The 72,089-nt window shown below is 47.8% G+C and overlaps 3 long non-coding RNA genes across 3 annotated transcripts; 2 read left to right on the top strand and 1 right to left on the bottom strand.

The window, feature by feature from the left end:
* Window positions 1–33,271: 33,271 nt before the first annotated feature.
* Window positions 33,272–53,901, bottom strand: LOC135389837 (uncharacterized). The gene is made up of 3 exons (XR_010421598.1): window positions 53,848–53,901; window positions 53,701–53,718; window positions 33,272–33,328 (listed from the first exon to the last, which is right to left on the bottom strand). It is a non-coding gene; the product is annotated as an uncharacterized LOC135389837 (long non-coding RNA).
* LOC135387905 (uncharacterized) lies at window positions 37,815–43,763 on the top strand. The gene is made up of 2 exons (XR_010421266.1): window positions 37,815–37,977; window positions 42,943–43,763. It is a non-coding gene; the product is annotated as an uncharacterized LOC135387905 (long non-coding RNA).
* Window positions 53,902–67,826: 13,925 nt separating the features above from the next.
* LOC135389836 (uncharacterized) lies at window positions 67,827–68,577 on the top strand. Its single transcript, XR_010421597.1, has 2 exons — window positions 67,827–67,980; window positions 68,397–68,577. It is a non-coding gene; the product is annotated as an uncharacterized LOC135389836 (long non-coding RNA).
* The last annotated feature ends 3,512 nt before the right edge of the window (window positions 68,578–72,089 follow it).

The raw sequence follows: 72,089 nt of genomic DNA, 5'->3' as shown, positions 1-72,089 counted from the left end.
AAACTGAGCAGCATTCATCGCAGCATCCAGTTCATACACGAGGAAAAAAACTCATGGAAAGATTGCCTTCCTTGAGTGTCCTGGTAAATACGGACCAATATGGTGCCTTGAGGACATCGGGCTACAACGATGTGACACAGGCCAAGTCCTCCACTACGCTTCAGGGCACCGGCTGGAGCAGAAGCCGTCAGCAGTCGCGTTTGATCAAATCATTGCCACTCGCAGACGCCACCACTCGCATCGCCACAGCCACTCGCAGACACCAAATTGTCCATATCTTCCATTTCATTTAGTAATAACTCTGGATATCAACCTGATATCGAAGATGTCGTTATTTAATTACGTAGTCTGTATATTCATGCTTAATGCTTATGACTCGGCGGCCCATACCCGTTTCCATTGCTACAGCCTGCGAAGTAGCGTTTGGTAAAATCGTTCATTTTCAAGCGACCAAAGAACAAACAGGAGACAAAATCACACACAAGTCGCTCTGTTGTTTGTTTCGTGTTTATAATAATAATAATAATACTTCACTTGAAGCTTGACGAGACTCGTCTCCTACAACAGTACAGCAGCAAAGGCATACACATTAACAAGGTAAAGAATTTCATGAATAAACAGTATTTTCAAACACAAAAGGATGGGAACATCCTTTTCATGGCCCAAATCAGGACACCGTGCGCACATGTTCAATCGCTTATGCAATATTCCAGAACATCGTTTTTCCTACCATAAACAATGTCAATCTTATTTTCGGTGCAATTTAACAGTCGGGATAATGTAACATCTAAGGTTTGTTTGCCATAATTTGTACGTACGCGAGGCGTAACCCAGCGAAGACCAGGCCGGAGTGGATAGTGAAGCGCTGAGGGTAAAAGTTTGAATAGTGACAAGAACGTCTTATTATTTTCTTTAACAGCTATTCGATATGTAGTAGACAGCTTATAGTCATATAGCATACATATATTAATAATCCTATGCTTCTTAAACAGTCCCCTAGTAGTATGACAATATGGAAGGTTTTTAGGATGCGAAGTATCTTTTTTCTGTGCACGGAGTAAACTATTTAGATTACTACCAGTTCTCCAAACCAGGTGACAGTGATTTAGTTGAGAATGTATAAGTGAGTTGTATATTGTTCAAACTATACCTGGATTAAATACATGTTTACTTCTATACAGTGCCCCAATAGTTTTTGACATTTTCAGCCTGATTTGTTCAACATGATATGCCCGTACGAAAATTCCGGAATCAAATTGGAATCCGATCCTGATCTAGGATGTCTGATCCGGTTTGATTCCTAAATTGGGCAGGATCACTGATCAGCTTGTGATAAAATTTTGATAAAGCTTTATTCAAAATGTTATCAAATCCGGATCAAAACTGTACCGCCTCCTGACTAACCTTTCTTGGTTCAGATTTGATCACATCTGGATTAGAGGTGTCATAACCCGGATCAAACTTGTATTGTCTCCTGAATAGCTTTTGAGGAAAACGTGACCTATTCCTGATAATTCCTTGAACAGATGCTTGCCGATATCGGATAATAACCTGACTCAGTCCGTTCAAACCCCAGGGTCAGAGCCGTATGCCCAACATGTTGCGCTATCGCACCGAGTGTTATAAACAGTTTCAAAAGACGTAACAAACGTGTGAGTATATGATATGCATTTATTCAAAACCAGCAGTAAATTAATTTACATTTGTCGGAAACAGCTTCATTCACCATTCTCTCGAAGCTCACGGAGCCGCATGCCCGTCGGCTTGACAGCTGTGGCAGTCTTTGCCAGACGTACGCCAGAAATCTCGCAATATGACACTAATATGCCTGACCCGTGATGAGCACAGTGACCTGCATGGACGCATGAAAACGTTTTATAGACCAAAATTTCAGTGTCACAATGAATGTGCACATCAATATGCCTCAATCTCACATAATGAATTGAAAATCCGGTTACAAATAAGATGTACGTACCTCTTCCTCTTCCGCGTACTTGAGTTGTCGTGCTGCAGTTGTCGTGCTTGAGTTGTCGTCGGTGTTGTAGTCGACATGTTGGACCCACCCGAGGATGATGCTTGTCGGACCGCCATTGCTGATGAGGTGGCCGCCATATTCTGGAGGTCTGCATTCCACCCAGGCAAAGTTATTTAGCTTCCGCACCAGTCCCCTGGCGTTGCTGAGCAGACCATCTAGTTCTGTGGTCATGTTTTATACAGAAGAAACACCGGTAATAATAAATAAAATAAGAGTACTGTTGAGGGCAGAAACGAAAAATTACGGCTCATACTCACCTCTATATTTTTCGATTTCAACAACATTTGCCTTAATGTGCTGACTTGCTCAAGTAGTCCCGTAACTTGGTCGAACAACTTAATTTCTCCCAGCATCTGACGGGCCTGGTGGGGTTACGTAGCTCTCCTTATCGCACCTACGCTGTTAAAAAAAAAGAAAAACAGAGAGAGAACTTCCACGATAATTTTCGCTTACGGTTCCGGATAGTATATGTCTGCGAGCGCAACAATTTCCTCAGCAAAGCACAGTGAGCTAAACAGCTAACACAACACAATGTAGTGCTGGACAAAAGTTTACGGAACGCGCGAGCGGCGTATTTTCTCTGGGCAGAGACACCCTAGCGGCGAGCGGAAGCGGCCGAGTCCACTCGCTCAGAGGGGATGGAAGAGTGCGCTTGTGGCGACCCTCCGTGGTAGTAGTGGTAACTTTGATTTGAGTGTAACGAACGCCAAAATGGTTTCATTTTCGGCCTACTGCACCGAGCGCGAGTGCCTATCGCGGGGAGGAAGTCTCTCCGCTATCGGAGAGATAACAGGGCGCTAAGATGAATTGAGGTGACAACGGGCTGCAGTGCTAGTATTTTTCTTTTTTTTATTAGGCAAAAACAGAAGAAAAGAGCGTGTACCCTTGAACACGCACACACACACACACACGAAGAGGCGGGGGAGGCGATAGTGTCTCAATTGTCGGCCCCCCTTTCGCAGCAATAACTGAGGCCATGCGCACAGGAAGGGAAGCGTATAGTCGACGGACAAGGTCCACGTCTTCACGTACCAAGGACCACTCTGCTTCTATAAATTCGCAGAGTGTGTCCTCGCTCCTTGTAGGTGTTCGTGTCTTGCTCATCCTATTCTTCAGGATGCACCAGACATTTTTGATTATGTTTAAGTCCGGGCTCTGCGCAGGCCATGTCAGCTGCATTACGCTGAGGTCGTCGAGAAGGCGTTGGACAGTTTTACTACGATGGACAGAGCTGCCATCATGCTGGTAATAGTAGCACCCATCCGGGAACGGCCCGTCCAGAGCATAGGGGAGCAGCGTCCTCTCGACGACCTCAGCGTAATGCAGCTGACATGGCCTGCGCAGAGCCCGGACTTAAACATCATCGAAAACGTCCGGGGCATCCTGAAGAATAGGATGAGCAAGAGACGAACGCCAGGAGCGAGGACGCACTCTGGAAATTTATAGCAGAGTGATCCTTGCTACGTGAAGACGTGGACCTTGTCCGTCGACTATATGCTTCCCTTCCTGTGCGCATGGCCTCAGTTATTGCTGCGAAAGGGGGGCCGACAAAGTATTGAGACAGTATTGTCTCCCCTGCCGCTTTTTTTTGTGTGTGTACGTGTGCGTGTGTGTGTTCAAGGGTACACGCTCTTCTGTTTTTGTATAATAAAAAAATAAAAAAGCTAGGCACGGCAGCCCGTTGTCACCTCAATTCATCTTAGCACCCTGTTATCTCTCCGATAGCGGAGAGACTTCCTTCCCGCGATAGCCAACCTTGCTCGGTGCAGTAGACTGAAAACGAAACAATTTTGGCGGTCGTTACACTCAAAAGCAAAGTTACTACTGCTAATACGGCGGGTCGCCACAAGCGCATTCTTCCATCCCTTTGAACGAGTGGACTTGCCCGCTTCCGCTCGCCGCTAGGGTGTCTCTGCCCAGAGAAAATACGCGGCTCGCGCGTTCCGTGAACTTTTGTCCAGCACTGTACCAAACCAAATGAAAACAACAAACCTGCGACGCTTGACCAGGAGGAATGCAAATGCCGTGGTGAATCGCGCCAAAGCTTGACATCGTCTTCACGTGGAGCCTGCGGCAGAATGGAAAATCCCAGGTTTTTCAGGTCACCGCGGAGGACAGAGGCTAGAGAATTTGCTGGCCAATGGTTGCCCTTCTTTCCGTCATTGTTCACGTTCTGCCAGTGTGACTGAGGTTTCCTTTTGGAAAAGCTGTTCTTCTTGAGTAAATGGTTCCAAATGCGATTTCATATGACTTACGATTGTCGACGTCCGATGCGACATAACGGTGTGACACGCTGTTTTATTATTATTATTGCTAACCCGAGGAATGTAGGAACGTTTCCGGAGTTGGGTCGTCGCGGAGGCATTTACATAACTCACACGCGAATGCGGCAGATTCACCGAAATTACCCAAACGTAGCTGTGCGTGAATATTAATTGATTAACAAAATGTTCCTGTGGCATGCTACCACACGTGCGGCCGGAAATACAAGAAAGTGGTAGAGTGCAGAAACAGTACGGCGTACAAATTCTAAAATGCGTACTGAAATATATGCAGCTTTGAGAAAAGTGAGAGCGAGTACAACATAAAGGTTGTTTAATTTCCTGCCCCTGATTCTCGACATATCGGGCACAATGCATGGTGTTCAGGTTCCACAGTATGTGCTGAGTGTGGAATAAAATCAAAACCTCAAACAAAAGTCCTTCTGGGGTGCACTGTTCTTATATACTCAAAACTGGTTTACAAAACTTCATTGAAAACAGGGAGCACATAAATGGGTTCCGCGAGAGGCTGCCATTAAATTTCCAAACATAGTTTTTACTTATGAAAATTACGCAGCTACTTGGAATGCACTCATACAAACTTCTGCCACTCATTGGGGCCGTTTGCATTCGAGTCACACAATAATTAGGCTAATTTTGTTAACTGAAGTCGTAAACTAGCCCAGCAAAGGAAGCATTTTTATGCATTAACCTGGAAGCGTATCGCACTAGCACACAAATGCACTCAAAATCGCAGGGATTTTCACAAGGTTTCTCAGAAATTTTACAGTAGTAGTATTGGATCAGCTCAAGTATCCGGAAACTCACACAGTCATCTGGACGCCATTAATTTACAATTAGAACAATTTGGGGCCTCCTGCAATAATTAGGATCATTGAGGGAGTCATTACACTAAGCGGGGAGCATCTAAGACGTGTGCAGACCACTGTGTGAGTTTCCGGCTACTTGAGCTGATAAAAAAATAGGTAGAAAATAAAATAAATGGATAGAAATAGAGTGGAGAGAAACAATTTATTCAAAAATCAACAATGTTGTGGCGAAGAAACTGCTCCGGGGTGACCAGCGCCAGCCATGTTGGTAGTTGGCACCCAGCAGTTGCAGAGATCGACGACAGGTGGCCAAGTAGTTGCAAGGCATCACACCAGATGGCGCCACCATCATAGCTCTATGCAAGAAAGACACACTAAGATACTAGTGGTAGGTAGAAAATGCCAACACTGCTGAACAAGTCTAGGCATGCGAGAGAAAAGGTCTAACCGCTACTGCTAAACAGCACGGAGGAAACAGTACACATCGGGGAAAAGGCAATCGACTAGGCCTAACCACAGCGTCACAACACTATGCAGCTAACACAGGGCGGGAACCGCTAAACGTGCGTAAACACGGAGAAAAGGCTTGGTCACTGCTGAACAAGTCTAAACATGCGCGTACGGCGAGAAAAGGCTTAACACGAGCGCAGTCAAACATCGGCAAATCACTCGTTGGTCACCGCTAAACAAGTCTAAACACGGGGGCGCGTCAAACATGCGAGAAAAGGAGCGCGGTAAAACAAGGCAGCAAATCACTCACCTTTTCCCCCGCGGTGACGGGTGTGACTGCTTCATCCGAGAGTCAGGCAGAAACTGGGCGGGTGCGGGGACTTCGGAGCAACCCAGCGCACGTCTGCTCTCTGCAAGAGCCAGCGAGTAACCGCCAGGCGATGCGCCGCGGCAGCTACGCATGCGCGCGCTTCTAGCAGCGACGGGTGGCTTCTTCGTTTCGGTGTCGCTCTCGTTTCTTTGCGCGCGTTTATCTGCATAAAGGCAGCGCACACCGCGCTCGCGTCATCAATACGTAAAGATGTCCAGCTACCACTCGTTACAAAATTGTTCCCGCACCCATGCTTCTAGGGAAGAAGTGGAGAAGAAATGTTTCAACAACGAAAATCCCCGCAACCAGCTCGTCATCACTGCTTTGCTACGTGATAGACATGGTAGGCTTTGGCAATATAGGACAGATCTCACCGCAGGAGATGGTGCGTCGGATCTACGCCCGTTACAAGAACGTCTGTATAACGGTTCCGGACGGACCCCTGGGACTGATGAGCGAATTTGTGAGCTTGGCCAACGCAGAATTCAACTACATCGCTGCAGACATCGTGGACCTTCTTGCTCATGCCATTGCTCATATTAAGTACGCCCTGCGGAAGCAGCGACATTTGCAAGCAGTCTACATCGCGAACTTTGTCATTGATTTATTGAAATACCGCTTGGTTATCGATATGCAACACATTAAACAGTCCAAATAACTTTGACGAGACTGTTTTTGCACTGAAACATCTTTATTGAACACAAACAAAGGAGTTGGACGATAGATGCCTGCACCCTCCCTAACTTGTCTGATCTCACGAACAGAACGAGATGATCAAACGTGCCAGAAAAGGAATGGGAAATCTTCATCGTAGCGTCGTCATTGAGCGAGTCACAGTACCAGCATGATGACGGAATGGTCATTCTTTTTATATACCCATTCCACTACCACACTGCCACGATGACCTGTGCTTCTCCTGTCTGCGAGAGAGAGAAAGAGAGAGAGAGAGAAGCATGTCTCGACTAGAACTTTTATTCTCGACTATATGCGCGTGCAGCTCTTTGCTCCACTCTCACTCGATGCCTGACGACGACAGTCTGGGCTCTCTTCCGGGTTTTCCGTTGCTGCACAGAGAAGAGAGTACTATGGTAATCCTATACGCGTCAAATCACCATCACAGCCTACCATATTCGCAGGTTCTGTAAGGGAAGAAGTGTACGGGATCCACGAGATAGCGCTTGTCGTCGTAGGGGACCAAGCTCTTCTTGAGTCTCCAAAAGGTGTACATAGTTTGCTTTATACTCTGGATGGTGCACTGCTTCTGAGAGACTGTCTTTTCATTGAACAGAGAATCTCGGTATACTTCGTGCAATAAATGTTTCCTCGCCACGTCTTTCTTAACTCCTTTCGCTCTCGCGATCTGTTTGTGTGTCCCAGCCAAGAGAATGCTGTATATTTTGGCTCGGATGGCTACGACTTGTTGAATAACACCACCTCCCGTCTCGTCTTTGAAGTATCCCATCTGGTTCGCATGCTCGTCGTTGAAAAGCGGGTGGTCTGGTGGATAGGAGGACAGATCTAGCTCACTCTCAATTTTCATCGGCTGCTCTTCCAGGCTTTCACACGTGAGAGAAAAAATTATGCTGTCCATATCGCTATAGATCAATTGCACTTGACAAGCGAGAAAAGAGTGACTCGTAGATGAAGCTGTACATTCGGACTTTGGATATTTCTAGAATGGCAAAGCCCATGTAAAGGGGGTGCGTGCATTTGATGCGACGCTGTTTCATCTCGTATAAGATTCACTTGTCACTCAGAATGAGGAAATGCTGACGGTCAATGGAGCTAGCCTTTCGGAGCGCGGTCGCTTTGTCGTAGGCTAGGGCATACTTTTTCATGCATCTCACATTTTGTATCGTCTTACCTAACGTACTGTTCGACATGGTTTTGTACAGAAGTCGCTCGAATTTCGTGGACGCGGCATTCCTCAACGCAACGTTCCTCTGCACGAAGGTTCGCAAGAAGTTGTCTTGGCAGGACGAGAGGATGCTGTGAACACATTTTATTTTCATGCCCAACCTCACGAACAGTGCGAGCAATGCATAATGAACAACGTAATATTCTTTGTCGTAGCACGTCAGCAAGAGTTTCTTTGTGGGAGGGGCGTTCAGCGACAATGCATCTTTCAGGTGTCTCTGGTAGGAGGACAGTTCGTTCTCGTCCACGCAACTGTGTTCGAGTGCTAGGGGGAAATCCCTGATGAGAGCGTGCAGTTCTTTGGGATACAACAAGTCTACCACGTAGACGTAACCCACTTCCGAATCGTGAGGAATGTTGAGAAGATCTATCTCACTCCACCTCGAAGGATCGACCCATAAAAAAGCCACCCGTTGGGAGATGGAAAGTCATCACGTACGGGTACGAACTATTCATGTCGAGGTACTGGATAAAAGTGTTTTCTTGCTGGGGTCGTAATCGTCGCACCCCTCGTGATTAGCCCGACAGTACCTGTGGAAGCTGTTACAAATGCCTCCCCTGATTCCCTTCTCGATCGTTTTGTACATCTCTTGGTCGCTTATGAGCTCGAGTTTGACTTTGGTGAGCTTCAAAGCACTGCTCCGCGCGTAACTGGCGAGGGACAAGGTGCGTAAGATATCTATCCCATCCGTCTCTAGCCCAATCTTTCTGAAATACAGCACGATGCCGCACAGCTGACAGGTGTCGAGCGTGACGTAGAGACGCGTGTAATCTCCTAGGTCCTTACATTCGAACAATTCGAAAATGTTAAAGGCGTACTGATAGTCCTCATCCGTGATCTCTTGGTCACTTTTGAAAGCTTCTTTTGGTGGTAGCGTGGGCAAATTGTAGGCTTCAAAACTGTCCATGAAGGTGTACGGATAAATTTCCTCCTGAGAAGGCGACGGAAACGGTCACCAAACATTTGACGGGTGCAATGAAACGTGCTCTCGCCACCACTGGCGAGCAGCGTTTCTACCAGGTTAGACAACGAGAGGTTGAAAAACTGCGTGGTATCACGAAAATGGAGCTCGCCAATATTGAAGCCTCGTATTTTTTCTGTGGTAGACGCTAAGATCCATGGTTCTCCCATATTTAGAACGTGTATGCTGCGGAGAAGGGAGCTCAAATCGTATTGCAGGTTGTGTACGTACACGACGAGTTCTTTGGTGTTACAACACGTAAGGTTACACGTATCACACAGCGTTGCAACAAAATTCGAGGAACCGGGGTCTAGGAAACGGATGTGGTCGTGATGCGACACCTTCCGCGTAAGTCAGTTAAATTCGCACCCACAAAATTCGCAGTGCATTGCGCGCTCGTGTCGAACAAGGTCTTCCACACTCATGACCAACGGTGAGGAACACGGTTCAGCCTATCGATTTGTTCTCTAAATCCCTTGAGCGCGAGCAAGCATTTTTCTGCCGCGTTGGGTCCCAAATAACCATCTGCGCCCATTATTTTCCCGTCACAACTTCTCACTAGAACGATGCAGCTCATCCTGTGCGCACTCTAGGCGTCCCTAACGAGCGCGTCCTTTTCCAATATGCTCTCCGTGTCCAACACCGCGAAATAGGGGTAGGGATGCATGTGCTGTATCTTGGTGGAGGAGACACTCTCCCCCGCTTTTGGCATTTCGAGAATTACTTCATTTACGTCTCGGCACAGAAGTTTGTGTTGTTCCAACGCCTCCCTCGTTCTCTAACCGCGCGTGCATTTCTCGCAATAAAAATAGTCACTTCGTCCCATGAAAGTGCTAAATTTCCTGATTCCATAGAAATGCTTCCTAACCTCGAGCAGGTGGACTTTATCCTGATAGAGCGTGTAGGGAATTCGCCCGGTAGATATCGAACTCGGCTGCTCATCGAACGCATAGATGTACACGGAGATTTTGTTTTTTCTCTCCCACAGGGTAATGTCTTCGTAAGTGACTGGGAAGCAGGGCGGCCATATGTTACGCGCATCTCCGGATTCGAAGGATTCATGTATTTGTGGTATGCGACATTAAGGTTTGGTTTGCTCCTCAACGGATGCAAGAGTGCCAGCACGGTATACTTGAAACACTCGTTTTCGTGATTCGGTGGAAGTCTGAAGTTCGGTGAAACAACTCGGGAAGCTCGATCGTGCACCCAATCCGCTTCGGTTTTAAGCTCGTTAGTTTTAAGTCGGCACATTGGACGTCGTTCGAGGTGAAACCAGACCCTTCTCTCGGATACTTTTCGACACGTTGCGAGGATTCTGCGATAGCAGCATTTATCGCGCCTTCGATGTCTTGGCGGTTATGAACGACTCTCATGTGAAGGTTCACGTGAAGGAGATGAGAAGTCAACCCGTCGGCTCCATCCTTAACTATGAGCGCTTTCGAGCACAGACAAAATTTGAAAGGCATGAAATAAGGTTCGAGGACGCGCATGATTACGGGAGCTATGCTCGGTACCTAGTAGCCGTTCCGTCAAATGCCTCATTTGTGACAAAGAAAGTAAGGAAACGCCTCTCCGGGACGGAGGGATGATTCTCTATGAAGTGTTCTCTCAATTCAACGATTCTACGACCCTCGACGGGGTTTTCATCCCTTCGAAATTCTGGGCTCGCATCTGGTGATTTGTCTCGAACCCAGACAGAGGTATGAAATCTGCATAGGATTGATCCCCTTCCGACATGAGTAATTCGTCTGCATTGTCGTGCTCATCTAGGGGTTCGTTGTCGTCGTCTGTTTCACTTATTACGAAAGGCGGATTACTGACTCTGTCGTCGTCGTCATCATCTGAAAGGACGACAGCAGGGCTATTACCGAGATTCTCTATTCTAGCTTCGTGCTCTCTTTCAATGGCCACGAGCATTGGGTCGCACGATGGGGTCGTACTGACATACGTGACAGCGTGGCACCGCGGTCACACAAAATCAGTACGAGATTTCCCCTCACGAAACAATGCTCACTTTTCCCTTCAGTTGAGGAACGCTTGAGATTGATGATGACAGAGGATGGGATGAGTCCCTGTGTGCGTGTGTGTTTAGTGACATGCGGTGACACGGCTATTGGTTCCTGAAAAAACAATGTCATACATAGAATACACTCACACAGCAGAGCCGATCAACTTACATTTTGCTCCACGAAACGTCTCACGTCGCTACATCACTCTCCTCTTCCTCGAATTGCGACGGTGACCACCCCGCCTTCAGTCTTTCGCGCCTTTTTTCATTGCGATGTCGTATATGATAATGATATCATCGACGTTGAATAGAACATTACACTAATGTCTAGCTAACGCTCTGGGCCGACTTCTATATGATGACGAGAAGATCCAGTATGGGATTCGAACCCAGGATCCTCGTACACCGGACGCGATACACTAACCGCTAGTCTAACTCGTGCTGCGTGACGCTTTTCTTATCGCGGGGCTCGTGTCTAAACACGTCCAAACATGTTCAAACACGTTCAATGACGTCATAGAGAGGGAGAGAGAGGAACTAGTGTGTCCAGGGGCGACTTCGACGGTTCGCCCGTGTCTGAACACGTCCAAACATGTTCAAACACGTCTTAACATGTCCAAACACGTTCAATGAGGTCATAGAGACTGAGAGGAAAAGCTTGACTATATATAAATATTGAAGCGAACCTCATTCTCGTGCCATCATGCTCAGCTTGGCAGATCCTCGTAAGTAATACTCATGACGTCATCATCATCGAAATGTTTGAAGAGTTTCGTTTCCAGTTTTCAACACTTTTGCTGCGCGTGAGTCAGATTTTTCCCGCCTCACATATTTCGGAAGATTGGCAGCCCCGCTTCTCTGCACCAACTGCAGTTGATTGTGGTCCAAAGGTATGCTTCCTCGTTATTTTTAATAGGTTCTATAACCAGTTACATTTTTTTTCAGAGCAAAAGCATTGGATGGACCGATTCATACGCCAGTTTCTCGGCTGTCGGACGGTACCGTTCGACGTACGTTGCGAAGGACTTCGACTATTCAAGGAAGATGGAGAAGATGGACCATCAGTGTCACTCTATGACTGAAGAAGATTGTACATGTGTTTAAGATAAAAAAGAAAACGTGTTTCTCACGCTCCTTTTGTGCAGACTACGAATGGCTAGTGACAGGAGATCTACCCCTGGTCCTAACCATCAAACTTCCTCCGAAGACCTTTTTTTGCGGATCGGCGATCAGCTGACAACCTGTCGTTGCGGCGGACTCTGGTCGAGAAACCCCAGCCATTGGTTAGACTCGAGCCTTCGTCCGTATTTGGGCTGTCTTCCCTGCTACGAAACCAAACAAGGAGCCTGATTCATGTATAACCTCTCACAACCAATAAGAAAGGTTGTGTATATGTACTCTTATTCCGTCTCAGTCATGACGCCCGTGCAGCTGTTTGCAACCTTTGTACAAACGCGAATGTATCGGGACTTGCTGCGATTATGCGGTTATATTCATGGCGATAGCAGCGAGGGAGACTTTCGCTCGATTCTCAAGACGATACCCTTACGTCTGTTCACCATCAGTGGGAAGATTGCAAAGAAAATGAAACGTTTCATAGATTACAAGCTCGAGCTGTTGGAAAAGTATAGACAAGGAGAGACAGTCGACCCGTGTCTCATTAACGCGGCTTTCAACCGACCTATCGTCCGTCGCTACTTGCTTCTCCACACGTCCCTCGACGTCACGGTGACCGGTTACGAGCTTCGGGTCAGCATGTTGGAAGATCGTCTCGCAAGCGTCTTGTGTATGTCATGAAAAAATAAATAGACCACTTTACAAAACGAGTTCGCTCACGAGGAGAAGTTTTACTGTTTCGTGATTCTCTTCGAGGTTACAGGAAAACATGGATACACAATTTTTCAGGCTGTAGCGTTTCGGCATGTGCGTGGCTACGTAGATACAAAAAAGCCCGCAGTAAGGCGATAAAGGCGCTTGAATACACTGTTTGTTATATTCGTCCACTAGTAAAGTCCTTCGAAGGTTTGCTTCGATGGGGGGAAGTCCGGAACAGTAGAAAAACACGGCAGACCTGTTGTAGCTTTTCAGGTAGAGCACCCAGTGCTGGCCGCGCTTTCTTCGCTCTTCCGTATTGATGATTAAATAGCCGGGCTTGCGTAAAACGAAGGCTTCGTCGGAAGCGCAAATGCATCTCAGCATGGAGGAGGCGAGGGGTTCAGGGACACGAGTTCCAAGATGTCGCTCTCGTACATCTTTTCTATGGGAAGGTACGGTCCTTGTCGACGCACATGGGGAGCTTGGGACACTCGGAAATCAAGAGGACGGTGACCGCGTGTGGAAGGGCTTTAGCGAAGCGTAACTGCAGGCGAACGTTTCCTTTTCGCCACTCGTTCAAATGCCAAGGAGAAGAACACTTGTCCACGTCCAAGTTGAAGTAGAGAAGGAACCCGTTCGTTTTAAATCGGTCGTAGCTGTACTTGAAATGCTTTTCACCCAGTTCTTGCAAGAAGTTAAACTAGAGAATTTTGACGAGGTCGTTCTTTAAGTCTTACTCGGCTCGCACTTGCTGGCCGTCCACGAAGAGCATCGAATGAGATAGGTCGTAATGGCGGAATTTGTAGGGGTTCGATTGGATGTCGCCGAGAAAGCCGGACGTGGCGAGCAGGGCGACGCATAACTTGGAAGGCCCCTTTCGGGGTAAACGGTTTTAAAGTGAGCGTCCAAGCTCCCGGCACTCAAACTCCGCACTTTGGTTTCCAATCCGCGTAACACGTAGATGGCCGGCGTGGTCTCGTATTCCATAAACAGGGAAGGTGCCAGCGTCACTTTTTTCAAGTGTAACATCATTTCTTTAATGCCCACCTCGTAATTGTACGTTTTCTTGTCGTTGGGGGCCTATGTTAGTTTAAATTCGTCGTTGTGTAACAGGAAAACGGCGCGAATTTCTACGGCAGGTACCATCAGTCGCGGCTGTTGAAACAAGTCGGTATTGATCTGTCCGACCAGGTTAAAGTATTTTCCACCCTTCGTCGCATAGTAACGTTGTTTCGGACCGCGAGACGAGACGTCGTAATCGTTCCTTAAATGTTCGTCGTCCTCGACAGAGAGTCCAGCGCGTGCACGGTTTCTTGAGTCAGGGGCGTGGAATGAAGCACGACGTCCAAAATACTCCTGTAGGCGTACAACCCGTTGGAACTGACGAGCTTGTTGTTCGCATAAACGGTGACTGTCTTAAACATGCAGCTCAACAGATGGTTTATTGGGAAAACGACATCCTTCTTGTTTCTTTCCCGTCATCGCAAACAATGCAGCCGGTCAAGGACACGAAGCTACCGTAGAGATCCAAATGTGCCCTTTGTAAATTTTGAATAGAAAATTCGATCACGGAATTATTTACCCCGTTGACCAGATAAAAGAGTTGGTACGAAGTATTTTCCACGCCGTATTGAATGGAAGGGGGTTCGAATATCATCACGTCACTCGTAAGACAATGCGGTGACCGTTGCTTCTGTATTTTTCCTTTTGTTTACGTCATGATGGACGGAGAGCGCAGCGGATGTGTGACCTTCACGGCGTATCAAAGGTGTCTGCAGGTGCGTCGTGTGTCGGCGCCTTTTGTTCTCTTTTGTGACGTTTCTTTTCATTGTTGTTGTTTCCAGAGCCTAGCAGGTCTCTAGCCGTTGCTATGGCCGTCTTTTTTACTGCGCGCGATATTCCTTCGCCGTCGGCCAAATTACGCGTCAAGCGCTTCAACGTTCTCTTGGCGATCGGTTTTATTTGCTGCCACATGGGAACGATAAACTTGGATATGTTGCTCAACAAATCACCCCCTGGTTGGAAAAGGGGTCCCATGTACACAGGAATTATTTTGGGGGAATTACGGTTCATATTTGAAATGCAACCTAAAATTGGTTCTACCTTTGGACCGCAACGGCAAACGTCTTCCCGTTTCGTCCGCGAGAACAATCGTCACTGAGGGAATTTCGAATTGCGACAGGTTAAAATACTGGATGTTATCTAACGTGTAGGTGACGACGTGCTTGTGTTTCTCGTAATAAAAGGGTAGTATTTTTGATATCGGTTTTTTCCTGCACCTCACGTACGTGGGTTCCATGCAGGGCTGGGCAAGATACTTCAAAAAAGTATCTTCGATGCCGATACTCGATACCCTCAAAAAATGTATTTCCGATACCGATACAAGATGCAGAACCGAAATTGATTTTCGATACAGATACTCGGTACTGTATCGTCGATACTTCGATACATAACTGAAATCCCGAATATAATACAGCTGATGTTACGATTAGCGAAGTTTATATTACTGAAATCACAACATAATAAAGCTGGTAATATGATTAGGGAAGCAAAAACATTTATTCGTTATTTCTAGAGCCTTTAGTGTATTTTTATAGCGCACTTTTTCTGACAGGGCTTGAACGTATCCGACCGCACAGATTTAATGAAGCTGCACTGTCTAAGCAGCTAGTCTTGTTAGAACTTTAGACTGAAGCCATGGGTACGTTGAAACGATTGCATCAATAAGCAGCCTAGCAAAAAACGATTCTTTAAGACAATGTTCTTCGTGCGTACCGGTGTGTGAGCACTTGACTATACATACGAATAAACCTGAAACTTTTTTTCTGCTGCTTTTATCGTTTGGTACTGCAGTACTTACCCGGTAGCCCCTGACTTGATTTTCTTAGTTGGCCGTTGTGAATTGTGAGCTGTAGAACGGGTTTCAGTGCTCAAGCTAAACCGGCGGTTATTCTTTCCGCATGGCAGACGCGGAATCGACACTTCAAGTCAAGTGGTCGTGCTCTTGGGCACTGAGGAGGGGGACATCGGGCAGCGCAGTACCAGAAGTCGTGAGGTTGGTCCTGTGTATGGCGTATTCGGCGCCCCGCCGTAGAAAGAGACGGAAGAGATTCTTCTGGAACCAACTAGAAGCCACGCGCGCCCACGAGCGCGTCCCAGGGCAGGGCCCAGGGCCTCCTCTCCGGGCGACCTTGACGATGGAGCGCTCGCAGGCCTGGCTTGTACTACCGCCTGAGCGAGCGCCGCCGACCCTAGGTCTCACAACAGCCTCAATATTTCGTCTTTTTTTAGTATCGAGTATCGTTAAAATACACAATACACTAAAAATGTATTTTTCGATATCGATACTCCGATACTCTCATTTTTGGCACGCGATACCTAACACCAATACACAAAATGTATTGAAAGATTGTATCGAAGATACATGTATCTGCGAGACTGCCCACCACTGGTTCCACGATATCCATGTAGATGATTATGTTGTGAAACAGGGGTTCCAGAAGTACCTCAACGGAGCTCATGGCATCCTCCTCGCCCATGAACACGGTATGCGAGGTGAACACGGTAGCACGGCCAGGTACTCGGAAAGTCTTAAGGTGGAGGTGCCCTCGGAAAGCTGAATTTTACATTTCTGTTCGGTTCCGTTGAAGCTGAAGCGCGCGCGTCCGCCTACGCGCTGGTTAATTGCATCCAGGAGTGCTTGCGGCATTGCATAATAGCCGGGAGGCAGATGTACTTGCAAAGATCGAGGAATTTTCATCTTAGTTGTGAAAGAAACTTGGCGTGCTACGGCAAAACAAACGCGAAGCGTTTCTCCGTGTCCTTCAACGGGTGTGAGCTCTAGCAGCTTGACAAAGGGTTCCGGTACGTGAAACCCTTTCGGCGTTTTCAAAGAGTAGACGTTATCCGCGAATTCTAGCGAGGCGTCCAGCTTATGCGTCTGGAAATACTTGTTGAGTGTGTTATGTAGGGACGTGGTTTCCGAATTCAAAGTGATGCCACCGAAAGCGACTGGTGCAGCGTGCTCCAATAAGAGGAAGGTGGCTTTGCATTCGCTCAATTTGGGAGGCTTCACCGCGCGACCTGCTTCGCGCGATGCTAGAGAGTAGTCGAGTGCCTGTGCGAGTCGAGGGTCCAATTACACTGCCTTCACAGGCACGGGTAAGACGAAGACGAAGCCGTATCGCGATTTATTGTACGCAAAAGAAACGTTCTGAAAGGGCTTTTCGCAAATCCCTCTCGAGATCCGAGATGACACGAAAAGTTCTCCAGGCTTCGACAGTGTCCTCGAAAGAAACCTCGATTTTCGCATCTTGCCATTCAAATATTTCAAATGATATTTAAAAAATCATTGCTTATGCTGAGATCCATCACACCGACTTTATAGCGATTCGAGAGCTGAAGTGGACTATCGAAAGCTACCGTTAAGGCGTTGAGTTTATTCGAGGGAAACTTATTCACGCCGGCGTTCGAGAGCAGGTGGACGTAGATGTCTGACGTCATTTCCCAATCTTGACCACGTCTCTGGTCGGAACCCAACTGTGCTGTTCATTGTCGTAACCGAACCAGCGAACCAAGGAGAAGCTCTGACCGTTCACTTGCTTCTTTCTCACCACTTTCGTTACTGGCCAAGGCTGACTTGCGTCTCGGGTTACGACGCGTACCTCCTCCGAGTAGAAAGATTGGTCCACTTCCTTACCGCGGTAATCTCCAGGTGCATGACGGAATGGGAGGTGTCTCTCAGGCGGGAGACGGTGAAAATCTGAGGCGGCCAACTCCCTTCCAAGCTCTTATGAAAACCTTTTCTGTCTAGTAGGACCCTCACTTTATCCCCGACATTGAGCTTCTTTTTCATGAACGGTACGACGTGCTTCCCATTTATCTTATTGAACAGCTTCAATTCGTTTTCGGGTGTGACTTTGGACAGGCTGATGCCCAAAGTCCTGTGTTTGGTGTTCTTGTAGTCGCGCATGTTCATGGGAAGCGCTGAAACGAAGTGGTATTTTCCGGTTACTCTAAAATAGCGGAATATTCTGTCGCGTAAAGTGAGTATCACCCGTTCTACCTGCGATGCTTTGATTACTGGAGAGAAGGTGAAATACATGTGGACCTTCTTTCGTGACAGGTACTCCTTGACGGTCTCGTTGTAGAATTCCCCTCCTCTGTCGCAAAAGATGCGTGTAGGTGCGTTACTTCCCCGAAAAAGTCGTTTCATGGCCTTTTTCATTTCGACGGGGCGTTTCGTCTTTAGCGGGAGGGTGCGCAGAAAGCAGGAGAGGGACTCGATCGCCACGAGAATGTAGCAGAACCCGCCGCTGAATCTCTTGTATTTTGTCGGCGATGTGAATTTGCCACAGGTCGTTGATCTTGAGCGTGATGATGAAAGGAGGAACAGGTACTCCTTGACGGTCTCGTTGTAGAATTCCCCTCCTCTGTCGCAAAAGATGCGTGTAGGTGCGTTACTTCCCCGAAAAAGTCGTTTCATGGCCTTTTTCATTTCGACAGGGCGTTTCGTCTTTAGCGGGAGGGTGCGCAGAAAGCAGGAGAGGGACTCGATCGCCACGAGAATGTAGCGGAAGCCGCCGCTGAATCTCTTGTATTTTGTCGGCGATGTGAATTTGCCACAGTTCGTTGATCTTGAGCGTGATGATGAAAGGAGGAACAGGTACTCCTTGACGGTCTCGTTGTAGAATTCCCCTCGTCTGTCGCAAAAGATGCGTGTAGGTGCGTTACTTCCCCGAAAAAGTTGTTTCATGGCCTTTTTCATTTCGACGGGGCGTTTCGTCTTTAGCGGGAGGGTGCGCAGAAAGCAGGAGAGGGACTGGATCGCCACGAGAATGTAGCGGAACCCGCCGCTGAATCTCTTGTATTTTGTCGGCGATGTGAATTTGCCACAGGTCGTTGATCTTGAGCGTGATGATGAAAGGAGGAACAGGTACTCCTTGACGGTCTCGTTGTAGAATTCCCCTCCTCTGTTGCAAAAGATGCGTGTAGGTGCGTTACTTCCCCGAAAAAGTCGTTTCATGGCCTTTTTCATTTCGACGGGGCGTTTCGTCTTTAGCGGGAGGGTGCGCAGAAAGCAGGAGAGGGACTCGATCGCCACGAGAATGTAGCGGAACCCGCCGCTGAATCTCTTGTATTTTGTTGGCAATGTGAATTTGCCACACGTCGTTGATCTTGAGCGTGATGATGCGTCTCCTATTCAACTTTCTTCTGACCGGATGGTGAAGCGTGTAGGCGTCCAGCTTTCTGAGAATGGCAAGAGCCTTCTTTTTGCTCAAGTGATGCGCTTTTCTATAGCGGTCCACACCCCCCAAACCACCCTCTGGCTTCTCATGTCCCCCCATAATTCGTCCACGCAATGGAGCCCTCATGCTGCTGCTGTTGAGGCTCGCGAGATTTGAGTAGAGAAATCAGGCGCAATAATTTCGAGACTTTGGGGAACCAGGAAGGTTTCTTTCCCATCTTACGTTGCAACAAATAATTGACGAGTTCGTAAACGGAGGAGTGCCTGATGGGCTTGCCCGACACGGAGGCACAACCCTCGCGATCCCAGGAAAGAACCTTCTTTAATTCCAAGACGACCCATTCCGCTTCCGCTTCGTCCACCTATGGAGACAGGAGCGAATAGTCAAAGTCGTTTGTAGCGTTGGACGCCTTGTTTTTATTGTCGTAGGAGTCGAATCCGTACTGCTTGAGTATGCGATACAGTGCTTGCAGTATGAGTTTCACTTTGATGTCGTCACTCTCCTTCGAGGAAATAATGTTTCCGATGGAGGAGGACGAAAGAATGCCCTGTCCTCGCTGCTGAGACAGATAGCGCTTCAAACATTGCGGATTCTTGTGTATCTTTTTGTAGGCGAGCCGTCCTAAGAAGCGTTTCTGCTTCTTCAAACGCGCGAACGTGTCTGGAGCTAGAGTCACCTTTCCGTTCAATACACTGAGGCAAATTTCGTAGAGGTGTTTCATGTCGGACGAAGGAGAACGTCTCAAGACGTCGCGAAGGCGCGGAGGGGGTAGAGTGGAGAGTACTTTGAGTAAAGTGAGGTGAGGGCAGAGGTTCATTTCGGAGCATAGATATATTGACGTTCTCCCGGAAAGATATTGCTATGCAACCTGTGGTCCTCGTGCGTATAGTTGTGAAGATCCTCGAGTAAATAAGCGTGGGGCGACGACATCGCTTGTTTATATGCGTCCAGAAAATACTCCAATCTTTTTCTGCAAAATAGCTGTTGACTGAAGTGTTCCAACTAGTGCACGCTGCACACGGTGTGCCACAGGACGACGTAACTGGCGTTGTAGGATATAGTTCTAAAATGGCTACTGTCGAAAAAGATGTTTTGAACGAGCAAGAAGATCGACGTGTTGGCATGGTGAGAACCCCGAATGAAAAGATCGGTTACCTCCTTTAAGGAACCGGCGTCGGTCACGTGATCATCGACAACGATCAGCGTAGCGTGCAACGTGTCCCACTCTCGCGGTAGCTCCTTGGTAAATTTTACGGAGTCCCCAAATTTGTCCTGCATGCTCGGCGAAGCACATTTCTGTACGTAGAATATTTGTGACGGAGGCTTGTCCAACACGTCGTTCAGGTTCCTCAGCACGTTATTAGATTAACGAAAGTAGATTTGCCGCACATGGAGGGGCCGCTTAAGATACAGCGAAAAGGATGACGGAAACAAAAAGGTTCGGGGAAGACATGTTGCATGCGTATATGTTGCGCGAAGAAAAAGAAGAGATTGAGACTCGAAGAGGAATGCATTGCTTTTATTTACACGTCATCGTCGTCCTCTAGATCGGAACTGCGTTCCCAATACATATTATCCAGGCTAAACTTGGACTCCTCTTTCGTCAGTCTGTCCGCCGCTAAGATGCGGTCGAGCGTCTTCATCTCGTCCTGACACATTTCTTGACGTTCTTGCAACCATTCCAGGTGGTGGACTTGAAAGGCTTCCTCCATGATGCCACGAATAAATTCGCGAAGTTCTTCATTTTTTCTCTTTCCTCGCCGACAAGAAACGCAGAAGAATAAACCACACATGGCGTTTTCCACGTATCGGTCAGAATGATGACGCGAGCACGGTGCCTTTATACAGATAAATGCGACAAAGAAACGAGAGTGACACTGAAACGAAGAAGTCATCCGTCGCCGCTAGGAGCGCGAGCGCAGCGGGAGGAGCGGAGAGCCGAAACCGAAACCACCCGCGGGCGGGCGGCGCAGAGGGCGCTAGGAGCGCGCTTGCGCATGCGTAGCTGCCGCGGCGAGTCGCCCCAGTCAGTTGCTCACTGGCTGTTGCGGAGAGCAGACGTGCACTCGGTTGCTCCGCAGTCCCCGCGCCCACTCAGTTTCTGCCTGACTCTCGGATGGAGCAGTCGCACCCGTCGCCGCGGGGGAAAAGGTGAGTCATTTGCCGAGTTGTTTTACCGCGCTCCTTTTCTCGCATGTTTGCCGCACCCCCGTGCTTAGACATGTTTAGCGGTGACCAACGAGTGATTTGCCAATGTTTGACTGTGCTCGTATTAAGCGTTTGCTCGCCGTACGTGCATGTTTAGACTTGTTCAGCAGTGACCAAGCCTTTTCTCCGTGTTGACGCACGTTTAGCGGTTCCCACCTTGTGTTTGCTGCATAGTGTTGTGACGCTGTGGTTAGGCCTAGTCGATTGCCTTTTCTACGATGTGTACTGTTTTCTCCGTGCTCCTTACCAGTAGTGGTTAGACCTTTTCTCTCGCATGCCTAGACTCGTTCAGCAGCGTTGGCATTTTCTACCTTCCGCTAGTATCTTGTTCTGTCTTTCTCGCATAGAGCTATGATGGTGGCGCCATCTGGTGTGATGCCTTGCAACTACTTGGCCACCTGTCGTCGATCTCCGCAACTGCTGGGTACCAACTACCAACATGGCTGGCGCTGGTCACCCCGGAGCGGTCTCTTCGTTCTGACATCGTTGATTTTCGAATAAATTGTTTCTGTCTACTCTATTTCTATCTATTTTATTTTCTACCTATTTTTCATTTTTTTTATTAGCTCAAGTAGCCAGAAACTCACACAGTGGTCTGGACACGTCTTAGATGCGCCCCGATTAGTGTAATGACTCCGCTAATTATCCTAATTACTGTGGGAGGTCCCAAATTGCTCTAATTGCTAATTAATGGCGTCCAGATGATTGTGTGAGTTTCCGGATACATGAGCTCATCCAATACTACTGACAGTCGAAAATTCGTCATTGGATAAAACGCGATTGCTGGTATTTACGCTTGCCGAACTGTTGGCCCCTTCAAATATTATTCCTCCTGTGCGAAAACAAAAGAAACCACGCCACAATCGCACGTATACCCTTGTCAAAGTGTCTGTTCTCAGCCACCAGCCACTGGCAGTGACGGCGACAAGACCCTCGATCGGAATAAAATGTGTCGCTCTTTCGCGGGTCCGGTAGGCCTGGTGTTAACCCGACGCACATCGACCAATGCCAGGTTCGCGAAGTGAACCTGACTAGGTTGTACTGGCCTGATCAAAGCCTGGACGTTCCGGAATCCGGGACATTCCGGTTTTTCTTCAGGCAGGATAGAGGCAGATCCAGCCCGGAATCAACTGGAAGAGACCTGAACGACCCCGGATTCCTCTTGATCCGGTCTGATTAAAACCAGATCCGGGCTGATTAAAACCAGATCCAGGCTGATCAAGCTTGATCGGGAATTTTTTGTACGGGAATAGTTTTTATTCAAGTATATTTTTTGTCCTTTTCACTGAATTTTCGCTGAGATTCATTAGAGATTTCCTGTAAGCGAGCTGATGCTTTTCCAGATGAATAGAACATGGGTACATGGCTATAAATAACAAGAATTCACCCACCAAAGGTCAGTGTTTCACGCACCCTGCTTTCCATCAAAACAGTTAAAAGGTCAAAACATCAAAACATCAAAACATCAAAAAGTTAAAAACTCAATATCCCTAACAGCCTACGCTAAAAACCTAAGCACAGGGCAATGCTTAAAAGGTGACTCAAGACACAGCACACTAACAATTACACGGTTGTCTATATTGCTTTTCTCCAGTTCACAGTTGTGTATTCTGTCGTCTTTTTCGGTGCTGCGCCCTGTACTGGAGTTTTTAACGGCTTAGCGCAAGAACAAACCAATTTTGAGCGCCCAAATTTTAACATCGTTCGACAAGGACACATGTGGCTTACTTGTGAACATGGTCGCACATAGGTTCGCGCTGCCGACGGAGTTCAAATTATGCCACTTTCAGGACAGTCGTATTGAGGCATAGAGGTTGGAAATCTTCCTGGGTTGTAATGCACTCGTACTGCAGTCATTCGGCAGTGCTTTCGAGCTCCTTGCAGCACAAGCATTCGATCTCCTTCGGCATTATCACACACTAACCGCACCGGCACCTTAAACAGCAAGCGCGCGTTAAATATTAGGACACGACATTTCAGAGAACGTTTACATGTTCCATCACAGTGTGCGTTAAAAAGCTCATCTCTTACTTGTCTGTTGAAGACAGGCGAAAGATCCGGCTGATCTTGTTGGCTTCATCTGTGACCGATGTTCGTAGAGCTTTGACTTCGACTCGCATTGGCGGTATCGGCGACGTTTCGAAACCAAGGCTCCCGAACTGTTTAGCACACAGAATTTCCTTCTCGGTCGCAGAAAGGTCAGAAAAAAGTTCCGGGCTCGGAGTCTTCGCATTTCCTGCTTGGAAGTCCATCTTGAAGATCGCTTTCCGGATGCCGCCGCAACTCTCACTAAGGCCCGGTTTCACCAACGCTGGTTAACTTTAAACCGAAACAAGTGTTGATAAAACTTGAAGTTAACACTCAAATCCCCTTTAAAACGTTAGTTGGTGACATCATGAAGGCTTTAGTGACAATAACTGCCTTTGATGAAGCAGAGCTATGCGTTAAATTCAAGTTAAGGGGCCGTTAATCTCGGTTCAAATGTGAATCGGCGTTGGTGAAACCGGTCCTAACTCACTAACAACAGAACTTCCGTTTCGGGCGGCCAATGAAACGTGAACCTCATGCTTTCGTCACACACGCGGAAATTGGCGGATATCCACTACAAAGAGGCTAGATCCCGGCGCCAATTGCGCGAGCTGAGGAGGAAAAGCCAAGCCTGTTTTCAGCTCCCCGTTTGGCAAAGTTTACCGCCGCGCACAGCCAAAATATTTCGTGCGTGGCTTGAAGGCATATTATACCTTCGTAATGGATGCAAACGAAATATTTGTCCAGCTTCTGGTCAGAGTCCCTTTAATGCATTAAAGGAGTACAAAGGGCCATGCAAAAAAATGGGATTAAGACGTCTGATGAAGGTGTGTGTCATTTTACCGAATAGCGCGAAAGGATTTGATGTGTGCAATTTTCTTCCCCCCCCAAAAAAAAAAAAGACTCGCATAAACATGGCTCCGCAACTCTGGGTATAACGAGGAGGAGAAGGTATGATGCCACGTCACCGATGACGCTAAAGGGAGAACTCCTTCTGGTTCGCCGGTCAGTGGGGGTCAGCGCCTTGTCCCTTTGCCGCTGTCAACCAGTTTTGCCAGTTTTTCCGGAGAATTGGGGAAAGAAGGAGCGGCCGAATCATGACCGAGCCAGGAGCAATGCTATTTCAGAACCCCGAACAGCCGAGTAGCAGACGACAGCGGAGTAGCAGAAAACGTTGCTCTGGACCAATCAGTGAGCTTTATCCTTGTGGCGTCAGTGCGAGCTTCCAGGCAGATCACAGGCTGGTACTGCTCCCCACAGGCGTTGCGCACGGTCTCCTTTTTGTGGCGTACTTTAAATTCGACTTCTGCGATAATTATGACTCTGTGGTGTAAACTATTTCGTATGGTGCATCTAACTGTCCCAGAGCCGTCGCGAGGCGACTTTGCGCCCAATGCAGGGCAAATCTTAAGCCCCCCCCTTTTTCTCGCCCGTAGCCGTCAGAAATCCTGTAAACAAAGAAAAGGAAACGCTTATTTGCATTGCTGAAATCGTAAATTCAAATTTTCTTCATTTCCACTGTCGAACCAGCTTGCCAGGGCTGTGCCGGCGCTTTTCCGGCGCCTGGTCTTTTGTGCCCTGTCTGCCGAGGTAGCCCTTCTCCTACCGCCGTCGCTACGGCTTGCAGCTGCAGCTGAGCTGAGATAGTTTGCTTTGTAATGCATTGCAGAAGAGCAGTACAGAAGAAGAAAGAGAAAAGCGAAGAAGCGAAAATTTGGAAGACCGAAGGTCGCACAGCCGACGACATATCCGTGGGTTGGTCCGCGTATTCGCATTTATATATAGGATGCCCACGGTAAATGGAGAAATGATCTGTAACACAAACACATAGCACTGCAAACAAAAACTGACAGCTCTCCTACGACGTTTATGTTACAAACGGGCTGACCTTACAATATACAGCACTGTTTCCCAGGCAGAAATCTGGAATGGGACCATTTCAAAATGGTTTAACGAACTGGTCCCACTCTGGTAATGGTCCCACTCTGGTCCCACCCTAGTAATGGTCCCACTCTGGTCCCACTTGCCAAGTGTTCCCATGGGGGACCAGTTCGTTAAACCACTTCAGAATGGGACCACTCTGGAGTGGGACCACTTCAAAGTGGTTTATTGGACAGGTCCCACTTTGAGTGTGTCCCACTTACTGACTGGGACCAGTTGAAAGTGGAACCAGCTTCACGATGGTCCCACTTGAACTGGAGCCAGTGGAATTGATCCAGTGGTCCCCTCTGCTAAGTGGTCCGGGATCCGGCCACTTAGCAGCTGGGGCCTCTGAATGCATGACTGAAAATAATGCGTAGAAATGCACATATTGCTCAATTGAATACCGTTTATTCTGCTAAAAGCATACACTGAGCAGAAAGAAATAATCAATACATCTCTACATGTACATACCACGTAGTATAAGTCTGATCACTCACTGTGTCTTGACAAAGCATATGCCTGACTGTGCGATGCACTCACGGACCACAGGGAGCTTTCGTTCGTTGGCCACCTCACATCTTGTATTTTCTTAGAGAAGATGACACATGACACTCCTGTTTTCCATGCAGGTCGCGACACCCCCTTCCTCTTCACCGTACGTTCGGAATCTCCTTATCCTGTTTTTCTTCCAAGTTCCACCTAAGTTTCTAAACTGAAACATGTATTTAATAGCAATCAAAACATCACGGTCATCACTCATACCTGCAAACATTCGCGACGTGCAGTCCGATTGGCGTTTCACAGTGCGTTTTGCCCCTACGCCGTTTAGGTCTTCTTGGCGTCAAAACTCTTCCGGGAAATCGACAATGTGTTGCACAGGAACCATTGTCATCGCATTGTCTTACAAAGCCCACTAAAACACACGTAAATACTGCACAGGAGATACACCATCCTTGCGACGGCAACTGAAGGCCAAACCAACTTGCTGCGACGCGTTCAAGCGTTCAAGCTCTCCAACTGCCATGCCGCCATGCCGCCTGCCACTCTCGCCTCTTTCGCCCTCTCCTCTCCCTCTCGGCTCTCGCTGTTTGAAGTTTGAATTTGTAGCCGCCGTAGCGTCTCCACATTGCATCAGCCTCTGCAGTTACCTTTTCTTTTTTTTTTCGTTGTCTTTCTTCTAGTTATTTAGCTTAATTTTTGTTGTTGTTGAGATGCATTTTTTACCTTTCTCTGGTACTTAATGTGTTATGATATGCACCTTCAGATGAGAATATGTGCTCGAATTGGAGTTACAGGGATACAGCATATATTTGATCGCAGACGCACGCACCTGGATAAACAGAAATAAAAAGAGATCATGCATGTGCTAAAATAGATCAGAGTAATAGACCAAACAAAACCAGAAGGATATATGGCGAGTGTGGACAAGATGAAATCTCAAAGGGGAAAGCTGGGAAGCTGCCCAACTTGGAGTGTCAAGTGACCATTCTGGGAACAAAATGGTACCTGTGAGGCTCCAGCTGGAAGTGCTGGAACCATCTGAGCCCAAAATGGAACCCGCTTAAAGCCAGAGTGGGAACCACACACCACTTTGGCACCCATCTGGGCCCAGAATGGAACCCGCTTAAAGCCAGAGTGGGAACACTGCACCACTTTGGGACCCATCTGGGCCCAGAATGGAACCCGGTTAAAGCCAGAATGGGACCACTAACGCCACTTGGGGACCCATCTGGGACCAGAATGGAACCCGCTTAAAGCCAGAGTGGGACCATTAATACCACTTGGGGACCCATCTGGGACCATTCAACTGCAAATGGAACCACTTGGGGACCATTCGGGAACCAGTCCTGATTTCTGCCTGGGTTGTTACACAAATATCGTGAGAATGAGTGTGTCAGTTTTTCTTTGACAGCGCTATATGTCAGTATTACTTCACAAGTTAGGGCGGCGACCGTGTATATCTTTGGCGCATTAGTATAGTATTATAAAAACATGTTACTGCATGAATACTACCCAAGACTGTCGCTGATGCCTATTTCTTACATATATTCATGTGGATGTCTTATACATTAGTAGCATGGGCGTTCTCAGGATTTTTCTTCAATGGAGAAAGCGCTTCTAGAAGGGGGGGGGGGTGGAAAGAGTGCAAACTCCCACCGCAAACTACATCATTTCTGCATGCGGATGTTGTGCACTATGTGGGTGTTCATGTGGGTGTCCCCATTGTGCACTATTTTCGCAGCGACCCTGGAGAACCGGGGGGGGCAGGACCCCCCTTGCCCTTCTGTAGGTATGCCCATGACTAGTAGTCATAACAGTTTTCAGTTAACATCTTTGTTGTTATTTGCGATTTTGAGCACCGGGGTCATTACAGGCAGGTTTTCATGTGTACCGGAAGGCGCATTACGTAAAAGGCGGGTTATCGTATCATCACTGACCGTCGCCGTGCTTCCAGGTCGCCGTTAGAGTGAAGTCTCTGTGGAACGAAGACAGGGCACGGGCAAGTGCGAACAGAGAGTTCGACCTATTTTCGACTCCTCGGCGTTTTTTAAATGCGATTTCGGTATGCTTTTTTATATCTCTTCTATTTCAAATGCACAAAGAAGTAGCTTGGTATGTTCTTTTCATTCTAACCAGCATGAGGATGCCTGGCCCTTCACTTTGTAAGGGGCTCATGTAAGTTCACACACGCACGTTGGGAACTATCCGACGGCGTCGTACCCGCGGATGCATGTTGTAGCTAACTCAGGTAGTTTGCTTTCGCTGAGAACTGCACAAAAAAAAAGAAGAGAAACAAAAGAAAGGGAAAAGAAAAAGCAAACTTAAAAGAGAAAGTTTGAAAGACCGAAGGTCGCACAACCGACAACATATCCGTCGGTTGGTCCGCGTATTCGTATTTATATACAGGATGGGTGTAGAGATGATCTCTAACACTCTAACACATAACGCTGTCAAAGGCAGCTCCCCTATCAGGTTTGTGTGACAAACGGACTGGTCTTACAATGCATATGTTTGTAACACAAGCGTCATAGGAGAGTATCAGTTTTTCTTTGACTTTGCTATGTGTCAGTGATTATTTCTTCTATTAGAGTGGATACCATGTGTATAGCTGAGTCTGATTAGTATATTTTTATAACATACAGGGTGTTTCACTTAAGAGTGACCCCTAATTATTAAAAAGTGTACTTGAGATAAATATTAGAAACATTCTGCGTCATACTTGTGAAGGTCTTTCATGCCCAAACATGTGGTTTCCATCAGTGCGCATGATTAATTTGTCTCCAAAACTCCAAGAAAAAAACTCCAAACTCCAAAAAATTCCCAAGTTTCTTGCGCTAATTAGAAAGCCCATGGCAACAACACCCCATTTCAGTCACAATTACAGCATCTTTCACGATCTTTCCACAAAAATTCGACACCCGAAAACTTGCCATCTCTGCAAGCAAGCGCTTTCGGATTTCGCGGCACCGGGACTATCGTCTCGGCCCAATGACTCCCACTGCGCATGGCAACAGCATGAGAAAACAGAAGAAAAACGGGAGAGTGGGGACCGGGTGCAATCACGTATTTTGCCTTGACAAGCCTATCTGTTCGCAGCCGTGAGTTACTGGTAATCACCGAAGTCGGCTGTTCTCCTGGGTGTTTTTTCCTCCTCCCAATACATGGGCGGGCAATTTGGCCGAACGTGCGCCTTGACGAGCGAGGGTTTTTCGGGCAGTTTTTACCTGTTTTCGGGTGTCAAATTTTTGTGGAAAGCTCGTGAAAGATCGTGCAATTGTGACAGAAATGGTGTGTTGTGGCGATGGGCTTTCCAGTTTGCGCAAAAAACGTGACCTTTGCTTGTGATTTTTTGTTTGTTCAATTAAGCTAATTAGACAAATTAATGCGGTACACTGATGGAAACCGCCTGTTTGGGCGGCAAAAACCTTCACAAGTACGCCGCAGAAGGTTTCTAATTTTTATCTCCACTACATTTTTTAAAAATAATTATTGGTCACAGCACCCTGTATGTCACTTAATGACTGCTACCCAAAACTGTCGTTGATCCCTTATTCTTCCATATAGTCATGTGTATGTCTTAGACATTAGTAGTCCTAGTAGTTTTCAGTTACTATCTTTGTTGTTGTTATTTCGTGACTCGAGAAAATCCAGATTATTGTTGCAGGGCACGACTTTTTCGGCAAGCAAGAGGAAGTCTACGAAACTAATAAATGAAGAAAAAAGACGAAAAAATTGTGTTTATGGCCATCCACAACGTGCAAAGCTCCTCACTTAATTCCGTGTGGACTGTTATTTGAACCGGTAACCGACATTTTTTACCGGTTTAGTTCCGGTTCAGCTTCAAGATGGCGTCGACACTTTCCGTTCGGATTAGTTCCGGTTCGGCCAAAAATAACGGTTAATAACGGTTTTTGGTTCGGGTTCGGTTCGAGTCTCTGGTGACAATACGCCACAGAGCGAAAATATTTTGCATGGTGACTCCTGGTGGACAGCTTCACAGATGAAGCAGGGTTTCGAGTCGTGTTAAATGTCACTTCCATGCTCTTTTAAACCGTGGATGTGACGTCACCCAAAGAATGAGGAAGAGAAAAGCTCCCTCAGTGAAAATGTGTGGCAGTCGGTCCACCTGCGTGACGTTATCGAAAGAGTGCACCGGACTGGGCTCCCGGTAGCGGTACACTAAAACTCTGTATTGCCATTCGACATAACGAAACACGATAGCGCATTGATTTGCCGATTTCGTTGTCACAACCAAGCAAAACCAGTACGATGCTTCCGCCGACAACAATGTCATCTGCGCACGGACCTGAGTGCGCTGTGAGTTGTTATACACTCTTAAAAGAGAACTTTACCGCGATGCACGCTCTTAGCCAACCACAATCCTGAATGACATCATTCGGCACACTGATTGGTTAAAACGGTAGCGAACGCATTTTTGGAAGTTGTGGTAATGGCACATTTCCATGTTTGTGTTTGTCCGCGCATGTCTTCTGTTTGGCACGAGCTTGTATCATTTTCCGGCTGACCCCGTCAACAAGCTTTGGCCTCAAAGGGACTATTCGCATCCGTCGCGGTTGATAATGAAATAACTGCAGTAGCAATTTACTTCTCGTTCGTCCCCGACAATAGCGCCGAAAGTCCGACGCGAATTAGTGGAGATGTTTCTGTGCAATTTGATGTAATACATGCCAACAGCAGGCGACGGATGTTGAGAGCATTTCGGAATTTCCTCTCTGGCAACGTCACTTAGACAAGGCCAATCAGTGAGCTTCCTTGACGCGGACAAGGCTAATCAGGGAACGGTAGAGAGACCATGTCCGACAGCCGGGCGGCACTGACGGCGTCTGTAGGCCGGGGAGAGGTCTGAGATCGGATCGTCGAATGCCGTTTCTGTTTAGCGCCGTACGTGTTCGGACAGCCGGCAGCGTAACGTCATGTCAAAACTCATGCTGGTAAGGAAAGGCGACGTTGGTTATCAGTTCGAAGTTGCATTCTTTCTCGAAATATGGGTAATGTTTGATTTGCTGGGAACAGCGATCCTGCAAAGCGGCACTGGTTGCACACCAGCTAGCGTCTGTCCAAGCAGGCCACTTCAACAGGTCCCAGCTCAACATAATTAGGTTTGCAACCAGTTCCAGTCGAGACTGCGACTGGTTAGAAACCAGTTTTGCCAACAGGTACCAGTTGGTCAAACTAGTTTCTAACTGGGACTGGGTGAACTGTGTTATCGAACAGGGATCAGTTTTCCCAACTTGTACCAGATGAGCTGGAACCGGTTGAGTTGGTCCCTGGTCGATAACACAGGTCTACCGGTACCAGTTCAAAAAAATTTTGCGTGGGGACCGGCTTATGAGGAGGGGTGAGACAGTATGCGCAGATGATGCGGCCGCGGATGGGGCTGCCCGACGTTCTCTCCTTACAAGCACGTTCTGGCGACGGTGGGCGCGCTTCACATTGAAGTAGAACAACCTCTACTATTGACGACGGACGAGAGCCGAACGCCGGCATACGTTATGGCACAATCCTTGGCGCGGTTCGCCATACACGGTCATCGTTATGGTGATGCACGTGCTCAAGGAAAAGCACGCCAAGCAGTAACGCTGGTTGGCGACACAAGAACAAGAAAGGTAACATAGCGTCCGTTAACTTTACCACATAGCACGCCCTGCGCGAACCATTGCTGCAAATGACGGGGTTATCGTTTCTGATTCGAAGAGTGAGGGAGCCGTGCGCCTTTTTGTGCCAATTTATATATAGGATAATTGACAGAAAAGGTGTATGACTCACACTTTCTTCAAATCAAAATCGACTACCCTACCATTCGGCGTCATAGGACATCAAGCATAAACAGACTTTCGGTCGCGTGTCCCTGGGGCAGGGGCGGATCCAGGGGGGGGGGCCCGGGCCCCCCCCCCCCCCGAGCCATACCTCTACCCCCATTCTGGCAGATTTTCCTGCCGCACGGCGAATTACCCCCCCCCCCCCCGTCTTCTCTCTTTTTTTAAGTGGGGCCCCGCCCCCGAGGATCTTCCCTGGATCCACCCCTGCCCTGGGGGCACTGTCATGTTGAGTTTCCCCAGCTCTTGCAGAAAGGAGCATCAGGTAAGTCATGAGCCTACTGTGCGCCGGGCGTTAACATCGCGCGTGATCTAATCGGTCACAGCAGTGACAGAGTCAAGTTTGTCTGGACCACCGTTCTGTCGTGAGAAAACCGTTTCCTTATTGAACGAAAAACTTTGGTTGTTTGTTTAGGAACATTTCTTCTGTCAGTCAAAAATGTGAAGGAATCATCCATAGCTCCCCCTTACTGTATACGCTTACGAACACGCCGCTGGTTCATATGTATGCCACGTATGAAATCCCGCTGCAATTGATGTCGCTACAATGCAGCACTCAGACGGGACGAAGGGCGGTTAAAACAAGGAGACAAACGTATCTGCTAACTCTCAACTGACAGGAATTTATTTGTGCAGGCATATTTAAACAATCATAAGTAAGATAGGTGGCGCACTAGCAACACAAAATTCCATTTCCTTAGTGTGGTCCGTGTGGGCCCGCAAGGTCAAACCCACGCTACACATTTAGAAACTCTTTTTCTAGGACAGTCAGTGCAAGGGACGGGACACTGATACACTGCATCCCTTTCCTGTGAATACAAAAGGCTTCAATTATCTCGCGTACAGTCTTATCAGTGTTCTTGCACAGAACAGATGTTTCTTTGAAGCATGGTATATGCACTCGCAGTCCCTACAGTGCAGGCCAAGGTGGCCTGATGGGGTACGGCATATGGTCGAGGCATGTTCCATAAGTCGGACATTCAAGCACCGTCCCGACTGGCCAATACAGCACGCACCACAATTTAGAGGAATAGAATATATGATGCCTAAGACGCAGGCAACAAAAGGCTTCTTGTGGCGAATGCCACACCCGCGAACATTAGGCTCTTTGTTGATGTGAGAGCAAAGACTTTGCAACTTACGCACAGCAGAGAAAACAACCTGAATATCAAACCTGGCAGCAATTCTTGTTATATTGTGAGATACCCTATGGACATAGGGTATGACCACTGGCCTGGCTAGGGGCATGACAAAGGTCCTTTTCAGAGTAGTTCTCCTAAGTTGCTTCAGTAAATCTCAGCAACATTGACTAGCACATTCTCAAGAAATCTAGCACATCTCAATCTGGTTATTTGGGTCTCGAAGCTACTGTTCGCCATGTGCTGACGCGATGTGCTAGTCGATGTTGCTGAGGTTTTACTGAAGCAACTTAGGAGAACTACTCTGAAGAGGACCTTGGTCATGCCCACGCGGACCACACTAAGGGAATGAGATTTTGTGTCGCTAATGCACCACCTATCTTTCTTATGATTGTTTAAATATGCCTGCGCAAATAAATTCCTGTCAGCTGAGAGATTGCAGATACGTTTGTCTCGTTGTGACTTTCGTCCCGTCTGAAGCGCTGCATTGTAGCGACATGAACTATCACCAATTCTCCCTCTTCCTCCCTTTGAAATTGATGAACGTGTCGTTCATCGTATATGATGAAGCGAAAGTGGGTGACATCATCACACGTCCTCGGAGTGTTAAATCGCGATGAAAGATATCTGGCTTTTACAGCAAAATCGGGAAGAAATCTCATTTGATGTGTTATGTCCACTGGCGTGTATTATATAGGAGGCGTACCCTCTCCCTCCCCCGACAATGCACAAAACTTACCCCGTTGCTGTCCACTAGCAACAGTAGACTCCTCCGCCGATGCCACGGAAGACATAACTGCAACATATTTGCAAACCCTTTAAAATAGCTACGACATTGATAGTAACAAATTATGTCAGTAGTATAGAGTGGACACAGACTGCCACCAACTCACAACTTCGTTTAACTAGAGGTAATTGGGAGGAGGAGGAGGAGTGTCGTTGGGAGGAACCCGAGAGGTCTGCCTGCCGAGGAGGAGGAGGAGGAGGAGTGTCGTTGGGAGGAACCCGAGAGGTCTGCCTGCCTGATTAGGCGGCATGTTTCTCGGGAAGGGAAAGGTGGAGGAGAGGAAAGGGTGAAGTGGAAGACCGAGCGGAATCCGCTCGGGGGGAGGATAGCTGCGTCCATAGGCCGACTTCAGGGGAACTGTGCCGGCATACGCCTATTACACATCTGAGGGAAACCCAGGAAAAACCCCAGACGGCACAGCCGGCCCGCGGATTCGAACTGCGGACCTCCCAGTCTCCAAGCGCACGCGTTACCGCTGCGCCACCGGAGCTGGTCTGCCTGCCTGATTAGGCGGCATGTTTCTCGGGAAGGGAAAGGCGGTGGAGAGGAGGAGAGGAAAGGGTGAAGTGGAAGACCGAGCGGAATCCGCTCGGGGGGAGGATAGCTGCGTTCATGGGCCGACTTCAGGGGAACTGTGCCGGCATACGCCTATTACACATCTGAGGGAAACCCAGGAAAAACCCCAGACGGCACAGCCGGCCCGCGGATTCGAACCGCGGACCTCCCAGTCTCCAAGCGCACGCGTTACCGCTGCGCCACCGGAGCTGGTGGGTAATTGGGACCCCCACATTAATCAGCACCCTCCAGGGAGTCATTACACTAACTGAGGAGCATCTAACTCCTGTCCAGACCAAGTTGTGAGTTGGTGGCAACCTGTGTCCATAAAAAAAATAGATAGAAATTGAGTGGAGAGAAACAATTTATTTGAAAATCAATGATGTCGTGGCGAAGAAACCGCTCCAGAATACCCGAATGACCAGCGGCCGCCATGTTGCTTGTTGGCACCCCCCAGTTGCAGAGATCGACAGGTGGCCACGGAGTTGCAAGGCATCACACCAGATGATGCCACCACCATAGCTCTATGCGAGAAAGACAGAACAAGATGCTAGAGGCAGGTAAAAATGGCAACACTGGCAAGCGTGGCGTGCGAGAGAAAAGGTCTAACCACTACTACTAAACAGCATGGAGAAAACAGTACACACCGGGGAAAAGGCTTAGGGGCGACCGCTTAGGCCTAACCACAGTGTCACAACACTACGCAACTAACACAAGGCAGGAACCACTAAGCTCACAATGCTAAACGTGCATCAACATGGAGAAAAGGCTTGCTCACCGCTAAACAAGTCTAAACACGCGCGTACGGGGCACGGCAAACATGCGAGAAAAAAAGAGCGGTAAAATAACACGCAAGCATCGGTAAATGACTAACCTTTTCCCTTGAGGCGACGCTGTGACTGATCCCCACAACAGCCAGGCACAAACTGAGGCCGCGCGGGGACTGCGGAGCGACCAAGCGCACGTCTGCACTCCGCGAGCTCCACCAAGCAAGTGACTCGGGCGCCGCGCCGCGGCAGCTACGCATGTGCGGGCGCGCGCGCTCCTAGCGCCCTCTGCGCCATTCGCCCGCCGTCATAGAGGGGGTCACGCGGGTGGTTTCGGTTTCGCTCTCTGCTCCTTCCACTGCGTGTGTGCGCTTCTAGCGCTAACGGGTGGTTTCTCCATTTCGGTTTCGCTCTCGTTTCTTTGCGCGTGTTTATTAGGCAGCACGCACTGCACTCGTGTCATCATTCTGACCGACACGTAGAAAACGCCATGTATGGTTTATTCTCCTGCGTTTCTTGTCGTCGCCAGGAAAAGACAAAAAATGAAGAACTTTGTGAATTTATTTGCGGCATCGTGGAGGAAGCCTTTCAGGTCCACCACCTGGAATGGTTGCAAGCACGTCAAGAAATGTGTCAGGACAAGATGAAGACATTCGACCGCATCTTAGCGACGGACAGGCTGACGAAAAAGAAGTCCAACTTTAGCCTGGATAATCTGTATTGGAAACGCAGTTCCGATCTAGAGGACAACGACAATGTGTAAATAAAAGTGATGCATTTATCTACGAGTCTCAGTCTCTTCTTTTTCTTCGTGCAACGTGTACACACGCAACATGTCTTCACCCTAACCTTTTCGTTTCAGTCATCCTTTTCGCTGTATTTTAAGTGGCCCCTCCATGTGCGGCAAATCTACTTTCGTTGCGAGCGTGCTGAGGAACCTGAACGACATGGTGGACAAGCCTCCATCACAAATATTCTACGTATAGAAATATGCTTCGCCGAGCATGCAGGACGAATTTGGGGACTCCGTAAAATTTACCAAGGAGTTACCGCGAGAGTGGGACACGTCGCGCACTATGCTCATAGTCGTCGACGATCACATCACCTGACATTGATTCCTTGAGGGAGGTGACAGATCTGTTCATTTGGGGTTTTCACCACGCCAACGCATCAATCATCTTACTTGTTCAAAACATCTTTTTCGACAGCAGCCATTGTAAAACTATATCCTTCGTCAGTTACGTCGTCCTGTGGCTGACAGTGTGCAGCGTGCACCAGATATAACATTTCGGGCAACAGCTATTTGGCAGAAAAAGATTGGAGTATTTTCTGGACGCATATAAACAAGCGATGTCATCGCCCCACGCTTATTTACTCGTGGATCTTCACAACTATATGCACGAGGACCACAGGTTGCGTAGGACCTTCACACAGGTTCACACTTCAGGTTGGATCTTCACACCTCTACGAAATTTGCCTCAATGTATGGAATGGAAAGGTGGCTCTAGCTCCAGACACCTTCGTGCATTTGAAGCACAAACGCTTCCTACGTCAGCTCGCCTACAAAAAGATTCAGAAGAATTCGCAACGTCTGAAGCGCTATCTTTCTCAGCAGCGAGGACAGGGCGTTCTTTCGTTGGTGTTTCCTCTCCTACTTTCCGCCGTGTTGAATCTTTCCACCAATAGCCAAGAAAATTGAAGTGACCACCTCCTCCATCGGGAACACTCTTTCCTCGAAAAAAAGTGGCGACGCACTGGAGCACTGGCAAGTGGAGCACTGTATCGCATATTCAAGCTGTACAGATTCGACCCCTACGACAATAAAAACAAGGTGTCCGATGCTACAAATGACTTTGACTTTGCTTTCGTTGACTAAGACTATTCGCTCCTCTCTCCAGAGGTGGACGAACAGGAAGCCGAAAGGGTCGTCTCGGAATTAAAGAAGGTTATTTCCTGGGATAGCAAGGGTTGTGTCTCCGTGTCAGGCAAGCCCATCAGGCACTCCTCCGTTAAGAGCTCGTCAATTATTTGTTGCAACATAAGATGTGAAAGAAACCTTCCTGGTTCCCCAAAGACTCGAAACTATTACACCTGATTTCTCTGCCCAAATCTCACGAACCTCAACAGCAGGAGCAAGCCTCCATTGCATGGACGACTTAAGGAGGGATATGAGAAACCAGAGGGTGGTCTGGGGGGAGTGGACCGCTATAGAAAAGCACGTCACATGAGCGAAAACAAGGCTCTCGCCATTCTCAGAAAGCTGGACGCCTACACGCTACACCATCCGGTGAGAAGAAAGTTTAATAGGAGACGCATAATCGCGCTCAGCAACATCAACGCAAGATCAGCGACATGTGGCAAATGGATCTCGCAGACTTTACAAAATACAAGAGGTTCAACGGGGGCTACCGCTACATTCTCGTGCCGATCGATTCCCTCTCCCGCTCTCTGAGCACCCTCCTCTTAAAGACGACACGCCCCGCCGAAATGAAAAAGGCCATGATAAGACTTTTTTTCGGGAAATAACGCACCTACACGCGTCTTTTGTGACAGAGGAGAGGAATTCTACAACAAGGCCGTGAAGGAGTACTTGTCACGAAAGAAGGGCCACATGTAGTCCACCTTCTCTCCCGTAATCAAGGCATCGCAGGCAGAACGAGCCATATGCACTTTACGCGACAGAATATTCCGTTATGTTAGAGTAACCGGAAAATACCACTTCGTTTCCACGCTTCCCCAGATCGTGCGCGACTACAACAACACCAAACACAGGACGTTGGGCATCAGGCCGTCCGAAGTCATGCCCGAAAACGAATTGGAGCTGTTCAATAAGATAAATGGGAAGTGCCTCGTACCCTCCATGAAAAAGAAGCTCAACGTGGGGGATAAGGTGAGGGTCCTACTACAGAGAAAAGGTTTTCATAAGAGCTCCGAAGGGAGTTGGTCGCCTCAGATTTTCACCGTCTCCCGCCTGAGAGACACCTCCCCTCCCGTCGTGCACCTGGAAGATTATTGGGGTAAGGAAGTGGACGGATCTCTCTACCCTGGGGAGGTACTCGTCGTAACCTGAGACGGCAATTAGCCTTGGCCAGTAACGAAAGTGCTGAGAAAGAACAAAGTGAACGGTCAGAGCTTCTCCTTGGTTCGCTGGTTCAGTTTGTGGGATAACGCGGCCACACGGCGGCGCCGTTATCTCGCCGGGAGAGGGCAAACTGGCTGTCTCTCCCGGCGAAGATTATTTAACTCGAGACCGAATAGGCAGGAGGCCTCTTTTGGCTGAGTGGAGCGCGGTTCTCGAAGGATTGCTCCCGCCCGGTTCACTTGGAGACAGTCCATGTAAGTTCATAGGAATGTTTCCCCGTGTACGCTTCCCTGTTGATTGATTAAAGAGTTGTGCTTTTCACTTCTGTCCGTGTCTTCCGGTGCAGCGGTTGGGCAAAAGACTGGTTGGGTTCTACCCCAAGTGGGATTTAGGGGGCGGAACTCCATAAGTGGCGCCCACACGTGGGGCCCGACCAGTCTCGCCGCACGCCCGGGAGGCACTGACAGCTAGTGTATTTTGCAGTGTAGTTTGTAGCATTTGTCGCCCGTGCCCTTCGCTCGCTGTCGCTTTTGCTGTTCTGTTCGTAGTTCGGGAGCGTGCATTTGCTGGCCATGCCGCCCAAGAGGCCCCCTCTCGAGCCCGTTTACGAGGACGACCCGCCAGTAGCGGAGGACCTGCTTCGGCAGATGACAGCTCTCTGCGCTTTATTGTCGCAGCAGCTCCCCAGTAGCACGTCCGCCGCCCAGCCGTCCTCGGAACCCCCGCTACGCCTGAACTTGACGATACCGACATTTTCGGGCTACAGCGACGCCAAGTCCGTCGAAGATTTTCTTGCGGACCTGAAGGCTTACCAGACAGCCGTGGGAGCAACCGACGAAGCCGTCCTGCGCCGGATACTACCCGCTGCATTGGTAAGCTCAGCTGCTGTGTGGCGCCGGTCTCAACCCGCATTTCCGTCTATGACCGAATTTCAGCGGCTGTTTCGGGAGGAATTTTTGCCCCCGGATTATGCAATGCGTATGCGCGAGGAACTCATGACTCGAACGCAGCACGCGGAGGAGAGCCTGTTGGAATATACCCGGGCAATCCAAGAGCTGTACCGCAGAGCTGAACCGCTCGCGACGGAAAGCGAGAAGGTGGCCCGCGCTATTCGCCAATGTCACCCTCGTTTTAAGCCTTATTTGCGGGGGCGAAGCTTTTCTTCGCTCGATGACCTCGCTAAAGAAGCTCGTGTCATCCAAGCAGATTTGTTGGCGGAATTGCAGTACCGCCCACCGCCTAGGCCGGAACAAACGCTGGAGCCTAGCTGCGCATGGAACGGGCCGAGACAGTCGTTAGACGCGGAACTAAACCCCCGTGGGACTGTTGGAACACACGGCGGTTCGTCCGCCGGGCCAGTTTACCGTTCTTTGGATCCATTTGCATATGAGCAAAGGAACCGAGCGAGGTCGGCACGAGCAGAGCCGCGCGAGCGCGAAGTCGGTGATGCACGTCATGCACCGCGGCAGGACAGGCGCGACTCTAGAGCAAGTAATAACGCAGGAACACAACCCCGTTGTTACGGTTGCGGTGAACGCGGTCATTTTCGTCGTAATTGCCCGCAGCAGACCACTACCACCCCCAGACAACCCCCGCAGGGAAACCCGGGACGCCGGCGGCGGTAATTGGGAATGACTCAGTTCTGTCGTCGGCTGCTGAAAATGTCGATAAGAAGCAAGCGAATTCTAACCATGCTATCTTGTCTGATAACGTAGTGGCCTCGGTCCCGCTCGCATGTCGAGCGCAGGATGACATATGCAACATCGGACCGTTTATCGTGGCGCGCGTTCTGAGTAAGGACGTTGCGGCTTTGGTGGACACTGGAGCGGCTGTATCCCTGATAGGTGACACCATCCACGATTGGTGCCGGGAGCGGAACATTTCCGTACGGACGACCAGGACCTGCCTACGGCTCGCATCAGATGCAGTGGTACCAGCCGGAGGAGCAGTACGTCTCACTTTGACCGTCGACGGACAACGTGTCAGACAACGCTTCATCTACCTGCCCGGATTGGCGGGACTGATGATCCTGGGACGCGACTTCATTATCCGGATGGGACTCGTCCTGGACTTACGTCGCGGAGGCTACCAGCATGCAAGCGGTACTACCTTCTACCCCTTCATGGAGTGGACGACGCCGGAAACGGAGCAGAACCGGACTGGTGAGGAGGCCCAGGATCCCGGAGCTGGACAATCTACGTCCGTTGAGCTATTTTCCGGAGCAGAACACCTAACAGCGACGGTCGTACCCGCTGTTTTGGAGGACGTCCTGAAACGATTTCCAGGAAGCCCAGACCAGCGACGCATGCTCGCTAAAGCATTGCGGCCATTCTCCTGTATGTTCACAGAGAGACCAGGTCTAACCCATGCATTGGAGCACCGGATAGAAACCGGCGACGCAAGGCCCTGGCGATGTAATCCTCGGCCTTTGAGTGTGCATAAGCGCAAGCTCCTCGATGCTGCGCTGGATGAAATGATCGAGACCGGTGCTGTGAGACCTTCTCGCAGCCCTTGGGCTTTTCCGGTGGTTCTTGCGCCGAAAAAGGATGGAACCGCAAGGTTGTGCGTGGATTACCGCCGACTGAACGAGGTGACGGTAAGAGATTCGTACCCTTTTCCCTCGATAGACTCGATCATGTATTCGTTGGGATCCGCCCACGTGTTTACAACTTTGGACTGCAGTAGAGGATTCCTGCAGATTCCGATAGCACCGGATGATGTTGAGAAAACAGCATTTACCTGTCACAGGGGATTATTTGAATTTGTCCGACTGCCCTTTGGACTGTCTAATTCCCCCGCTAGTTTTCAGCGAGTGATGGACGAGGTGCTTGGCGATGCGAAATACAATTTCGCTATGGCGTACATGGATGACGTAGTAATTTTTTCACGTACATTCCAGGAACACCTTTCTCATTTGAAAGTGGTGTTAGAACGCATGCAGGCTGCAGGATTGACTGTCAATCCCCGGAAGATGCAGTTGGCTACCAACAGCATCGATCTCCTCGGGTTCAAGGTGGAGTCCGGCACGGTCAGGCCGAACGAGGACAAGCTAAAAGCTATCCTTGAGTATCCCCGCCCGACGGATGTGAAAAGCTTGCAGCGCTTCCTTGGTATGATTGGCTTTTATAGACAGTTTATACCGCGATGCGCAGACCTAACGCAACCGCTAACTTGGCTTTTGCGGAAGGGAGCACGATGGTCGTGGGGACAAGCGCAGGAACAGGCGTTTACCTCTCTCGCTAAAGCGATTGCGGAAACTACCCGCTTGTATCTCCCGGACCTCAATCGCCCATTTGTACTTCAAACAGATGCGAGCGATTACGGCCTTGGTGCAGTCTTGTTACAAGAGCATCACGGTGAACTCCAGCCCGTGGCATTTGCAAGCCGTACGCTGACGCCTCCCGAACGCAATTATAGCGTAACGGAGAAGGAGTGCCTAGCAATCATGTTCGCACTACATAAGTTCGACATGTATTTGGATGGTGCGAAATTCACTATCCAAACTGACCATCAGGCACTGTCCTGGTTAAAGCGGTTGAAAAACCCAGCCGGACGGCTCGCACGTTGGAGTTTAACGTTGCAGCGATATGACTTCTCGGTGGAATACCGGAAGGGAACCTCAAATAAGGTGGCAGACGCGCTATCTCGAGCACCGTTGCCCCTTGAGGACGTCGTTATTCCGCAGGAGCTTGTGGCCGCGGTTAACCAGACCGTCACGGAGGAGGAGCTCTCGTGGGGACAGATTGTAACCAGGAACGACATCCTGGAAGCGCAGGGGACCGACGGCCTTTGTCAGCGTGTGTCGAGGTGGCTGGAAACAGCAAACCTGGAAGGCACGGAAGACGCTGAGGAGAGGTACGACTCCTACCAGCTGAGCGAGGATGGTCTCCTGGTCCGGTACATTCCCCAGGCGGACGACGAGGAGGTTGGTGATAGCCCCTTTCGGATCGTAGTTCCAAGGAAGCTACGTAAGTCATTCCTCAAATACTTCCATGATTCTGCATTGTCGGGTCACGGTAGCGGCAGCAAGACTTATTCTAAGTTGTGTCGTATCGCGACTTGGCCGGGCATGAGACAGGATGTTTTGCGGTATACACGCAGCTGTCCGATATGTCAGAAGTCTAAGCCGCGTGGAGGGCAGCCTCCCGGCTTGCTGCAACCGATTGTTAGCCAGAAACCTTGGCAGATAGTCGCATGTGACGTAATGGGTCCTTATCCCAGAAGTCCCCGTGGTAACCAGTATCTGTTAGTTGTTACAGATCACTTCACGAAGTGGGTTGAGCTTTACCCCCTGCGGAAGTTGGTGTCCGCTCGGATCTGGGACAGACTGCTGGACGTTTTTTCCCGGTTTGGATTCCCGGACCAGCTCATCACGGATAACGCCTCGTACTTTACAAGTAAGGTGTTTGTCGATAGTTGCTCTGCGTTGAGCATACGTCACGTAAAGACGTCCCCTTATCACCCTCAGGCGAACATAACCGAGCGGGTTAATCGCAACATCAAGATGATGTTGGTATCTTTTACCGAAAGGCATAAAGATTGGGACGCCCGTCTTACGGAGCTTGGCTTTGCCACTCGTACTACGGAAAATAGGTCGACAGGATTTACCCCGGCTTATTTGAATTTCGGACGGGAAATTGTGTTCCCCCTCGAAAACACGTTGCGAACACGGCACGCACAGCCTAGTCGTTCGTACGCGAAGTATGCTAATGATCTTCGCGATAGGATTTCGACTGCCATTCGTTTGGCACGAGAGAGTCTTGAGGTCGCAAGACTGGAGCAGTCTCTCCAGTACAATAAAGGTCGGCGCCAGGTCATTTACCGCGTTGGAGATCTGGTACTAAGGCGAACACATCCCCTTAGCGATGCAGCGAAAGGCTTTGCTGCCTCTCTCGCTGATCGATGGGACGGTCCTTATCGGGTAAGCGCACAGCTAACTCCGGTCACTTACAGGCTCGAGCGTTGCAGCGACAACGAAGAAACGGGCCCCGTCCACGTGCAAGACCTCAAGACCTTCAGCCAGCGCATCTCGGACAGCGGCAGGTGGGAGGAGGACCACGATCTATCATCGCAAGCCCGCTCTCCCTCAAGTCCCCCTAGGGCCGGTCAACCATCCCCCCAAGAGACTACTGCCCAGGGCGGGGTTCCCGGGATTACCCGCTATAACCTTCGCCCACGTAAACAACCGAGGTGACGTTTTCCCTTTTTTTTGGTCGCAGGCCCCGCCCGAGGTCCCGAACCCCCCGTCGGTACCCTCCACCTCCACTGTCCAGTCGGCCCACCCAACCGGCTCTGGTCCACTCCGCCTCCCGGCCGCTCCACCATGTTGCCACTTGGACCACGCTAGATGACCTAGGAGAAGCCAGCATCAGCTACGTCTCCCGACGACGCTGGCGGGACCAAGCTCGACCCTTGCGGGGAGACCCCCCATCTGCGATCCCAGAACCCTTCAGGGGGTTCACCCTTGAGGAACGGTTCCCCTCCGAACCACCAGCACTCTACAGCCCGGAGGAAGTGCTGAGACTGTGCCCCATCTGCCAGGTGCCCCAAATTCACACCGAGACCCATCGCCGTGGGTCCCTCCACCTCGGCCGCACCCAAGGAGCACCAGCCCCGTCTAATCCGGTGAACCTGCATGACCTCCAGGCAGCTCTAGCTGTTATTCGTCGTCTACAGCCGGAACTTTTGGCCCCTTCCCACCAGCTTCCTCGCACACAAGAAGATCATCTCCTTGATCTCCCGGACCTACCGGACATTTGATTTGTGACTTGACTCCTTCGCTTAGTGGGGGAAGGTGTGGGATAACGCGGCCACACGGCGGCGCCGTTATCTCGCCGGGAGAGGGCAAACTGGCTGTCTCTCCCGGCGAAGATTATTTAACTCGAGACCGAATAGGCAGGAGGCCTCTTTTGGCTGAGTGGAGCGCGGTTCTCGAAGGATTGCTCCCGCCCGGTTCACTTGGAGACAGTCCATGTAAGTTCATAGGAATGTTTCCCCGTGTACGCTTCCCTGTTGATTGATTAAAGAGTTGTGCTTTTCACTTCTGTCCGTGTCTTCCGGTGCAGCGGTTGGGCAAAAGACTGGTTGGGTTCTACCCCAAGTGGGATTTAGGGGGCGGAACTCCATAAGTTACGACAAAGTGCACAACAGTTGGGTTCCGAGCAACAACGTGGTCAAGACTGGGAAATGACGTCAAACATCTACGTCCACATCCTGTGAAACGCCAGCATAGACAAGTTTTCCTCGTCTAAACTCAATGCCTTCACGGTAGCTTTCAATAGTCTGCTTCAGCTCTCGAATCACTATAAAGTCGGTCTGATGGATCTTAGCATAAGCAACGATTTTTGAAATATCGGGTACAAAAGGCAAGATGCAAAAATCGAGGTTTCTTTCGAGGACACTGTCGAAGCCTGGAGAACTTTTCGTGTCACCTCGGATCTCGAGAGGGATTTGCGAAAAGCCCTTTCGGAATGTTTCTTTCGCGTTCAATAAATCGCGATACGACTTCGTCTTACCCGTTGTCGTGAAGGCCGTGGAATTGGACCCTCGGCTCACACAGGCACTCGACTCCTCGCTAGCATCGCGCGAAGCAGGTCGCGTGGTGAAGCCTCCCAAATTGAACAAATGCAAAGCCACCTCTATCTTATTGGAGCACGCTGCACCAGTCGCTTTCGGTGACTTCACTTTGAATTCGGAAACCACGTCCCTACATAAGACACTCAACAAGTATTTCCAGATGCACAAGCTGGATGCCTTGCTAGAATTCGCGGATAACGTCTACTCTCTGAAAACGCCGAAAGGGTTGCACGTACTGGAACCCTTTGTCAAGCTGCTACAGCTCACACCCGTCGAACGACACACAGAAACGCTTCGCATCTTTTTTGCCGTAGCACGCCAAGTTTCTTTCACAACTAAGATGAAAATTCCTCGATCTTTGCAAGCACATCTGCCTCCCGGCTATTATGCAACGCCGCAAGCACTCCTGGATGCAATTAACCTGCGCGTAGGCGAACGCGCGTGCTTCAGCATCGACGGAACCGAACAGAAACGTAAAATTCGGCGTAAAATGTAAATTCCGAGGGCACCACCTCCTTAAGACTTTCTGAGTACCTGGCCGTGCTTTTGGGCTTCGAATCGCGTACCGTGTTCATGGGGAAGGAGGATGCTACGAGCTCTGTCGAGGTACTCCTGGAACCCCCGTTTCACAACATAATCGTCTACATGGATACCATGGAACCCACATGGAAAAAGACCGGGAGCGGGAAACAAACGATATTAAAAATACAACCCTTTTATTATGAGAAAGACAAGCACGTCATAACCTACAGGTTAGATAACATCCAGTATTTTATCCTGTCTCAATTCGAAATTCCCTCAGTGACGATCGTTCTCGCGGACGAAACGGGAAGACGTTTACCGTTGTGGTCCAAAGGTAGAACCAATTTAACGTTGCATTTCAAATATGTACTGTAATTCCCCGAAAATAATTCCCGTGTACACAAAACCCTTTTCCCAACAAGGGGGTGGTGTGTTGAGCAACGTATCCAAGTTTATTGTTCCCATCTGGCAGCAAATAAAACCGATCGCCAAGAGAACATTGAAGCGCTTGGCGCGGAATTTGGCCGACGGAGAAGGAATATCAAGCGTAGTAAAAAAGACGGACATAACAACGGGGAGAGACGTGCTGGATTCCATGGAGGGCTCTGGAAACAACAATGGAAAGAAACATTGCAAAAGACAACAAAAGGCGCCGACACACGACGTACCTGCAGATATCTTTCATACGCCGTGAAGGTCACACATCCGCTGTGCGCTCCGAACGATCATGACGTCAACGAAAGACAAAAAACAGTAGCAACGGTCGCGGCTCTGTCTGATGAGTGATGTGATGATATTCGAACCTCCTTCCACTCAATCAGTCTCTGCTGTGAGAGTGTATTCTGTGTATGGCATTGTTTTTCAGAAAGCGACAGCCGCTGTCACCGCATATCATTAAACACAGCAACAGCCGTCCAGCAACCTCCCTGATAGCCCAACTACCTGCCTGTATAACAGTACGACCCCTTCTTGTGCGGCATCGGGCAAGAGAGACAATGAGCGTCATTGTGAATCGAGTGACTGTGGAACAAAGTGCAGACATCTATCAATCAACTCCTTTGTATGAATTCAGTTAAGACGTTTCAGTGAAAAAAACACACAATCTTGTCAAAGTTATTCGGACTGTTTAATGTGTTGCATTTCGATAACCAAACGCTATTTCAATGAATCGGTAAGAAAGTTCACGATGTAGACTGCTTGCAAATGTCGCTGCTTCCGCAGGGCGTACTTAATATGAGCAATGGCACGAGCGAGAAGGTCCACGATGTCTGCAGCGATGTAGTCGAATTCTGCGTTGGCCAAGCTCACAGATTCGCTCATCAGTCCCAGGGGTCCATCCGGAATCGTTATATAGACGTTCTTGTAAGGGGCATAGATCCAACGCACCATCGCCTGCAGCGGCTCTGGTGAGATCTCTCCTATACTGCCAAAACCTACCATGTCTATCACGTAGCCAAAAGTAGTGATGACGAGCTCGTTGTGGGGACTTTCGTTGTTGAAACATTCATTCTCCACTTCTTCCCAAGAAGCGTGAGTGCGGAAACAATTTTGTAACGAGTGGTATCTGAACATCATCACGTATTGATGACGCGAGCGCAGTGCGCGCTGCCTTTATACAAATAAACACGCGCAAAGAAACGAGAGCGAAACCAAAACGGAGAAGCCACCCATTACCGCCAGGAGCGCGCAGTGGAAAGAGCAGAGAGCGAAACCGAACCACCCGCGTGAGCCCCTCCATGGCCGGGCGCGCGGGCGGACGGCGCAGAGGGCGCTAAGAGCGCGCGCGTATGCGTAGCTGCCGCGGCACGGCGCCCCAGTCACTTGCTCGCTGGATCTCGCGGTGTGCAGACGTGTGCTCGGTCGCTCCGCAGTTCTCGCTCCGCCTCAGTTTGTGCCTGGCTATCGTGGGGATCGGTCACACCGTCGCCGCGGGGAAAAAGGTGAGTGATTTGCCAATGTTTGCACGTTGTTTTACCGCGCTCCTTTTCTCGCATGCCGTACCCTGTACGCGCATGTTTAGACTTGTTTAGCGGTCAGCAAGCCTTTTCTCTGTGTTGACGCACGTTTAACGTTGTGAGCCTAGTGGTTCCCGCCTTGTGTTAGCTGCGTAGTGTTGTGACACTGTGGTTAGGCCTAACTGATCGCCCCCCTAAGCCTTTTCCCCGATGTGTACTGTTTTCTCCGTGCTGCTTAGCAGTAGCGGTTAGACTTTTTCTCTCGCATGCCTAGACTTGTTTAGCAGTGTTGCCATTTTACCCGCCGCTAGTATCTTGTTCTCTGTCTTTCTCGCATAGAGCTATGATGGTGGCGCCATCTGGAGTGATGCCTTGCAACCAAGTGGCCACCTGTCGTCGATCTTTGCAACTGCCCCTTCGCCAACTACCAACATGGCGGGCGCTGGTCACTCGGACGTTTCGGAGCGGTTTCTTCGTCACGGCATCGTTGCTTTTCGAATAAATTGTTTATCTCCACTCTAGTTCTATTTTTTTCTTTTTATGGACACAGGTTGCCGCCAACTCACGGCTTGCTCTGGACACGAGATAGATGCTCCCCAATTAGTGTGGTGACACCCTGGAGGGTGCTGATTAATGTGGGGGGATCCCAATTAGCTCTAATTGCTAATTAAATCGTGTTTAGGCGAAGTTGTGAGTTGGCGGCAGTCTGTTCCAGTGATTACTACTGGCTACATGGGTTAGTATCCTTCTTCAGTCAGAAAAAGACCTCGGCGAAATCACGCATGATCGCAATAACCGACAACAACCCCCATCACGATCAACAAAGGTATGAGTGTGGCTGTGATTTCAATTGTCATTGAGGTTCCAATGCGGTGATCACAGCGCGGTGCAATAACATCAGGAAAACCTGCGGCGATCGCGCTCACGGCAGTACTCTGTATTTCGTGATTCCTGTATTGCGATCACGATGCTGCACCTCTGCAGGCACTCATGGAAATTACAATGTGATTGCGATCAGGCTGTTTTCCTTGAGCGCCATTATTGCGTGATTGCGCTGATCACCGCGATCATGTTGTTCAGCAAAAACGCAAAGTATAGGGAAGCGAGCACTTTGTGGGCGCGTTCGCAACGCCGTGTGTTCTTGATGCTCTTGCTTCAAGACTGTCTGCCCTCAACATACCCTGCCCATAAAATCGAAATATAAGAGGCGATATTTGCATAACGCTCGCCTTTGGATGCTTTCTCAGCTGTTGCTATCATCCTCCGACGTCTCTAATTCTTCATATATCGTCTTCGCCGATCACTGTGTTGTTGTGAGCCTGTTGCCAGGTGACCAAATGTCTGACCAAATGTCACGATGCTAGAATTTTTCAATGTCGGTATCTGGTGATGGTGTGTGCCGTTTTCTGTTTGCCGCAGTTGGCTTCGCGGCACCGGCATGTAGACATGCTGGCGACGAGAGGGCCTATGGCGCCGTCAGTTAGGAAATCGCTGTCATAATTGGCAGCTTACATTGTGCTTCTAATACCAATTAATTATTCAGCGCGCAGAAATGCATGAAGGAGCAAACATCCTAACATTGACATTGAGAAATACGTGTAGCTAAGTGAGCTTTTAACGGCTACGTCTTAGAATTTCTCCGGCTTCCTGCTCATTTTGACCCGTTTACGCTTTCAGCCACGAGGATGAGTTTTTCCACTGTAGTCTTCAGAAGTAAGGACTGTCGCGCCCTTTGTATTGCACCGGCCACCGAAAAAAGGCGTTCGACACCACCGGAAGCGGCCGGTATGCCAAAGCAGACCTGCGCTAGACGGATCAGCTTACGATATCGACTGGTGTTATGTTCCAAAAGGTGCAGACATTTTGCTTGTCATAGTCCTCTGCAAGAAACTCGTCACGCTCAGATGTCTGCCAAACTTCAGGCACCGGGAACACCGTATCAAGTACACCGTGGATGCAGGGTGCTCTGGAAAGCTCCACAGCGACCTCTGACCGAGATCGGAATTTCCCTCTATTCTTCGCTTTCCAATCGTTAGTGTGTTAGGGTCGATTTCCCACGATGCAACTTTAGTTGCGCGCAACCAGGTTGCGCCTCCAAGTTGCACCGTGTGAACGGTGAGGCTCTGGTTGCGCAACCCGAGTTGCGGTAGTTGCACTAGTCGATCGCTTCACGAGCGATTTATCCTGCAACTCTAGCTGCAACCTGTCAATCCCACGGCTCCGCCTTGCAAGCACGGCCAGTCAGGAAGACTTCCATGTGTCAGTTATTGCAGTGGCGGTACGCGAGACTGTGAAATTATCACTGACAAGTGGAAATTATCCAAAATTATCAAACTCGCAACGGATTGAAGGCGTAACGAGCGGAAATCTCAGTGCGATTGGACGAAAATGATGACAATGATGTTTTTTTTGCGCCATGTGGCGGGCCCGGTGACAACTACGGCATTCCGAGCTGCTCGCCGTATGAAAGGGACCATTTTCGTGGAACTTCAGTTGCGTGCAACTGTAGCGGGAACCGAGTTGGAGCAAAAAGTTGCATCCTGTGAATCGACCCTTACAGTGAAGACGCAGCATAATTGTTCGTGCCCACGGTGTGCGGCCCATCAACGCGATCAGACATCATTCTTTGCTGCTGCAGCAGCGGCGCAACACCTGTTGCCTGCACAAAAAAACCCCAGACCCAGGCTCGAACGACTTTTTATTGCCATTGCGATCTTTGATTTGCCTATTTTGTGCCCGAAAGCACAATCACAAGGGAAAATTCACGCCCTCCCTGCCTTTGCTGTGTGCAAGGTGCCATGTGCCAACAATGGAACTGCAAGGTGATCGCGTGAGTGCCATATGCCTAGATATCACACAAACGGCCTTTGCCTGATACCGTGATCGCACTCATGCAGTCACCCTCATGGTGATCGCAGAATGCGCGATCAACTCAATTATTCGACGTTGTGATTGCGATAAGCAGTGGCGCGAGGATCAGTGCGATCCAGTATCGCGCTCGTGGTGCACAGCGATAACGCGCCATATCAACCTCAGCGTGACCGTGAGTCGGCTCCAGCCTCACGCTCAGTAAGTTCAGTTAGCTCACCCTGACGGGAGGAATCACGTCTTACGTGACCTTCTGACACCATCCGCTCAAACGTTGCCTGCCTGCGTACTGCTGATGATGCCCAAAAAGGCCGAAACAGCTGTCCAGTACTGGCATGGCGACGTTTCACTTACAAACATGTGCTATACGTGCAGCCAAAGAGCTCAGGCCATTTTTTCCCCTAGTATATAAAAATATATATATACCCGAACGATGCGCAGCTACCTAGAGCTGACGAGCCGCAAACACGGCGAAACACGTGTCTTCTGGTGCTGTTGCATCGTTCCATGCGTATCTGTTTCTCTGCGTGCAGCCATAGAAGCCATCTTAATCTGCAATTTTTAATTTCAAACATATTTAGTGTCATTTACTTGTTCCTTTAATTGCTTTTTTTTCTGCATTATATTTCACTGGTTTGCATTGTGGCATTGAGGAGTGCTCAGTCACCCTCCCAGGTGTATATCGCTCGCTGAGCGACCCCTGGTTTGCCAATTCCGAACGATGCGCAGCTACCCAGAGCTGACGAGCCGCAAACACGGCGAAACACGTGTCCTCTGCTTCTGTCGCATCGTTTCATGAGTATCTGTTTCTCTGCGTGCAGCCATAGAAGCCATCTTAATCTGTAATTTTGAATTTCAAACATGTCTAGTGTCATTTACTTGTTCCTTTAATGGCTTTTTTCTGCATTATATATATATATATAAGTTGCAAAAAAAGACGCGGAAACAGATTTTAGGGAAGTTACAAACACTAGTTTATTGCATGGGGAGACGTTAAAAAGTAAAATGGGCTAGGGGTCGACGTTTCGACGGTGGCACTGTCTTCGTCGGGACAAAAGATGCGTAGGTGGTTATAGGTTACTTAAATAGGTTTGGTACATGACGTCATAATCGGTACGGGCTCGCCACGCGTCCTTTTTTTTTTGCAACTTCTGTAAAACTTCGTGGCTGTTTGATAATTCTTTTAACTCAACCCTTATATATATATATAGACCTGACGAAGACAGTGCCACTGTCGAAACGTCGACCCCTTGCCCATTTTACTTTTTAACGTCTCCCTATGTAATAAACTAGTGTTTGTAACTTGCCTAAAATCTGTTTCCGCGTCTTTTTTTGAACTTCTATGTATATATATATATATAGATAGATAGACAGATAGATACTCATGGAACGATGCGACAGCACCAGAGGACACGTGTTTCGCCGTGTTTGCGGCTCGTCAGCTCTGGGTAGGTGAGCATCGTTCGGAATTTGGAATTGGAATTTTAAACACGCCTAGTGTCATTTACTTGTACTTTTATTGCTTTTTGTTCTGCATTATAATTCACTGGCTTGCACTCTGGCATTGAGGAGCGCTCAGTCACCCTCCCAGGTGTATATCGCTCGCTGAGCGACCCTGGTTTGCCAATTCGAACGATGCGCAGCTACTCAGAGCTGACGAGCCGCAAACACGGCGAAACACGTGTCCTCTGCTGCTGTCGCATCGTTCCATGAGTATCTGTTTCTCTGCGTGCAGCCATAGAAGCCATCTTAATCTGTAAATTTGAATTTCAAACACGTCTAGCGTCATTTACTTGTTCCTTTAATGGCTTTTTTCTGCATTTTATATATATATATATATATATAAGTTGCAAAAAAAGACGTGGGAACAGATTTTAGGGAAGTTACAAACACTAGTTTATTGCATGGGGAGACGTTAAAAAGTAAAATGAGCAAGAGGTCGACGTTTCGACGGTGGCACTGTCTCCGTCAGGACAAAAGATGCGTAGGTGGTTATAGCCTGCAGGTTACTTAAATAGGTTTGGTACATGACGTCATAATCGGTACGGGCACGTCACGCGTCTTTTTTTGCAACTTCTGTAAAACGTGGCTGTTTGATAAGTCTTTTACCTCAACCCCTACATATACAGGGTGTCCACGTTAAGTGTCAACATATTTTTTAAAAACATATCAATCACTTTTTCCTAGATGAAATCAATTGCAATATAGCATATGCTGAAGGGCACTCCCTAGGGGGGCATTAACAGACTCCTAAAGCAATGTCTTAATTAACTTTCAATAATTAACTTTTTAATTATAAAAGCTACGAAGTTGCTCCAATGAGAACATCTGATCTCTTCGGCCACCAGATACCAAAGCCGTTTTCAGAACAAAAATCCGTTCGATAGATCGTCCGCAAAAAATTCGTGAAGGAACGCCATTTTTTCTTTATTTTATTCATTGTGCATCTCTAGAGACGCGTCTTTCCTTCGCCCCCAGTACGAGAGGATGAAAGAGCACACTATCGTCTCTTGCGTCCTGGAAAAAGATTAAAAGAAAACAGAAAATGCAGCCCAATATAAGGGCAGTCGCGATAGTCACCCGATAGATTTGTGTTTTTGTTTTGTTTCCGAAAGTTAAAGCTAATCTTCGACGCATGAGGCGGCACTGTGCTCTTTCACTCTCTCACACTTGGGGTAAAGGAAAGCCGCTTCTTTGAAGATGCGCAATAAACCAAATAAAGAAAAAATGGCGTTCCTTCAAGACACTCTTGCTGACGATCTACCGAGCGGATTATTGTTCTGAAAACGGTTTTGGTATCTGGTGACCGAAGAGATCAGATGTTTTCATTGGAGCAACTTCGTAGCTTTTATAATTAAAAAGTTAATTATTGAAAGTTAATTAAGACATTGCCTTAGGAGTCTGTTAATGCCACCCTAGGGAGTGCCCTTCAGCATATGCTATATTGCGATTGATTTCATCTCAGAAAAAGTGATTGATATATTTTTAAAAAATCTGTTCACACTTAGCGTGGACACCCTGTATATATACACATATAGACAGAAAAAATTAGCAGGAGCTCTTTGGCTGCACGTATAGCATATGTTTGTAAGTCAAACGTCGCCATGCCAGTACTGGACAGCTGTTTCGGCCTTCTTCGGCCTCATCAGCAGTACGCTGGCAGGCAACGTTTGAGCGGATGGCGTCAGAAGGTCACGTGGCACGTGATGCCTCCCGTCAGGGTGCCATAAGACACCTCTGAAAGCCCAGTCCAAAGCCAGCCATGTGTATAAGGGGAAAAAATCAGCAGGAGCTCTTTGGCTGCACCTTTTCGAACCTTTTACAAGACAACAGCCTCCCAAGCCGTTAGGCTTCGCAATGCCGTGTTTCTCCTGCAGTAGAAGTGCAGACGATGTTATTCAGGCGCATATAAAATGTTGTAAACCGCAGAATAGCTGTACTATCGCAACAAAACTGCTCCAGGGAGCACTGCTGAGGTGGTGGTTTTTGCCTGCTTCGGTCAGGATAGGTAACAGTAAAGATTAGGTAAAGTGTGCTTGGGTACGGTTCGTCTAGGTTGTGTGACTATTTTCGCCTTTGTGGAGGCCACCTTCTACGCGGTGCCGGCATTTATCTGAGCCCCTGTGTCGGCAAACAGAGTAGTTTTAGCACGCGTTCGCACCGCATGAGATATGTTATTTTCGTTTTAAGCTATACAAAATGGTCGTAAATATTCCTCATTTCGGTTTATTCGCAACAATAATTCATAACATACGTATTCCTACATGTGGCCGTCTGCTGACATTAGCCTTTGTTATTTCACAAAAAAAAGTCCTGAAGTCACAATGCTATGGTATATTCCGGATAATTTCTTTCTTCTCATACTCACACTCTAATTCTCATACTTTTACATTCGGTATATGGCATACCCTCAGTTCCGTGCGTTCTTGCACCTTTGGACACGTTAATTTTTAAAATACATAGAGCCGTCTGGGCAACTACTGCACCCCATCAAATTTTAGACTGTATCGAATAGCGTGCGCCTTAGGATGGAGTGCTGCTCAACCACATACTTACCCGAAATTTCGCTTTCCGCTGTAAAAAAAAAAAAAAAAGAACAGTGCAAGTGGTTTAGCCATGTGCTATGTGAAATGGAATACTCGTACTGGAATACTGGAAGGATACTTCGCTTTACGGGAAATACGGCTATGAGACACGACATACCCATGATTTTCGAACAAGACCAACGTGTAATCGCTTCAGGTAATTCGTCTAGTCAGCTGTTATTTATCCCTACAACGAAGGTTCTTTTACTTCTTCACAGGCGCTGTGGACACTGCATCTTCCTCTTCCGTTCAAATGTGATCTCATAGGTTCCATCTCAAATTGAACAATTCGGTACACTTAATGTCTCGAATGAACGGGAAAAAATATATGTTGAAGCCATAGTTGAGTTAGGACAGATAAACGCTTTCGGAATTCTCTGCGCTTCGCGGTTCGGGAAATAGGAAATAGAGGAGGAAAAAACTGCCTCTCGTAAGACAATGTCGTCGCGCGCAGGTTTGAGCGTTCCCTACAAGGCTTATTGTCGCATTGTAGTAATTTCGTGGTCTGGCTTTAGACCACTTAGTTCACAATAGTCTCCTCTCCGTTGGCAGTGTTGTGTCGGTTTTTGTTTGTCTGCAATAAAATATAAAAGTTGACTCAAAGTGCAAAAAAGCACCATATTCACTGCAAATTTGCGGACGATATACAAAACGGATAAGATTGAGATTGATGCCGTTTAATTTGCCATTCATGGGGCTATCGAATTATATATAATTTGTTACTCTACTCTCTAAGGAACGTAAGTGATACCTCTTTAGGTTGCACCTTACCTCCGAAAAATTACGAATTTCGGAAGCCTGTATCTGAAAAATCCCACCAAAAACTTGCCACGAAATTCTTATATGTCGTAGGTAGTCCCTCAGATTATACACAGAAGAAAAATCAGAATTCGGACTTGATCGGTAGGAGCACTGTGAATTTTTCCCGGCCCTATACGCGGAGCGCACTCAAGTGGTGGCACCTTGTCCCGCGTCTTGCTAACTCGAATTTGCCAAAGAGACTTTCAACTTCTGTCTTCACATGAAAAGTAATTGCTATCGTTTGAAGTCGTTCTGAGCGTTTATGTTCATAACAGTGTTGTAATCGCTGAATGTAGATCGTGGAGCAACCAGATGTGCTCGCATTTTTAGAGGGATGTCAAACATGCATTGCAAGTGCTGGGAGCCCGTGAAGAACAGAATGCTTATACATCTTTGTAAGAGGTACATCTGTTCAGGGTGATTATAAACAAGCATATTTGCTGTACACATTATGTCAGGAGAGACGCAGTGACTTCCAGCATTCTTTAAAACATTTCCTTTCCTACGGCCCCATGACCTCGGATGGCAGAAATCACACTGAGGAAAGTGTCGTTGTGTAGTGTGTTACTGACACACCTCATGGCTAATTCATTGTGCCTTTTGTGAACATTGCAGAAACAGCCCAACTGGCGCCGCTGTCCAATACGTTCTTCGGCTCGACCTGCTGCGATCATGGGAAGGCCCTAATCGGATTAACCCTCGGAAGACACCTCGCGCAACGTTTCGCGTCATCCTCGACGACCGAAGTGCACGGAGAGCGCTTACACACAGTGTGTGAAAACATTATTAAGCATTACTGTAGCTACTGTGTCGTCATGGCATCACACCTACCTCAATGGCCTCTTCGTTGTACAGCGCTGACCTATGTGCATTGCGCTGACAACCGCCTCATACACTTAAAGAAGGCTCTATAGTGCTTGTTTTTGGGCACCTAAAAACATAAAGTAGTAGTAGTACTAGTAGTAGTCGTTGTTGTTGTTGCTGTTGTTGTAGTTGTGGTGGTGGTTGTGGTGGTGGCTGTTGTGGTGGTTGTTGTGGTGGTTGTTGTTGTGGTGGTTGTTGTGGTGGTTGTTGTGGTGGTGGTTGTTGTGGTGGTGGTTGTTGTGGTGGTGGTTGTTGTTGTGGTGGTGGTTGTTGTGGTGGTTGTGGTTGTGGTTGTTGTTGTTGTGGTTGTTGTGGTGGTGGTTATGGTGGTGGTTGTTGTTGTGGTGGTGGTGGTGGTGGTGGTGGTGGTGGTGGTTGTAGTAGAAGTAGTAGTAGTGGTAGTAGTAGAAGTAGTAGTAGTACACAATAAAAAGACTGCTTCGGAAAAATAACCTTCGCATTGCTTCGGAGACTGGCGTTGCTGCCATAACGAATTTGGTTCCAGCGGATCAAGCCGAAGACGTAACAGAAATAGCCCAGCTGCGCAGAAGCTGCCTGAAGTACTTCACAGAAAGGTGGCTGAATCACTGCGCGCAGCAATATCGACCACATTTGAAGGTGAGCCGTTTCATGCGACAGGGTGAGCCGTTTGTGCACCAGCCCGACGTGGCTGAAGGAATCAATGAGTATATATATCATCTGAAGCCATTAACGTCACACCGCTTAAACCAAGAAGGAAGTCGGTGGAGGCATATGCATAGCGGAAACACTCCGAAATACGAGAAGAAATTGGCAGAAAGACAGGCCGTAAACCGGAGGCCGCTTTCGGTGTTGCCTTGCCAGAAACATCCAGGAGTCACCGCCAGGATTGCAACGAGTTAGCATGTAACTTGAGAAGGGCCTATAAAGAAAATATTACATAAATCTGCCATCAAAAGTAACATTCAGGAAAGTGGCTCCTACAACAGCCTCAAAGTGAGACTCCGCGACAAAATCACCACAAAGGCTGCGGTATATCCGTAATCTTTGCGATTTCAGGAACATGTGTAAGAAAAAAAACTCTCGGTCCAAAACTGCGCAGATTTTACTCAAACGAATTATGACGAAGCGAGCGCTTCGCCTCTGTGAAGCGAGAGGGCGCTGAAAGCAACACACTGGCAACACATCCCGGAAACCCAATGTGAGCACATCTGGTTGCTCCATAATCTACATTCAGCGATTACAACACGGTAAAAAAAGCGAACGATCAGAACGGTTTCAAATGATTACAATTACTTTTCATATGAAGACAGAAGTTGAAAGTCTCTTTGGAAAATTCCATTTTGCAAGACGTGGGACAAGGTGCCACCACTTGGGTATATTGGGCACACATGGGTATATTTCTACGTAACGTAAGTGACCCATTCTTTAATGTGTTACATGTGGCGACCTTTGTTCGTCTCCAGTTATAGCGTCACTTGAGGAGTTCATAGTGACTGGAATTCTGCGAGAAATTGGGTTTAACCCGAAAAAGTCACTCTCTGAAGTCTCTCCACCAGAGCACGAGGATGACAGCTTCCGATTTTTAGTTATTTATTTTTTTGTATTGAATTTTATGAATGCGACATTGGATAAAAGCTACGCCCATCTGGAGTGGCTGCGGCTCCAATTGACTGAAGACATGTTCCTATATACATTTTTAGATCTTGCAAGATGTGCGCGTCCCTACGACGTAAAATTACCTGTGTAGTGTGTACGTGTGACACCGAAGCAGAACTTCGGCAAAACAGGACGCTGATAGAACCGGACGGGCTGTCCTCCTGCTGTCCCTCAGTTCTGTAACAACCGTTCCATTACCGGAAACAGTAATAGAAATGTAAGGGAAACGGAATTGAAAGACCGGTATTAGAAACGGATAACAGAAACGAAAATATAGCAGCAACAAAAATGGAAACGGTAACCAGAATACCTCCGTTATCCTTCCCTGTCGATATGTATGAAGGCTACCGCTCCATACCTTTTACTTTCCGACTTTTCGAATTAACGTTTCAGTCTAGTCGGGGCCTAAATGTTATACACCTAACTGTGATTTCTGCCATACGATGTCCTAAGGCATTTTCTTAGCAGGAAAGTACAAGCAACTATCCATACAAACAAGGGTGTAGTCCTATCGTCGAATGAGCAGACGCAAAATTGGTCGGAAGCTGTGAGTTGATATGTGTAAACTCTTGGACGGCTAACGTTGGAGACGGCAACGTCTCCAAGCGTCATACGACGGTGTTTAGAGTTGGCCCGTGTGCACGCAGCCTATATAGTGGGCAACACCGGTGTCGCCATCCCAATCGGTGAAAAGGAAGCGAGTACTTGAGTTGCAATTATACAGTCTTGCCGATCTCCCTTGTGGCTAATGGCCATTCTCCGTGGGACGAAGAAGAAGAAGAAGTCTCCATAATAACGGCCAGCATCCGAGATCGAAGAAGAAGAGGTCATCGAACGACGAATGGTGCAACACCAGACGCTGTCAAGGAACCAGGGCCCGCTTGCACGAAACAATCCTAAGTGTAACACTTGGCAAGTGTTGCACTAACGCGTTAGTGCACTAAGTTTAGGGTTGCGGTTAAGTGGCTTGCACGAACACTTCGACGACCCCCCCTAAGTCAGGTATTCTAAAGTGGATCGTGGCTTCGAGCAGTAGCAGTTTTCGGAGGCTCTCATTGGTAGAAAGAGAACTTCCGGAGTTCATCCCAGGAAGTCGTGCGTCACGGCATGTTCTGGGAAGTCGTCTGCTTCTGCCGTCGCACATAAACAGTTTGTAGAACCAAAATAAGGTATTGTACTATCATTGTAGCTGCAAGAACGCGTTAGGTCACTTGTTGCGTACTTCGTTAAATAAAATAAAGCCTGTGGCCCGAAGTATGTCTCGAATTGCTCGATGATTGGGAACTTATCGCCAACGGCAGTGCCGGTGAGAGGCACTTCGCGTGCGGCGATCATTTTAAGAGATGTTGCTAACGAAAAGCACAAAATGTACGACACCTACAGCATAAAAAAACGAGACGTTGTTAGCATTGCGAGGAAAATGCGTACTGTATTGCGAGATACAGTTGGGGCCGACGACGAATCTTCGCTACACGGTTCATAGCGGCTGACATGTAAGTCGTAAGCTTTAGTGCGGTAGTTTAGGGTGCTCCTAGGACCCTTGGCCAGCGTCCTAAATTGCGCGGAGCGAGCGCCACCACTTTAGTGTTGTAGAAGTTTCGTGCAAGCGACTTACGGCTCCGGCACTACACTAAGTGGCGAACTCGTTAAGTATTGCACTAAGTTTGTTTCGTGCAAGCGGGCCCAGTTCGTTTGAATCGTGAGTACAGATATTATAATGATCAGCTTTTCTATGTCTTCTCTACTTTCTATATTCTTTTTGTCGTCTATGTTCTTTCTATTTTCTTGTCTATGTCTTCACTCGTCACCTGTGAGTACGCCTGCAAATTTCGGATTTCAGGGCCGTTAAACGCAAAACGCAAGAGTGTTGGTGTCCCTGGAGAGACATGACACAGCATGTGAGGCTGTGTTTTAGAACTAGCCCCAGTTACTGTGGAAAGAGAGAATATTGGAAATAGTGGCGCTATTCCACATATGCCACATTGGTACTGAATTCTGCAGTGTTAGCCGGACAAGTTGTTGAATGTACTTTACAATTCCACAGCCATCGGTGACCAAATTTGTCCGAGCACTCCAATGTGCTCTACTGAGGATTACTGTCACATTCACGTACAACGATCCAGCATCATTATGCTTCGTCCAAGGCAACGGTAAGTCGTATAAAACTACGACATTGTAATTGTTTTATCCCTTGCCAAAAAGTTGTCGCTTAATTGCTACGTCGGAAGGCCGCAGGAAGTACGTGCGTTTCGATGCGTCCGTCAGCGCTACGTCTGTCTGCGACCCGAAACCGACGGACGCATAGGTTCGCAGAGTTGGGTTCGCAATTTTTGGACGGAGCGACGCAAGAAATGCCGGTCCTTGCCACGGCAACCGTGCCACCGCGCAACTCTTATCGTCTTTCAGTTCACTTCGCGTAGTCGTCTCCAATCTGTTTCTCGTATTCGTCGCAAAAGTGCGGACATGGGGACATGGATTGGAACGCGATTCCGTCGCACCGAAATGGTGACGGACGGACGTATTGAAAGGCAGTAGCGCCGAACAGGCTTTAGTAATGCGCAGCTCAAAAACCGCACGCGCACAAATTGTTTCCTTTTAATCGTCCGAAATCATTCATATGGTAAGAAAATGGTAGCTAGTGCATTGCACGCCAAGTGATCCAGTGATCCTGCTTGAACATCGAAACATATACCGAATCCCAAATATTAGTCGCAAACACTGCCGTGTTCCGAGCCTAGAAGGTCTCAAGTCTAAAACTGAGATGATTATAAAAGAAATGCTGGAGACTGTCGTCTAAGCCAGTTAAATCAACGCTACAAAAGTGATATGCCTATTGACCTTTGTCGACCGCCTCAATGTCGCCAAGCTCGCCTTTTCCTGTTTCGGCCCTTGCCGCCATAGGAATATAAATTTTTATTGTCTATAGCTCTCTACCTTCCACATCTTGCGTTCCGCCATGGGTATCTGCTTCCTTCATATGTCCTTTTTTTTCGCCTTCGTTGACAATGACACGACCAATAAAAACGGGGAAACTGCTCTGCACATGAAAATTCAATGTTTAACATCTTGTGACGTGGACATGTGTAATCTGCTCATCTCTTTTGGTTGTGGCTGTCACTGACCTATCTGCTGCTTTGTGCCAGACGCGCGAAACAAATTTGTGCTCTATCCCAAGTTGCACGCCAATATAGGACCCATATGGGCTGTCAATATTGGTCCAATATGCGCTGCCAATATTGGACCAATATGGAGAGTGCAACCAGGCTTCATATTGGCACCCCATTTTGCGCCAACATTGCCAATATTTCTGTGATAACACCAACGGAGAGTCCGTGTAATAATAAAGCATTATCCTGTATAATATATTCACCACTGATTATACTTTTCTCTGATTTTTGCTTTTTTATTTCTGCGGATCCAATTGATCCACGTTGCACATGATTGCAAAAAAAACACACAAAAAAAAACACGGCACCGCCCCAAAAAAAAGAAGAACGGGTGCTACGCCCACCTTACTGAAAGACACAAGCAGTCGTATTGCCAACTGCAGAATGGACAAACGAAAGCTTGCCCACATCACATTTTAAAAATTGTACTGCTCTCGCCCTAAAAACGAAGAGCAGGATCAACTACTACTACGCAGGCACTCCCACCGAACTGCCAATGCCAAAGATCCCTCAGAAGCCTTCGTTGGGATCGCAGTCCCACGAAACTGCCAATGCACTGCCAAAGATCCCTTAGAAGCCTTCATTGCGACCACAAAATTCTATGAACTAAATATTTCTAACCCACTCCCAGACTACAAAAGAGCGAAACACTTTCGTGACGGCGACGGACATACGCCAGAGCAATTCACACTGCTTGCGGCAACTTGAAAGCACCCAGTTTTACACAAGAGCCATCCGTTCCTATCAAACATTGTGTTTTTTACTTGACCTGCCGCAATTCCGCTATCATTACAGCAACCAGCGACATTTTAGCCCTATGAGCTGTCTCGCATGCGCATTAGCTGTAGGACGCGTGATTTCGCTGAAACAATGCGCTCGCTCTCAGTCGGCTCGACCGATTGGCATTGGCATCGCGAAGGAAGATGGCGGCTATTTCCAGAACGTGGAATGTGAGTTGTCGAATTCTAGCGAACGTTACGTTGAGATTGCCACGTACGTTGAGATTGCCACGTACGTTGGCTGTTTCGAACAATGTGTATCATCTGCGGGAAGCTGTTGGATGTAACGATGTACTGAATTGGGTATTTCACACGCTTCAACGTTGAATCTTGCCGTGCTGCTTGGGCATTTGTGCAACATGGGGCCCATATCGGCAGGATTTTCCCAATATTGGTTCAAAGTGGGCAATATGGGGCCCATATTGCCAGTATATTCCCAATATTAGCTCAAACTGAGCAATATGGGGCCCATATTGCCCATTTTCAGCCAATATGGGGAAAAACTTGGCGAAACGGGTTCCATATTGGACCCGTATCGCCAATGACCAGCCAATATGGGTCCAATATTGTGTGCTACTTGGGATACGTATTATGTGCTGCGTGAGACAAAAGCTCGCTGAAACAAGCCTGAACTTTTTTTATTGCGGTATGTCGATAACGCCTAGAAGGAATTGTGTACATTATGCTACAGTACCTTTTCGTCAAGGAATATTGTTGTTTTTAGTGAGAATGACGTCATCCTAGCAGCAACCTGACAGCAGGATACCGCAGCAAAAGAATGATAGGTTCTTGTGCCAGAGACCGTGAGGGCATTTTTGTATCTCGAAGAAGGATCTTAGCCTCCCTTTCATTTTTCATTTTTAAACACTCATACTGTTGTGTTTCTCAAATATTCATTTGCACACGTGTAGATGTCAATATTTGATTGTTAATAGTGTAGCATCTGTAGGCTTCCTGCGACCCTCTCGAACGTTCCCCCACTACCGTCCCATCCCATGGGATGTTGCAGAAAATGCCGAGGATCGCATATTACCGTTATACACGTTGCGACAGATTGACTATGTCTTTTTTTTTCTCTCTCTCTCTTATTTTCTTGTACTATTGTGACGCAGCACCACCTGTGAAATACGAATTTTACTAAGGAATAGATCACTAACTGCAATCTCAAAGCACGACTTCCACACCAGTGCCAATCGTGAGCAACTGCATGCGAAGGACAGAGAGCCCGGGTAATGGGACACAAGTCCGATTCGTTGTTTACGGGGTAAAGGTTATAGTAAAACAAGTTACGGCAGATGAAGGAAAACGATTCAACACTTACCTCCGTGGATATTATTTTTTGTGCTATAGCATAGTCAAGCTTCATCGGCGTGATTCAACGGGTTCAAAATAGAGGACAGTTAATGAACAGTCAAAGCAAGAAGCGGTTTACGCAACCAGGATGAGCACATTACACAAATCAGTCGAGTTCAAACTATGGTGTTGAAAACTACCGCAAATATAGTATTTTCAGCAATATAGAATTTTAAAAGTCAGGGTGTTTATTTAATTAGTGAGCGTATGCAAACGAGCCGCTCAAACTTCAGTTCATGGCCGATTTCCTAAGGACCATTTACCAACACGGAAGCTTTTTCGATGGCTCCACCTGTGTACGAATTATTCAGCCGGGGCACCTTCGTGAAGCCCCCCCCCCCCCCCCAGGTATATAAGCAGCAGTAAAACATTACAGTCACGATATATGTAGTGGATGAGGCAATTAACGCCCACTCGCATGCTTGAATTGAATGCAATGGGTAGGGCCTTGCACCGGCCGACTTTCCGCATGTATTAATTCCTGTATCTCGGCACGTGTCGCCTGATACCGGTTGTGTATTTATGCCTTCTTTTCCTGCAATACATTTCAGTTGTGAGTGACGCTTGTGTGTGTCTGCGTGTGTACCTTGAGTCCTTGTCTTTCGTGTCCCAAAATATTCCAGTATGCTTATCACACGAGTTTGTAAGTAAATTTATTAGAGGAGTCACAAACAGTCATGACAGTCACAAACATACAAGAACTGTCAGTTTGACACCACAACAGCACGAGACCAAATTAAATCCAGGACGCAAGCGGCCAAGCGCGTTATCCTTACACTGCCAAGCTTTTGTGGATGCAGAGGATGTTCTCGACAAAATCCTCCCAATCCTTACCCCTCTCACCAAGCTTTACGAACGTATTTCTGGAATACGTGAGGAGTCAGGAACAATGTAAAGTGGCTTTGAGAATGCCACACGCACTGTGCAGTGTTCTTGCTTGCTTTTGCACAGGAATGAGGCAAGCACGTGATGTTATGACGTAATAGTACTCCATTGCGTGGAATTAGCGGCGTGACCCGGTCGAGCCTGACTGTCGGAAACGTGTTTGTCGGCACGAGCCCGCCCGGCCCGCGGTGTTGGCGTATTTTGTCGGCTCTGGCCCGGAACACTCAGCCAATGACAAGCCCATCCCGGGCCAGGACCCTTGCAGGGCTCTGACCCTGCACTAGGAGATTAGCTAAGAGATTAGCAAAACCCACTTCCACCAATTTTTCCACCAAACATAAATGTGGTGTTCTATAATTGTATGCGAAGCGCACTTTTCTCGCTTGTTATCGTCTGACTCGTCACTACCAAGGACTTCCGTGATTTTAGGATTTTTTTACTACATCTTCCATCATCCATCACCCTTCCAAATCGACGAAGAAGGCAGTCGTAATGGAATTTACACCTGCAAAATTTGGTTTTGTTAGATGTTGTTGTTTTTATTTAAAAAATGTAAAATTTGGGCAAATTTTTAAGTCTTTCCCAGAATCCCTCAAGCCCTAAATTTTGCGGGAGAAAACTAAGACGCAGTAAGTAGGTGGCAAGGTTGTTCCGCAAAACAATTTTGAGCTTCTACTGTGCAGTGGAACGCTCACGACACGCTTCCATAGGGAATATGGTTTTTGCAAACTTGAGAGCCTTCTAGCGTCGAAACGCGGAGGTAAAATTTGGGATGTTGTATATGTCTACCTCCGCAATGAACTTCAATTATATATATATAATAATCTCCCCGGCCGATGACCCAGGAACCTTCCAGAACCTGACCCACTGACGACCGCCTCGCAGCGGAATTGTACCGGCTGTGACGACACTTTTGTTACCTTTTAAAAGACCTTGTACATAGATTTTCGTCTTATTCCTGAGGAAGGCGGAGCCTCCGCCGAACCGTAGACTTCCCCAGACCTTTAGTTTTAATGCCAGTTGAATAAACAACTTTCCCCTACTCCCTACTTCAGTCTCTGGTGTCTGTTTCCTTATATATATATATATAGAGAGAGAGAGAGAGAGATACTCATGGAACGATGCGGCAGCACCAGAGGACACGTGTTTCGCCGTGTTTGCGGCTCGTCAGCCCTGAGTAGCTGCGCATCGTTCCGAATTGGCAAACCAGGGGTCACTCGGTGAGCGATCAACACCTGGGAGGATGACTGAGCACTCCTCAATGCCACAGTGCAAGCCAGTGAATTATAATGGAGGAAGAAAAGCCATTAAAGGAACAAATAAATGATACTAGACGTGTTTGTAATTCAAACTTACAGATTAACATGGCTTCTATGGCTGCACGCAGAAAAACAGATACTCATGGAACGATGCGGCAGCACCAGAGGACACGTGTTTCATATCAACTTGGTTCACAATGGTGGCCGGAAGGCTGTTCCATTCACGTATTGTTTTATTGCTTGACGTTTATCACATCAAATCGCGATCTGTGTTGTGAGGTGTTGGGCAGATCAAACGAGATGGAAAAAATCAAAATCAAATACGGCAGATTTTATGAAAGGGTGACACCGAGACAGGGAGAGGAGAAATTGACCGCAAAACCCCCACAGTGCTTTCGCACATTTTCATACTAGAGCGGAAAATGGCTCTGTGGTTTCGGTTCATATATTCAACGACTTTTGCGAAAAAAGTCAATCGCGGATTTAATAAAATTCAGTCAGTCTTACGTCACGTACCCTGTATATATGACAATAAGCACTCATATTTTTAACGTATTCATTATTTAGCTATCTAGAACGAGTTAACCCGTAAGGAGATTACGGTCTTGCATATGCTGCATGAGTACGAAAAATTTGGCGAGTTAGGGAATGACACGTATACACTGCAAGAAATACGCGTGGGAATTTGTTCATCTTAATTTCCTTTACCATGAGATCTCGTCAAAACTGGCCCGCATAATTGGTTCCGTTGTCACATCGACCTCGAATTAAAATTTGATGAGTGTGTCTTTACAGGGAACAAAGGGCCAAATTCATGTTAAAGAATTGATTATCATCTACATTACAACAAACACGCGTGACACTTTGTGCATCCTACTTAGTTTCGCCATAAGTGGGCCTGCACGACAATTCCTTGACAGGTCGGTCTGGATCAATGAAAATTTGATGAGTTTCGCCTTGACAGGGAACAAAGGACGTTTAAGCCACGGGTCTGAAATTTATGGTAAATGATTGACATGTATCAACACTACAACAAACACGCGTACCTCTTAAATACCCTTACCACTAGAGCGCTTCAAAGTTGGCCCGCATAATTTGTTCCGTCGTCACATCGACCTCGACTTCAGGCAAGAAGGGACATTTATGCTAGAAGTCCTAAATTTGTGTTAAATGATTGACAATAACCTACATTACAAGAAACACGCGGTGTTTCCTGTAACTGTGAAGTAAGTCATCTACTTTTCACATAGTAAGTGCACAGGCGACCGCACAGCATCACGGCGACTAAATCAAATCGAGCGCCATGCAGTATGGTATAGATGCAGTACGGTATTATTAAGCCAAAACTCTGACGCTCTCGCTCTACCGTTACTCTCATAACTCCGTCTACAAAAAGAGAAGAAAAAAAGCCAGACCGCGGATCGAACCACGGCCCCACAAAGTAATGACCACTATCTTTACCACTGAGCCAACACCACCCGTTGCTATCGCCCTCTAGACGCTTCGCCTGCCACACTGAGCTAGTTAACACTTCTTTCGTCGTTGGAACAAAATTAGAGCGTCCCAGAGTTGCACACAAAGTTGCAAAGCGTACAAGACAAATTCAACTTTCATGTCCTACATGATTATTTCCTGGAGGACCCATTGTTCTGGCCAAGTACAACAAGAATAGCACACCACTGCATTCTGCCATGAAGCCAACACGGCGAAAATAAGTCCTCCAGGAACAAAACTGTGACGCTCTTGCGCTTCCATTCCACTAGTACACCGTCGAAGGGCCTCTCACAGCAACACCCACGTGCGGACATTTCTTTCTAAAGCTCAGGGTCAACAGATATTCTAACAAAACAGATGGAATGCATTGCTTCAATGGAGGGCAGCAAGTACGCCGGTCAAGCCAACTGTGTCCTGCATTTCTGGGAATGATGTTCCTAATTTCAAGCACAATAGCTAGTGCAAGGAACATTTGTTTTAAGTGTATGCCTGTGAGAGGTCTGGTAGACTCGTCATTCTTCAGCACTTGTTTGATAATCGTACGGTGATCAGGACCTTCCTCCAAGACACTGCAGTTTGCTTTGGATCGCTCCATCAAACCTTTTGTCTTCTGCAGTTCACTAGACAGTGACGCCGCTTCTTTCTTTCTTTTAAAAAAGTGTCAAAGTCCTCTGAATATATCATTGGTTATGTGCTTGTATGCTTTTCGTGGGTGGAATCTTGCCCATCTGCTCATTCGTGCTCATATGCTCCACATCCTGGCTGTATTCTTTTGTGTCTGTGGTGAAGGGGGTTGTACAGGCGCAACTGCATCCGGGAAAAACGCAACACATCCCAAAACAAGATAATCGGTGCATCGTTATCTGAACCACATGCAGTGCAAATGCAAACACCACGGATCCATAGCGTCAAAAAGGCGGTGAAGTCAGGGGGGCCTTTCCGGTTTTGTGGAGTCGGCGGCGCCGTCGCGCTCCGATTCACGCGAAAAGGGGTAAATACTGTTTGCTTATTCGTGCGGGATTCTACGTGTGTTTCTCGTCCCACAAAGGAAGTGTGCAACTGGAGTGCTGTCATGAGTGGAAATTAAAGAATACCAGAGTGCCGTCGCATTTCAAGGACGAACAACAAAGACAGGATTACGTCCCCAATAACACAGACGGTCTGAAAGACACCTTCACAGTGTCATCGTGTATCCCCAGAATGACTTGAGGATGACACTTACGGACTGTCCGTGAAGTCATTCAGGTACGTCCTGTGCCTTTCCGGTGAGTAGCTCTCAGGATTAGAAATACTACACAGTTTAATTTACCTCCACAAATATTGAGTTATGTTTTTGGGCTGATCCCAGGGGCTGAATGACATTTGTCAAAAACAAGGAGCGTTCCTCCAAAAAAGGTCTGTCCATGAAATATGAGGCATTTATCGCGGAATAGATATAAAAGCGCAATACTGTAGCACTGCTTTTGACTATCGAGGGTCCTACCTCAATGTCTCAAACAAAAAGCAATAAGAAACACTACTGGAAGGTTAACACTTGGAGAAGTTTGTCGCTTGAGCATTGTTTTGAGTACCCTTCGTTTTGTGTCTGAGGCGAGCAGGACTCTTGAACCTAGGGAGGATCGCGTAAAAAGGGAGTTCCAGTACCTTTCGAAGTGTGTTTCTCGGCCTTTGTGGTCTGGGCAATACTTTTTTCTTTCACCACCTAGATCTGTCTTGTTAATCTTCACCTAACCTCCTAGACTTTGTTTTGAATCGCCGAGCTCATTTTCGTTATTTATTCGTTTTGTTACATGAGGAGCGCAGAGCCGAAACCGAAACCATCCGCGGGCGGGCGGCGCAGAGGGCGCTAGAAGCGCGCGCGCATGCATAGATGCCGCGGCGCGGCGCCCCAGTCAGTTACTCGCTGGCTGTCGTGAAGACGTGTGCTCGGTTGCTCCGCAATCCCCGTGCCCTCTCAGTTTCTGCCTGACTCTCGGATGGAGCAGACGCACCCGTCGACGCGGGGGAAAAGGTGAGTGATTTGCCGCGTTGTTTTACCGCGCTCCTTTTCTCACATGTTTGCCATGCCCCCGTGTTTAGACTTGTTTAGCGGTGACCAACGAGTGATTTGCCGATGTTTGACTGCGCTCGTGTTAAGTCTTTTCTCGCCGTAAGCGCATGTTTAGCGGTTCCCGCCTTGTGTTTACACTTGTTCAGCAGTGACCAAGCCTTTTCTCCGTGTTGATGCACGTTTAGCGGTTCCCGCCTTGTGTTAGCTGCATAGTGTTCTGACGCTGTGGTTAGGCCTAGTCGATTGCTTTTTCCCCGATGTGTACTGTTTTCTCCGTGCTGTTTAGCAGTAGCTTTTCTCTCGCATGCCTCGACTTGTTCAGCAGTGTTGGCATTTTCTACCTGCCGCTAGTACCTTGTTCTGTCTTTATCGCATAGAGCTATGATGGTGGCGCCATCTGGTGTGATGCCTTGCAATTACTTGGCCACCTGTCATCAATCTCTGCAACTGCTGGGTGCCAACTACCAACATGGCGGGCGCTGGTCACTCGGGTCTTCCGGAGCGGTTTCTTCGGGACGGCATCGTTGATTTTCGAATAAATTGTTTCTCTCCACTCTATTTCTATCTATTTGTTTTATTTTCTACCTATTTTTTTATTTTTTATGGACTCTCGTAGTGCACAACGCTCAGCTCGTCTGGACACGAGATAGACGCTCCCCAATTAGTGTGGTGGCTTTCTGGAGGGTGCTGATTAATGTGGGGGGCCCAATTAGCTCTAATTGCTAATTAAATCGTGTTCAGGCCAGTTGAGCGTTGTGCACTATGAGAGTCCAGTCATTACTACTGTCTAGTTCCTTCGTGCGCGACATCGCCGATAGGGAATCGCTCCGCCACGGGCTGGAGATTTTAGACAACCGTGTCTGCAATAGTACATGCTAAGTGCCTACTGTGCCTAAGTGCCTTTTTGACATGTCCCGTATATTACCTGAGCGGTACAGGTACGCACTCTCATTTCGCACTAGCTCTCCTCTGCCTTGACTCGCTCTCCACCCCTAAATATACAGCAGTGAATGAAGGATGAACGCAATATGGGCATACTACCGTCACGAAGTTCTGATGTAATTACGAGTGTGTCCTCAACATCATGACAAATGATTCTAACATCTATGAAGGTGTCACTCGAAAGCCTCCAGGAAAGTGTGCCTAGACGCTGTTACAATTCGAGACAGCGCGGCACTCATTTGCAGTTCGAAGGATTAAAGCTTCCTTCCTTCACATCATCACCTCATTACTTTTACTGCATAACCGGCACCGGCCATAACCGGCCTGTGACATACGTTACACCTTCTTATTTAGTTTGTTTCAGGTAAGCAGTTCTTCAATGCAGTACGTGTTGTACAGATATCTAGCCCATGCTTCAAAGCAACGAAAGACATGTCAGTGTAAGAGTGGAAGCCATAGCTTCGGGAATACTGCGGTTGTTCGTGTGGAATTTTTCCTTTCTTCTAAACAGGAGCTTCATACTACATCTACCTGTGTTTCGTTTTGTAACCCTCCTTCCTCTTACCTCTTGTAATGCGCTCTTATGGGTACATAAAGTTCAATAAAGTGGAACGAAATGACTATATGCTCTTCATGTGTCCCAACTTAGATGTGTTCACTCAAAATCTGTGAAACTGTTGTTGCTGTTCGGTGCTGTTATCTTCCAAACCATCTCGCCCTCTCCATACGTCATCTATTAATTTCAAGAATACACCAGCTGAAGACATCGCATGTTCACCACTCGCTATTGTAGTTAGGTGGTCAGCCATGCAAAGGCACCATTTCTGCTCCCAAACTTTGTCCTTGGTGATGCAGTACACCGTGTTCACCATACTAATATACTGTCCGTTTGTGTAGCTTTGTGTTGACACAGCTGGGTGAATATGTCTGCTTTTGCAAAGCTTCAACTGCCAAAGTGCCTCAAAAGACAACTGAAGAAAAATATACAATCCTGTATTTCCTATAAAAAAATAATAGCAGCACGTTGTTGCTAAGATGCATCTGATTTCAAGTTTCGTTCTTCTCTTTATATGAGCTTATTTGCACTGCGTCCATTTTTCCATTGCAGACTTCGTCTTACTGCCCAACACATATCAATGCAGAAAGCTAGCAGACAATGATCAGTGCTGCCGCTTGCTGTGACACCGAGAATTCATCCTAGAATGAGCACCTCTAGAGGTGTGTCTCGCTTTGATATTCCACGGCGTTGTTTCTCAAGAAATAGCACAATCTCTCAGTACACAGCTGTGCAGCTTATAACTGCATAACCACGCAGTGTACAAATGCATAGGGCACATGCACAAATTTTCAGAGCTTTACCATCTGTATTTCAGGATGTCCGCAATACAGGAAAGTGTAGAAAACTGGGAACAGTCAGATTACTATATAGCATGATTGAAAAGCTAAAAAAATCTCAGAAAAGCTGTACAGAGCTGCTGAAGTAATCGTTCACTAAATTAATTCGCACAATTTTACAGTGGCAGTTCTCAGGGCAGCCTTCCCAAAGGAGAAGCAGAGGTCACGCGAGCCTTTCATGTCATTTTACTGACAAAGTTGAGTGATCTATGTCAGAGTGCAGTGATAACTGCAACTGCATCACCACAGAAATTCTTTCTGAACAAGAAGCCTAAATTAAAAGCCTCAGCCGGCGTGTTATAGCGTGGCCTTAGCTATGGGGAGTTTTTAGGCATTGGTAGTAGTATTTGTTTGGCATGTAATTGTGCAATCATAATGAAAGTGAAATTGTTTACAATGCCAGTATGAAGTCGAGAGGGGAGCTTATAAAGAATAAACACAGAATAATACCCAAATCCCTGACCAGGTGAGTAACAGTGTTTCCTCAATAATACATACATGACTTTGAACAAGCAAGCACAATGGAAATAGCAGCACGGACTTGTTTGTTGCGGATGTTGAGGCTGATGCTGTGCGTGGTTGCCTTGGTCCATGTATGTTTGCTCCACCCTTGAAACACCATTACTGAGACCAATAAGACATCCTTCTTTACGAGATATTTGAACCATTTTAACATCATAGAGAAGATTGTTTGGATATTGTGTACGTGGTCTCAATAAACAACAAACTCTGAATGGCTCGGATCTATTGTAATGGCACTAAAGTGCGGCCTTTTATTTTTGCAGTTATGACGTCTGTGATGTCAAGTGCGCTCAATATATGACTAAGACAAGTGCATACATTCTCATTATGTTAAGTTCCAGCAAGTGACAGTCACATTGTTATGATGAATCTTTGTTTTCTAAGGGTAGCTATAAGATAAAGACGATCACAATTAACCACTGCACTGCACTGAGAGAACGACAGGAGGTCACGGCACTGGCAATTTCCACGCAACTCACAAGCAGGCCGCCTTTGTGCCATTAAACCCATAATCTCTCTCTCACACAAGCAGGGACACCCTAGGTAACATGACGAAAACAACGCTAAAACTCTCACGCGCACCACGGTCCTTCTGTCGTCTGCTACTTCCTCCCTCCCTTCAACGACCTTGTGACAATGTGAATAATACGCATGCGCTGTGGTCAACGGTCCTCACAGCGGGAGACGCCACGTGATCGATTTAAACACGAAGTCACTAAACAATGGTTTAAGTCGCTTCGTGAATACGGGGCCAGTGGGCTGATAAACGGCAAATGTGACGAGACCAGATACACAAGTCCGAGAGTGTGCTGTACCCGGATGTTTATTACAATTATTATTTACAAAATTCCTGAAAAAACGTATTTATGTTGTACAATGTCTGCTGTGACGTTTTCATTGGTTTAAAAGGGATGTAAAGTGTCTCCAACTCGAATGTGATGGCGCGCTTCTTGGACAACTTTACACTTTTTAGGAGCCGTGTACCTTCTGTGAGCACTTGGCTGTCTACATTTCAAATGTGATACGGTAACATAATACTGAAAGTAATCCAGCGAGTAATTAAACACTGAGCTACTAATGTTATCTGCCATTAGTGATGTAGCGACCTACAGATGCCAGTCATCGTCAGCGCGTCAGCATCGCGCCGTCATCGTCAGCATCGATGCGCGGCTTATCGCGACCGAGATATCATGTGGCGCGCCAGGTGCAGT

This window comes from Ornithodoros turicata, chromosome 3, assembly GCF_037126465.1.
Source record: "Ornithodoros turicata isolate Travis chromosome 3, ASM3712646v1, whole genome shotgun sequence".
NCBI lineage: Eukaryota > Metazoa > Arthropoda > Arachnida > Ixodida > Argasidae > Ornithodoros > Ornithodoros turicata.
The sequence above is the reverse complement of the archived record's forward strand: the minus strand, read 5'-3'. Positions and strand labels throughout refer to the sequence as shown.